Genomic DNA, 72089 nt, shown 5'->3' with positions numbered 1-72089 from the left:
CTGTATGCCTACCACATTAGATTGATGATGCATTTCACTAGGTTGAGAATGATGAATATCCCCTACTTCATATTCAGAAACATTGAAAAGAAGGCACTCATTGTAAAGAAGAAATCATACCCCTAGCAGCTAACCAGCATCTACCACTTCCCTGTGATTAAAATCATTGTTTTACATCAGTTGAACCTACTTAACATACCATGGGAGACCTTCATTTCTCATGAAATGTTCAAAAGCCCTCAAGTCTTTTCATCAGTTCCTCAAAAAGAAGGTGGACCTTCAGGACAGCAAAAGTTCCAAGAGACTAAAATTGTGGGAGTGCCAGTGTTTGTGACATATGAGAGGGGCACTAGGAAACTTTTTGCAGCTGCCAGGCAAGTATTTTCTCCACAAGGTGTGGAAGGGGTCTCGCCTTCATCTTCAGGCCATAGGAAAATTCTATCTCCACAAGGAGTGGAAGGGGCTTTGCCTTCTTCTTCAGCTAAACAGGTACAGGATGGGCAGCACAGCAAGGGCAAAGGTAAAGGCAAGAAAAAGATTCATGAGAAGGATCTTAGTGATGGGAAAGAGAGAGATTTTGACCTTGTTGATCATGAGGAGACACAAGGAGTTGATGTCATTGACTTGGATGCTCAAAATCCAAGGACTGTCAAAGACATGATCATTAAGGAACAAGAGGCTGAGATACGAGACTTGTCAGTCAATTTAGAGAGGGCTAAATGGGTCATCAATTATCTAGAGCAAGAAAAACAAACAATTGACCGACAAGCAAGTCCTCATGGAGTTGCAAATGATCAAGGAGAACCGGAAAAAGGAAAAGAAGGCAAAGGTCAAGATGACCTCCATTGAGCAAGAGATTGAGAATGACCGGGAAACTTGTCTTGAAAGGGTCAACATACACCTTGAAAAGCTGCTTGAGAAGTCCAATAGAGACAAGAATATGCTTCGTCACATGGCCTACCACTACATGACCCGTAACAAAATATGTAACATAAGGATGAGGAAGCTTAAGGCTAAGCTGAGGAAGGCCTTAAGGAGCAAAAAGGAGCATGACAAGCTAAAAATCTTGGTTGAGGCCTCACTAGCCCATCAAAGCAATTAATGAGAGTGCCTTGTCCCAAATCTGGGCAAGTTTTGGTGAGTTTTTGTCATTTTGAAGTTTTGAAATTTTCCAACACAGAAAATTGCATTAGGTGCACGCTTTTCACTGGAGGACTTTTTGAAGAAATGGCTTGTATATTTGGATTCATCATGATGAGAGCATCAAACCCAGAAAATATCAGCAATTTTCGAGCAAAACTTGGTCACCAAAAAGTCAAAAAACCATCAAAAAATGACCTCTTTGCCTCTTTTTGGACACACAAAAGTAGCCTTGGGAGATTTCACTTTCGAGGGGGTAAATAACCTCCAAATGAAAAAATTAAAGATGTTCCAGAAATTAGATAGGGATACCTTTCCAATGAGCTATCTTGGGCTCAATTTCGATAAGGGGAAGACCTGCAAAATCATCTGTGAAGTTGCACTACGCACCTAGCCAGTGGCGCTACGCATAGAGCCAGTTTGCTCAAAAATCCAAATTTCACCTAATTTTTCTATAAGTTGACTTTTTCTCTCATCTTGGATGAATTTATGATTTTAAATGATGCTATGCTATGTAAATGTAAATGTAAAATGACCTTAGAGGGTAGATTCATCATTTTTAGGTGGTTTGGGGGTCAATGAATCTGTTTCCATGCTTATAGAGGCAAGTTGTTCCACTACCTATATTCTTGTTCTTAGTTGGGAAATGGTTGAAACTACCCCTCTTCTCACGGATTCGACCCCTAAAGGTCAGGATGAGTTGTTTGATTCCTATATTATGTATTTTCTTCCTCATTTGTAAAGGTTAGACTCCTTTGGATGCTCTGAGCTACATTGTACATATCTATAGCAGTTTGGCAAGGAAATAAACCAGGATTTGCAGCTATTTTTGTGGGATTCTTGTGGTAATGTGTTTTTTCATAGTTTCTCCTTCTGTCATTAGTTTTTCTCATGTGTTATGTGTGCCAAAATATAATTCATTCTTCTAAACTAAATGAAATCAAGATAGATAGTTAGAATACACTGGTGACGGTGCTCTGCCTTGGGAATACATTTAGTTTTTGATGTTTTCTACAGTTTGAAGAGGATACACGATCTCTGCATGCCCTCCTCAGCTCCTCATCAGTCTTAGACCTTCCATCTCACTCAATTACAAGTTCTTGAACACCTACCTACCTCGCCCCACAGAACACCCTACATTCCTGACTTGATTTCCCGGACCCAAAGCTGCCTGCTCCATCTGATCCAGCAACAAAGCCATCAAAATCAACCAAAAAACCCTAGAGCTAATGTACCTAGCCTAAAATTCATATTTGATTCAGTCATCTCAATTGATATTTACAAGGAGAGTGCCCTCTCCCAACCTAGTAGGGCTAGCTACCAGGTTAAGCTTGGTTTGTGGTTATCCTAGGATTGCCTCCCTTCAGCCTGAGGTCAATCTAGGCTCTAACAGATCCTCTAGCCATAGACACCCATCGTGCACCAAGCATAGTAGTTGCTTGATGACCAATATTGTAATGGGGGTGCGATTATAGTGTGGCACCCATAGTAGGTTGAGCAGACCTGCCTTGTCTACTCCCCTGAGCCACTTCCACAGTTCCAATGCAGTCATGCCGGTGGTTGTGTGAAGAACGTGGTGCATGAGTTGTTCTGTCGCCAAGTGCGGGAACTTTTCATGGTCATCTAAGTTCCAATCTTCCAGTTTCAACAGAGGAACCCACCCCAAGTGCACTCCTTCAAAGACAATTTTGTCTGGTAGCAGAGGTGTGTGTAAGGCGACCTTGCTTTTATCAATGTCCTTTGGCACCTTTGGTCTTGCCCTTGCGTGGAGGAATGTATTCGAGCAACTTAGTGATAGGGTTAGAACCCTCGAATTCAAATTCCTCCACTTCCACTCTCAAATCCTCATCATCCATCAGGAGGTCCTAGATCTCTTCCTCCTCCAACTCCAAGTTAATAGCTTTGCCCTTTTCCTGTGCGGTGGGCTTGTCCTTCTGTGGGTTTCTTCTAGTCGACGCGCACACCAGAATTGCAGCCTGCTTGCCCTTCTTATCCTTCTTACTCTCCTTGGTCGGGGTAGGCTTCAGTCTAGGCATCCGTGGTGACTTGGGGACTTCGGCTAGTACCTCGGCAACCTCTGGAGCAGCTCCCTCTACCTCCCTAACAACCTCCAGCATAGCCCACTTGGTTGTCACTACTTTGGTGTCCATAGCTTCGGATCCTGGGATAAAATCACGAATGAAATTGCGGTTGGACTCTGGAAACCAATCAAACACAGGGCAGTCAAGCAATTCTTTGAAGAATGCATGGGTCATGCATGTCTGAGAGCTCACCAACTCAATGTTCAAAATGCCAAGTGTTTTTCGTTCGGCCTCCACCTGTAATTTATAGGCCATTTTGAATTCAAATCCGACCATTCCCCCCACATTCGGTTCATTAATGCTGGATTGGTGGCAGATTTACAAGGATCTTACCCATAAATTTTGTCTTAAATGCCGGTTGTCACCTCCATTTGGTCACATTCTTATTGTCAAATCATGAATAGTGACTTTAATAGTCACTTTCCGGCTAACCTACGTGATTTCTCCCTGGGTAGCACAGCTCACTTCGTGCTGTCACAAACCCTGTGACATCTCCTCGTTCTGCAAAATCCTCCAATCGCATAGCTCCCCAACCCAGGAAGTGTATTTTATAGTCCCGCAGCTCCTTTCAGCTGCTTGGAGCGATAAGACTATGCTACCTTCATATAGTCACCCGGCTGGATCACCAGTGTATGGCTTCAATCGGCTGCCATTCACATTTCCTAGGAAGGGATCTTTGTTCAATTTAACCAATTGAACTGCTACACCATCGATAATCTCCTTAATGACATAGGGCCCTAGCTAGTGAATTTTGAATTTCCCTAGAGATTTATCAAACTTGTTATCATATAAAAAAACCAAATCATTTACCTTAAAGGTGCGCAGCTTAATGTGTCGATCATGCCATTCTTTTTCGCACTGCTTTTGGACCTGTTGGTGAAATCCAGCCATAAATATTTCTTCCTCAAGCTCAATAAGCTATGCAAGCCTCTCTTCCAGGGCTCTGTGATCCATCATACCCATGAGTTTTGCTATGCGCAAATTAGGCACAATGTATTCCATGGGCATCACTGCTTCAACACCATATACAAGCCTAAAGGGTGTCTGTCCAGTCAACTTTTTGCATGTCATCTGATAGGCCCATAGTACTACGGGTATGCGCAGGTCCCAATCACTTCATTGAGCGTTGCAAACCTTGGTCAGTGCATTCTCCAGTACCTTATTGAATGCTTCCACCGTCCCGTTAACCTATGGGTGATAAGGCATGCTTTTCTGGTGATACACCTGAAATTACTCTGTCAGCGTGCTAATCGTTTCATTCCGAAAGTGCGTACCACGATCACTCATCAAAATCTTTGGACACCCAAATCATGTCAATACATACTCAAAGAGAAACTTCACAACGGTCGCACTTGTGCAGTCCTTCACAGGTTGTGCATTCACCCATCGTGTCAAATACTCAGTCGCGGTGATAATTTATCGCACTCCCATCTTCTTCCCTTAAGGCTGAATGGGTCCCACAAAATCTATGGCTCATTTCACGAAAGGTTATAACGTCATCTGTGGGTTCAGAGGTAGGGCCTGCCAGTCCTTTGACACACATCACATGCCTTGCAGTAAACTTTTGAATCTTTATGGAGGGTTGGCCACCACAACCCTGCGCATAGAATCTTCTGCGCGGTCGCTCTTCCTGCTTAATGGCCTCCCGCGGTGCCCCCATGAGCATATGCAAGGATACTTCTCCTTTCAAACTCTGGTACATAACGTCGTAATACTTCATCAAACCCCATTTTGTACAGATGTCCGGAAATGACAGAAAAGTATGCCACGTGTACCACTAACTCCTTTTTCTGTTGGACGGTGTAGCCTTCCGGGACGGTTCCTATTGTTAGGAAGTGTATAATGTCTTCAAAGTGACCATCCACGATGTGCACTGCAAATAGTTGTACGTCAAGCAATCCCTCCTCCAAATTAGTGGGCTCTTCCCCCATTTTGATGCGCGACAGATGGTTTGGCCCTGCGTTCAGTCATCCAAACTTCACAATAACTTCAAAATCATACTCCTGGAACAATAAAAACCACCTACAGATTATCCCCCCCCCCCCAACACAGGCTTATTGACCAGGTATTTCAACGCAGAATGATCTATATACATCTTCAAATGTCCACCCAGCAAATAGTGTCTAAAATTATGGAGCGTGTATACCATGGCTAATCCTTCGCGCTCAGTGGTGGAATAGTTCTTCTTAGCCTTGGATAACCTCCTGCTTGTGAACGCTATAGGATGGTCCAACTCTCCTCTGCCAACCTATGTCAGTATTGCTCCCAGTGCTATACATGATGTGTCTACATGTACATGAGACTTCTTCTTCCAATCTGGGAAGACTAAAATCGACGCAGTGACCATTTTTCCTTTCAATACATCCAAGCTTTTCTCATAATCCTCATTCCAACAGAACGTGACATCCTTTTTCAGCAACTTCTCCATAGGCGCGGTGATCTGGGCATAGCCCTTGATAAACTTCCTATAGTACCCAGTATGTCCCAAGGTTGCATGTAGCTGTTTCACACTCCTCGATGCCTCCAATTTAAGTATCACTACAATCTTCACGAGATCTACCATCAGTCCCTGTCTACAAACCACATGACCCAACAGAGTCCCAAAAGGAACACAAAATAGACATTTCTTCATATTAAGCGTAATCTAGTACCTTCGACAAGTATCTAGCATTAAGTGCAAGCTTGCCACATGGTGTTTCACCACACCAAACACAGTCCAGTCATCAAAGTACACCTCCAGAAACTTATGAATGAAGTCTTTGAATGTAGCAATGACTACACGTGAGAAAATCACAGGCGCATTCTTTAATCCGAAAGGCATTATAGTGTATTGAAAACATCCCCATTCAGTCGCAAAGGTCTTCTTGCTTCTATCTGTAGGCACGATTTTGATTTGATGGTACCCAGAAAACCCATCAGTGAATGGAGTCAAAAAAGGATCATGCACGCAAGCATCATTCAACTTCCTAAGATCTACGCATATCCTTATTTCATCCTTTTGCTTCTTTTCCTGTACCACCATTGGGCTTACCCAATCAGATTCTTCTACGGGCTCAATGATGCCTGCCGTGAGCATCTCATCCAACTCTAAGCGGACCTTCTCCTTATACTTCGGATTGAGACGGTAAGGTCTTTGCTTAACCGGCTTCACATCAGGTTTTAATGTGATCTTCATAACGCCCAGGTCTCCTATTATCCCCTTTAACTCCGTAAACTTGGTAGGGAACAAATCTTGGTATTTGCAAAGAAACTCAATGACCTTATCTACCATCACGTCATCCCAGTAATCTCCAATCTTCGCGAATTTGGGCTTCGCCTCCGTACTAATATTTTCCTGTTTCGTTTTTAGTGGTGTGGTTATATCGGGATTCTTGATCTGTGGTCCCTCGACCTCACGGTGACCCTCTGTTTCCGAGATATTAATCTTTCATGGGTCCTCATCTTCTTCTTCAGCAGTTATGTTATAGCATTCCAATGCATGGCTTAGCTGAGTGGTCCAATCGGGTTGAACCAGATCCAAAGGATCCTGCAGTATCCTAAATATTGTTGCATTAACTTCTTGTAGCGCTTCGTCAATACAGTCAAACCCATCTTTGAAGATGAATGTCATTATGAACCCTTCACGCAGAATATCCCATTCGCATGTGCCATGGCAGAGCTCTGTCTCCAAGTACCAGTTCATTAGGATGACATCCAAGGTGTGACAGAACAAGTGCACCCATTCAGGTTGGGGCTTCGCTCCGTAAGCCTTAGCCCATTTGGTCAAGTGTGCGCGTGAATCATCCTTCCTATCATACTTGTCTGTCATTCGTACCTTCGACTTCCCAAAGCATGTTCTCATCATCCTCCTACACTCGCGCCAATCATCAAAACTACCCTTGTGCATACCCCACCATCTCGCGGGCGTAGCACGCAGTGCCCAGTCCAAAGCCTGGAAGCGCTGCTTCTCTAGTACTTCCCTCTCAAATGCATCCAAAAACACATCCACATCATTCAAGCCATCATAAGTGGGTAGATTTCTTACCTCTGACGACACACAGTGCAGCGACCGGGTCATCATGTTACAGCTCAGCATGGTTACTTCATGTAGTCGATTCTACCAGCGCTCTAATTCTTCGTTCGAGTCTGAGTTGCAGGAACTCTTGCGATCCCATGTAATTCATCCATCCACTGTCAGATTCACCCAATCTTGGTCTCACGTTGTTATCTTATATATGTAGTCCAAATCGTCATCGCTTTCGTAATCGCAGACTGGTTTAGTATAGCGCGATCCTTCAGCGGGATCTAGGGGTACTATTACGCAAAGCGATTTCTTTTCGAATATCATCTTTCACTTCTTTAGGTTGATTACCATGTTCATGTCAGTAGCCCAATTAATGCCAAGGAGTGCAGAGTAAGGGTTGTTGTCATCCACAATTTCTATTACTTCAAAATTAGTGAATGCGCTTGCGCCTTCATTATCTATAGTTACTCCTTGCAGCCATCCCATGGGGATGATCTTCTACTAATTTTCCATCCTTAACTAAATCAGAGACCACTGCAGTGCGGGTCTCCCCATCCTCTCCCAAGTCTGCTTCGGAAAAACGTTTGTGTCTCAGCCTAGGTCCAGAATAACCTGATCCATTTCATATTCTCCTATATGCGCGGTCAGTCTCATCTCACGTCCTATCCTTGCTTTATGCTTACCAATATTCCATACCACGTGTGGTTCACCCGAAGTGTTTACCGCACATCTATTTATAAGTTCTTGTAACCCGTTTACATCATTGCTATCGTGCAGCAGCTTCATTCAGGTCTCTAGAAAGGTTGTAAGCATAGAAGGGTCCATTTCCTTAATAGGCTTATCCCAGCTCCTTGAGGTAGAGGCCTTAGCAAAGCTCTTTTTTTCTTCCATGAACGTTTTGCGTCCATGCTCCAAATCAAATTCATCCTCCTTTTCCGGAGCTTTGCGAACCCATGCACTGTCTTCAAGTTTTTTCCCCTTATCGTCGCCCATTGCAATTCCACTTCGAAGCACTATATTCACATTCAGATCCTCTTCGCGAGGCTCAGCCCTCATCATCTACAGGTTCTGAGTCGGCTATGGTGGTAGCACCCCTTTGTCGCATATCCTCACTATCGGTGTAGGACAGTCCTCCATCAAATGATCAAACTGAGTACAATATTTGCACGACGAACGCATTGGGTTAGTGCATTCATGGGCATAGTGTCCTGGTCCTCCACAATTGTAACAAATCAGTTGTCCCCGACCTCTGCCAGGTCCTCCTCCACCTTGGCCTCATCCTCGCCCATGAAAGCATGTTCGTGCCATCCCAGCACTCTAGTCAGGCAGTTGCATTTTTTCCTAAACTCTATAGGCGGGTGTTCTGTCCATCAAAAAATTCATAACTTCGGAAGTTGCGCTCATCATGCCCTAACGACCTGCAGAAGTTTCAGAATATTTGTTGCGGTGTTTGTACAAACTTTTGCAACAAATGACAGTTTCAGTCTTATGTTTCCCTGCTACCTGACATATAATGCACCACAATGCAGGCCCCGTGCTTGGTCCTGCTTGGGCCTTTGGCCTCAAAGGGATCAGTCCTCCTCCTACAATATAGTTCGCCAAGAACGAACAGTGGTCTTTGTCATGCCCCTGACCTTTAGATTTCAGGCACCATATCTCTTCGCGCGCCTCCAGTTGAATTGTTCTGTCTTGCTTCAAAATTTTCATTTCGAGGCAAAGATTTTGCAACTACGCATGGATCTGCTGAAGCCCCGGATTTGGATCTTGCATTAGTGTTTCATGCAATCTTATGGAAATCTCCAAGGCCTCTACCTGAGTCGTAATCTTCTGTTGTGACAGTGCAACCCTTAGGTGAGGCAAGAGCGAAGCCACAAACCACTCGCGATGTTATCCATCTGTTAAGTTCATATTAGCTTCACGGATTTTACACTTCAATCTTTGATCCAATTCCCAAGGTTTCTCACCTGGTTTTATCGATATTTCCATGAACCCCACAATCGACTGCACCTCGGATTTAGGCCTACTGAACTATTTATTCAGTGGAGTCTGGATCTTTGCCAACCCAGCGTTTGGGTTATCATTAGAGTACTTGATGTACCAAGTCAGTGCACAATCCTGTAAAGAACTAACCAGCATTGCCTTCTTCATGTGATCATCTGTGATGCCCTGAGCTTCCCATACAGCTTTTACGACAAACCAGAACTGGTCCGGGTCCTCATTTCCCAAGCCCTTAAACAAAGGTAGCTTCACTGAATTCACCATGTTGAACTGGGGTGGAGGTGGTGATGGTGTGGGCGAAGTCGCAGGGGGTGATGATGGTGAAGGTGTAGGTGGTGTGGGTGGAGGTAGTAGTCGTGGGAACCCTCGTTTTATCAACTGAACTACACTTCATGGAGAAGCCAGCGCTACTCCCTCTTCGTCACTCAAAGGAGGTGAAATAAATGGGCTATATTCGGGACCCTTTCTTTCTTTTTTTCTGTAAGTCTTTCCACTTCGTGTAACTCCGAACATCAAGGTAGTTGCATAACCCTTTTTTCGCACAATAACATCTTAATCCAAGTATTTAAATACTTCAAGTACTTACCTTGCAGACCTTTGAAAAAACGTCACTCCGCCTCACTGTAACTGACTGAGGTATCAACCACGAATTCTGTCACAGACCCTCTTATGATACAATCAAGCCAATGATCGACAGCGTGGGCAATCTTATCCTCAGAAGCTTCCAGTTTCTGTACTAACTCTGGGGTCCAGACAATAGGACCGTCAAGCCTCCACATTCCTTGGTTATCTGCTAGCTTCGTGATCCACTCGTATAACTCAAGTGGAAAGGAACATAAAAATATTTCATGGATTTCTGTATACAGGTACCTGTCCAACCACTGTTCCTTTGTTAGACATGGATTTTTGTTCTCCTGCACCGCAAATTCATGGATCTTCCTATCCAACCAGTCTTCGACCTCTTTCTTAGTTGGATTCCAATGATACGAAATCACACATCTCTTATGCAGATTCTAGTCCCTGGCAACGGAACCATTTGTTGGCTTTGTGGGGCCTGACACAGGTTCAACGTTAGTTAGCGAGACAAATCCCTACACTACTAGCCCTTTCGACATCAGACTGCGGAGCGCAGACCGAAGTCTCAGTCGAAGCAGTATGGGGGAATGTTGGAACCAAGTTTTCGCACCCTGAGATGGTCGTGATGTCGGTTTATTCCTTATGTCCCTACTTTCACGTAGGTCGCTAGGCCTTAGGGCTCTATCAGTCTGCCCCTTATTCCACCCTTTAGTACCTCCACGAAGGTGTACGATTGACCTTCACGTAGCCTTAACCCATGGTCCAGGTACTTTCGCGTAGCTATGACAATGTATTGTATAGGTTCCCAAGTTATCTCAAGTGTTTTACTTATCTTTCTAATCAATCACAGTTAGCATCGCGTAAACCAATATCCTTACTTGCATTCAGTTAACCAATACAATCACATATATTCGCGCATCAATTAAACATTGTAAATCAAACCCAAAATACAATATAATCAGATGCATTAACAGGAACTAAATACACAGTAATTGTAGAATACTTCTCTTTATTGATATCTTTCATTTTAATAAAGACTCTATCTGCCCTGCGCACATAGCTGTAAGGGTCCGCGCACTCAGCAGCGAACTTCCACCCTAGGCCTCTACGCACTCAGCTGCAAAGCCTCTACCTATGCTAAGACCCGAAACACTTAGACTTCTCTACCAAAAGTCCAATGCTTAACACTTTTCTACTTAACTCCCTAGAGCTTACTTACTTAGCTCCTTTTTATACAATCCCATGGTCTGCGGACCATGGGTGGATCTTTACAGTCAACTTGACGCTTTACAAAATAATGGCAGACAACCCTTTATGACTCTTGACACCTTCGCGCTCCGCGACCACAAAATGTGGAGACTTTACAACTTTATTACAAAATTGTCCCAAAACATGGTCTTTTAGCCCCAAAACTATCCTTGGGGGAACCCGTTCCCAACAAAAGGCATGAGGCATTTATTGGAAATTTATTTTTGAAAAGAATAGAAATTAGGAGAAAAGGAAGATGAAAGTTCATTGGTTGCATGTGAGGAGTAAAATGAAGGAAAATAATGGAAAATGAAGAAAATAGAGGCCTCAATGATAAAAAGGCTTTTCAGGATCATTTCATAACTTTTCTTAGTTCAATCTTTGGCACTTTCATTCTATTATTTCTCTCTCATACTCTTGGACACTTTGAGTTTTCTTAGATCACTTTTGGAGCATTTTGGCATACTTTGGATTTGGAGAAAGAAGGCAAAGGAAAAGCCGGAAAGCGCAGGAGGATAGTGGGATTAGCAACTACAGTGGGTTTTATTTGTATGTATTGATTTGCATGTATGATTTCCTTGCTAGTTCTGGCATGCATGGTATATGCATGTGGTTATTTGGTTATGATTTGTCATTGGCATGGAGGATTGTCTAGTGATAGTGGTTTTTCCTAGCCTTGTCATTTCCTGGATAGTCATGGTGTTATGGGTTCTAACCTTTTGTTTTCTAGTTGGTGCTCATGTTCCTTATGGTTGTGAGTTTAGTTATTAGTTCTTGGAGCCTTCATTGGACAAATGCTCTAGAAGCCCTGTAACATCTTGGTTTGAGTTACTAGTCCTGGAAGCCTTGGTTGGACAAATTATTTGGAGCTTGGTGGCAGTTGTGGGTTGAGTTACTAGTCCTGGAAGCCTTGGTTGGACAAATTATTTGGAGCTTGGTGGCAGTTGTGGGTTGAGTTACTAGTCCTGAAAGATAAATTGGAGCAAACGCTCAAGATCCCTAGACAACTTGGATAGAGACTGATCTTGTGATGGTCAGTGATGTTCGGACGTGAGGTGGAATCACTGGTTGAGGGTTGAGGTGGTTTGGCCTCTAGAAGCCCTGGTTTGGTTTTCTTGGTTTATTCCATCAGATCCCACATTCATGCTTGGAATATGGTGCAGGGGTGACCTATATATTACATGTTCATGATCTGTTTGATGAAATTCTTGTTGTGGTTTGGATGAGTCAAGTCAAGTCCTTGTTCAAGTTTTGAATTAAAGGTATTGTCTTCTTGTTACTTATCATTTCTGAGAATGTCATCAAGTTTTGGGTAGAGGACTGAGTCCTAACCCTGAAAAAGTGGCTCATAATTCGGGGTCGCTAGCACAGAACTACCTGAAAAAGACTACAGTTGCATGGAGGCCTTGTTGTGGGAGCGACTAGAGGGTTACATTCACATGGAAGGCTTTCCATGGGAGTGACTGGGGGTCTAGTTTAGTTAAAATGCAAGTTAACTCTGGATTTTGGCACCTGGAGTGGTTGGTTAGCCCCTGGGGGTGTTGTAGCTCTTGAGGAAGGTCAGTTTGGTTTTGGTTTGTCGATTTCACTTCCTTAATTGTACTTGGGGAGTTGAATCATATCATAGTAACTCTTCATCACATATTTTCCCTGGTGGACTGGTTATCTTGGGTAAGTGTGGAAGGAGGGTGGTTACAAAAAAAATTCTTTTCACTGCCATTTTGAAAATCTACCCAAAAGAAAAATAATAATAATAATAATAAATAAATAAATAAAATAAAATATAAATAAATAAATAAATGTTGATGCAGCATCAACACTTTTCATTTTTTTGGTTGCTTTTTCATATTTTTGGGGGTTTTTTTGGCTAGAGTTCTTGTTTTGAGTTTACAGTTCCCCTTTGATAGTTTACTTTGTTATTACTAATCCTAATCTACAAGAGAATATCAAAACTAAGTGAAATCATACTTCCAATGGAGCCATTCCCTTAGTTTTATTTCTACACAAGTGAAAATATAAAAAATTAGCAACATAAATGAAATCACCACTAAATTATCAAAAGAAAATTTAGTTGTAATATGTACACTTACCTTTAATAATTTTAGGAAAAGAAATTTATGTACAGCAAACCTCTCTTGAAACGAATGCTCCATCCAAGTTTCAATTGGATCATAAAAGCTTGGATGAATCTTATTGAATGATTGAAGTGAATTTGTAAGAAGAGAGGATAACAGGGTAGACTCTAATGATGTGTCTTCAGGTATTGGAACCTGCATAAAATTTTTAGTATTATGCACATGAGGCAAACCATTAGAAATCTCTATTGAATTGAATTTTCCAAGCAATTTTCAAATGGATCTTGAAAATCAGAGTGGAAATTTAATGAATCTACCAGAAGATATTTTGTTAGTGTAAATGGCTGGTCACATTGTATTGATGCACTCACAAGTGTTGATTCATGTGAAAAATGAATTCTAGAAGAAAGAGTAAGTTGATAAGTCATGAACATCAAATGGAATTGAAAGATTAAAATCTTGATGGTCATGATTAAAACTTTGAAATTCATCACATTCTTCATGTAATGGACTTTGCAAGTGTTTAATGCTTGATTGTTCAATATGCCAGCATATGATATCCAAAAATCAAAAAATAAAAGAAGAAAACAGATCTGAAAGTGACCAAAATAAAAGAAACAAAAACAATAAAATTACATCATTATTTACAATAATGTTACAGTTAGTGTTACAAAATAATTAGGACTTATTTGAAATCATTTCCTTCCCACAAGTATTGGCTGAAGTCATATAATCAAGATCAGTGCAAGATTCTACTTGTGGAAATGGTGGATGCTCAAGATCAGGATCAAAAATGGAAATTTGATGCATATTAGAATCATAAATAGGAATGGAAAAGTCATCATGATTAGATGAGGTTTCAAAATGAAACCTTTTAATAGAAATCTTAGTAAAAGGTGAGTCTTCATTTTGAAGCATACAAGAAATATCAAGAATGTGAGGAATTGATAATGACTGAAATGACTCATTGTCCTCGAATTCTAAATAATCATCAAAAATGACTTGAAAATTTTCATGAGCATTCCCTTCCTTTCCATAAGATGTATCAGAATAAGAAAAATGATTGAATAATTTTTCAGCCCTCAAGCAAGAATTGTCATTAAATGACTTTATCATAATCAAAACTAATCGATAATTCATTATTTATAATAGCTCCTCGATTTTCAAGATTATCAATTATGTAAAGAGGAATTGTTGGATTATTAACAAATGAATTACAATTAGAAAAAATATTAGGATAAAGAGAAGAGTGTTTTTTGGAAGAAATGAACCTGAAAAATTCTTGACTTAGAGGAGGTTGCTCACTTTTCATATTGCAAATTTTAGATTCTTCATTATCTATCTAGCTGACCACACTTTTTTGAAGATTGATATTTTTCTACGCAAATCTTTGTGACTAATCACAAATTTTAGCATGAGATTGACTACAGAAAGTTCGTTATTAGAATTTTCAATTTGTAAGTTTTCTTAATGATTTGTTTGCTACAAATTATTTGCTAAACTTGTTGCTTGTTGATTTCAAATTTATTAGCAGTTGATTCTTCAAGTTTGCTAATTGATTATTAGATTCTTCCAAGCTTTGTGATTATAGACTAGTAACATGATAGAAATCATCACGGTCTTCAACACCCTGTTTGAAGGATTCTTTAGAATCATCTTCAACATTGTAGGTAGTATTCACAAGTTGTAGGAATTTATTATATATAGCTAATGCAATTTCATCATGATTGGCATGTACACCTTCAGTAAGTGAATCTTCAGTCATGTTAATAGAAACAGAAGGTGGTGCATCAAAGCTTGAAATTGTTTCATTATGTGGATTTGCAACATTGCAAGGAAGAGAAACTAAATTTATAAACCATCCTATTAACTGAAACTCATGAGGTAAATATTCATATTTAAATCGAAAATAAATTGATTTAAATCTAATAAGAAAATCATCCAAAGAATCACCTTCAAATCTGGAAAAGTGCTTTAGGTTGATCATAAACCTTTTCATAATTGTAGTCTTGAAAATTGTGAAGGAATTCTTTTTTTAATTTGTCTCAAATTTGTATGCAGGCAAATGGAAATGATCTACATTGGTCTTTAGCTAAGCCTGTCAAAGTGAGAGTAAACATCATGCACAACATACCTTCAATATCATAATTATTGCAATTTAAAATAAATTGAACAATATTATCACAAGAAAAAAACATTTTTCTTACCTTTAAACTTCGTTTTTGACAAAATAATTACTACTTTAATTGGAGTAGTGGCAGGTGGGAGTCCAGTGAAGAAACTCCAAATAGGTAATTTAGAAGGAGCCATTGTAAAAAGATAAAAATAAAAAATAAAAACACAAACTTTAAAAAGACAACTTAATGTTGGACCTCCTTCTAGCGCCAAAAATGTTGATGGCTAAAAATGCCATTATCAACTTTTAGGGAGACCACCCGGTCAAAGCCCCAAACTAAGCTCTTATCTATTTGATTTAATGGTTCTGACTAGTTCTATTGGGTCTAGTTACCCCTTCTCCCTTCCTATTGACTTGTGATTTATCTAACTTCTTATCAACAAAAAGACAGATATTAGATATACCTTCTGCCAGAGCTCTTGCAAAAAAATAATGCTTAAGCTAAATTGAGGGCTCAGTCAAGCCACACCTAAGGTTGCTTCTATATAAGGAGACTTCTAAAAATGTTTTTTAACTGAAAATGCAAATTATTCTAAAATTCAATAATCAAAAGAAATCGAATTTAACCTATCTCGATTAAGACAAGATATAAATTTCGCCCAGATCAAGAGAAAAGCGATTAAACGAATGGGCATTTAACATGTGTTGTATGATCAATATCAAGCTACTGAAATTTTTCTAACAACTGATATTTTAAATGCCATGCATGTTCTATTTTAGAGATTTAAAACATTGAATGATTAGTCATTAAAATGTAGAAATAATTCTTACAATTCATTGACAATTAAATCAAATTAATATGGAAAATTTATGAGTAAATAGTTACTCAGAAATTTGATTAAGCACAAGAGGAAATCTGAAATAAATAACAGATCTCTAAAAACATTAATCAAATAGTTGATCTAGAATAAAATCATTTTCATATCAAACAAAAGTAAAAATTATGAAACAAATATGTCGTTGAAAAAATAAAATTTGCATTTACAAATAAAAGTATTTAAGCAAAAAATAATAAAACCTTATTTCATTTACTCTATTTTACAAATAGATTTCCAATAGTCCTTTCAACGTCATGAGCTCTGTCACTGAAGAAAAGAGTTATAATAGTGCAAGCTTTGCCTTAAATACAAAGACTGAGTTTTGAAAATAAAACTCTCAAAAAATTCATATCTTAATTTTCCTCTTCACCTAGAGCAAGAATTTTCCTTATAAAAGTGCAAAAAAACTTCGAATTTGCAAACAAGATGAACCCTTTCCTCATTCTCAAAACAACAATTTATAATTTACAAAAATTATGCCAAAAATGGAGAGTTGTTGCAAACATTTTTTATCCATCAAATTTAGAGCTGAAAATCTTCTTTTTCTCCTTTGCTGGGGAAAACTCATTGATTTCAGATCTCTTTGAGTCATCTCTCCAACAAATTCCCTACCAAAAACAAATAAGAAACCAATTAAAATTGCACAACAAAATTGAAGTACAAATTGAGAAAACTAATTAAATAAACAAGATAAAACCAAATGTGAGCTTCTCAATGATCACTGTAAGGATTTCTTTAGCCCAAAAAGGCAGTCTTCGAATGAATTTGCAACAACAAAAGTTTTATCCAATCAAATTCCAAAAACAAAGCTCATGAAATGAATTTTTGTTACAAATTTGTAGCTTCCACTTTTGTTAATTTTTACGCATAATTAATGTTTAGATTTGCTTAAGTTAATTCCTGTAGATTGTTCTCCATGATTTTAACTTTCCAACAATCTATCCTAGGCTTCATTTGGCTAAGTAGAACTCCAGAAAGTACTTTCCAAAGATTGAATTCCAAAAAATTAAGTTTGCTGGAAAAATCATTTTTGGGCAATTTATTACTAAAGTTCAATTTTATATTAACCTTTATTAATTTTAATAATTTAATAAAAGGAAAAGAACTATAAAATAAGATTTAATAAGGTTTTAAATTTCCAAAATATTTATATAACTCAAAATTAAAGTAAATTAAATTTATTAAATAAAACATTAAAAGGATTTTTTAAAACCAACTTGAGTTTTTTATGGGAGATTTTTATTTTATTTTTAAAAGTTTTTATGGGAGATTTTTATAACAGGTTTTGGACTTGGGTAGGACTTGTGAGGCCCACTTGGGTCCTCCTTCCCAATGTCATTTAAACTATCATTTGCACCATATTTTGCAAAGGAAACGTCATAAGGCATAAATTGAAGAAAATCTGCGACATGGGAATGGGAAAATATAAATAAGATGCTGAGATGTAGGAGAAATGAAATTCTAAAGCTGTATAAACTAAAATTGACTTAGGGTGCCTAAGACTTCCTTTAATCCATTTGATAGAAGCTTCATTTGTGCTTCTGCAAATCACCTAAATTTAATCACTGACTCAATGCTTATTAATTTTCCCTAAAAAGTCTTTGGAACCTAAACAAAGTAATACATGTGATTTTGAAATTTGTACAATTGGCAAAGAAAATTGGCCAATTGGACTTCCTACTTCTATTAATTTTTTCAGCTAGAATACATGCCTGATAATCCACACTTTGCACTTAACGATTAATGGCTCACATGATTAATGGTACCATGTACTATGAATCTAATATTTTTATGCACTTACAATTAAGGGAACAAACAAGATCCAAAGAATGTATACCACAGGGACCAATAAATAGTCTATTTGATAATCCTTGTTAGGCTCAACAAAAACAACATTATTGCTCCTTAAATCCTTCACAGTCAATACAAATGTTGTACAACACAAGGTTCATGCGGTTGTCAATCAAGCAATAGTTCTGATCGAGAATGCCAGATCTCCTTGCTAAAGCACAAAGATTGTCTCGAACAAGAGCATTAGATCTTTCCTGAGATTTATGTTGAGCAGACTCTGCTTCATCAACACCAGGTTGATGGCCTTCTCGGAGCTTACGACAATAAATGAGACAGAGATCATAACAACAATTTGGGTAGCTTCTATGGTAATCAACAATAGATGTTGTACAGTTGTTACTGCAAAACTTAGCAAACATGTTGGATTAATATGTTAGATAACCAACATAATTCAGGTTCTTTGAAGAAGTTCTTATTAAACAAAATATAAATTCACATCATGATCAAAATAGGTGCATATTATGTAAGTATGATGTAGTTTTGTAGAACAAATCTTCCACAGTAGCCTCAAGAAAGGATGCAGATTGGTGCTAGACTATTTGTATTGGATAAAATTAAATTGTGCATGCAGAATTCACTCATTTCAAGGGATAGTTGAAAGCGTAGACATTGCCAATTCACAAAATCTGACTCAGATTTGTAAGTTCAAATCTTTGTAGTTGTTTGCAACAACTCTCCGGACTTACCCTCAGAATTATGCCAAGACTTTAACCTTAAAAATGTGCCAAGCATTCTCACAAATCTACCTTCCAAATGTCCTTAAGAGGATTCAAAATAAACCCATCGTTTGTGCCCTAGTGGGTGTTTGGTTAGGACATCATTGTTCAGCCTTAAATTCTTTTATTAGCTTCAGGAATTAGGCTCCAAATGCTTGCTTCATCCAACTACCTTATCTTGATCGAATGGCTGAACACTCTGCAATCGTCTAACGTATAATCCAACCACATAGATGGATGACAGGTGGCCTAGAGGGAAGTTTTTCTAAGCTCCTGCATGTGATTGTTGCTCTCTCTAAAGAATGAAGCAAACCCACAACAGTTTTGAGAACTTCCCTCTGCACTTTCTGGGCATAACAGTGCATAATTTGCTCATCCCTCCCACATTTTTTCTTGGGGGATATGGAGTTGTAGCCAAGCATGGGCAAGGCAGACTTGCCTTTCTCACCCAAGAAGAAAGCTCCCATTCTATTTAAGAAATTTTATTGCTAGGCTTATGGAACAAATGTTGAAGCCACTTCAAATACCAAACAAAGCTAATTTCTTCTTATTCCTCTCCAAAGTTACCGATTGTAGATAATTTCAAATTAAAACCACCAATTTTAGAGAACCTCCATATGATTATATAGCGATGTCACCTAATTAAAATCAACCAACACTTACCAAGGTATTATTTTGTATTTTTTACATGGTCACTGAGCTTGAAAGCATTGTAATATTTCCCATAATTACCACTACTCTCCATCTCTTTACATCGAGACAAACTTTTATGTTGTCCTGTTAGAAAATGGATTTAGCTTTGTGAAACCTCCAAGATGCAGAAACCCAAGGCCACAAAGATTGGCTATGCCTAGTGAAACCTCCAAGATGCAGAAACTCAAGGCCACAAAGATTAGCTATAACTGGATGGAAGCATATACTGATCAATTTTGGTGGAAGTGAAATTGAAAAACAAAATGGTGTGGGTTGATGTTGAATTCATATGGATGGCATATTTTGAGAATATTTTGTAATCTAATGGTATAGAAATACGTCAAACAATTGACCCTTCTCCTCACCATCAGATTTTGGAATATTTTCTAAATTTGCAATCAACAAAAAGATATTTGTGAGTTGAGATTGTGTAGAAAGTTAATGAAATCTTTCAATTTTTAAAATGGCCTTTTCTCCTGGGATTAATGATGAAAAGATCGATTATAAAATATTTTAAAATATGATGGATATGAGAGAAGTCTATTTAGATTATTTCCCTCAAAGTTTTAAAATATTTTGAAATCTACAATAAACATAAAAATGGACAAATAAAACTTCGCCATATACATATGAATTTACCATTGACATACAAATGAATTTACAATTAACATAAAAATGACCCGATGAGATTCTTTGCAAGCTAATTGAGATTCTTTTGCAATCCCTTCGATTAAACTGTCATCGATGAATGATTTCCCCTCTCTGTAATGTAGATTGCCATGTCCCGATGGCAGAGTCTTAAGTCCATTAAGCACACCTTGACTCTGAAAAATGAATGATCCATTAAAGCATTTCTTCCATGACCTCTGGTGCATCTTGAAGCAATGGATATCTCATGCAATGCCAACAAGACAATCTCCACCACATTACAAAATGCCGACAAGTCACTTTGAAAGCAATGAAAAATTTCCTCAAATTTGACTTCCATTCTCTGATTTGTCTACAGAGTCTGGGCTTGCAGAGAGATGGTTACTCGAAGGTTGTGGCCTTTGGGAGCGATCGATCAAGTGTCTCATGCAACAAACAATTGTTCACTTCCTGCTAATTATTTTGGAACAATCTATTGGTAAAAACCAACAATAAATCCTTCACAAGATTTAACTGAAGGACATCCCTACTTTTGGTGTTGGTTTTACCTGCACTTCTGATCAGTAGATCCATTGCTTGCAAGGCCAAGGTAGCATGTAGATCAGACTGCAAAAGAACACAGTATGGATGTAAAATACAGAGAAGCACAAGCAGCCCATAATCAAAGAGACCGTAGTAGGACTTGTGATGATGCAGTTTTCCTCGAAAATAAATAAGAGAAACATATATCGAATACTTAGTTTCAAACATAGAAAATAACCCACAATTAGATGGAGTTAGGCATTAGTTTTAACCTAGTAGTTCATTGGACTCTGTTAGGCTTCACATTTTTGGGTGGTCCTATGAAACAAGAACAAAAGCATTGATTTAAACAAACCAAAACTTACCCTAAAAGTAGTGAGTCCTATTGTTTAGATTGTTATTTTTTTCTTTATTTTTTATCATCCCCCACTGGAATAAGGGCATTGGAAAGGTTGGTCAATGGACTGTTGCAATTTATTCATGTGCATGACAATAGATTCCACATAATACATAAAATCCAATTCACATATTGCTTCTCACATCCTCCAATGATTTTCTACGATATTGACTTTGACTTTTCATGTGTTCCTACTCGGTTTGAGATATTCTGTGTACAGTTCTCTTGGCCCCTTCTCTCCTTTACCAATTATATTTAAGAACCTATGCTCCCTTGTAGAAGATACCCATCTAATTCTCACAGATTTTGAGAGAGGAGTTAGCCACTGGAGTTTGTTTTTTGCTTTACAGTTAGGATGGTGTTGCAATGGAGTAGGATTATTGGTGCCTTTGGTGTCATTCTGCTCCTTTCTTTTCATGTACAGGTAATCCAATCTCTAAACTTCAGTAGCCTCTTTTTCTTTTTTCATTTTCTGGTTTCCGATCTGCAGAACTGGAGTTTCATGATGAGTTGATCTGAGTATTTGTTTTTGGTGAAATTGGTCAGCAAGGCGAAGGAAGCCAAGAGCACATTGTGTTGATTTATGGACTTGGGCATGGAGCATGGTGTTGGTATAAAATTATTACTCTACTTAAGCAGAAGGGGCACAAATTAACTTCTTTGGATCTCACCTCCAATGGGATAAACAGGGAAGCCCCTACAAATGAAATCAATTCAATTACACACTATGTAAATCCACTGCTAGATTATATCAGCAACCTCGGGAATGATGAGAAGGTAAATGGATTCTTCACCAGATCAGAACTGAAATTCAAGTAGCATTTTTGTTCTCTCGTTACATTGAGGTGTTACTGGATTGGAATAAGCGACCCTTCAAGGTCAGGCTTGGGGATGACATGGGCTAAAAGGGTTTATACTTACCGCTTAGAAGACTAATTCTTGTAGAAGATATGTATCTAATTCTCACAGATTTTGAGAGAGGAGTTAGCCACTGGAGTTTGTTTTCTGCTTTATAGTTAGGATGGTGTTGCAATGGAGTAGGATTGTTGGTGCCTTTGGTGTCATTCTTCTCCTTGCTTTTCATGTACAGGAAATACAATCTCTAAACTTCAGCAGCCTCTTTTTTTTTCATTTTCTAGTTTCCGATCTATAGAACTAGAGTTCTATAATAAGCTGATATGAGTATTTGTTTTTGGTGAAATTGGTTAGCAAGGTGAAGGAATCCAAGAGCACATTGTGTTGATTTATGGACTTGGGCATGGAGCATGGTGTTGGTATAAAATTATTACTCTGCTTAAGCAGAAGGGGCACAAAGTGACTGCTTTGGATCTCACCTCCAATGGGATAAACAAGGCAGCCCCTACAAATGAAATCAATTCAATTACACACTATGCAAAGCCACTGCTAGATTATATCAGCAACCTCGGGAATGATGAGAAGGTAAATGGATTCTCTGGAACTTAACAATAATTGGTAGGATCGAGAACAATAATTGTATAACTACTAGATCAAAGATGATGACAGATGACATGACTAAGGATGTCCCATGCAAGTTATGAATGTTACATGTTTTCAGGATGCTTCTCATTATTATTCTTAATGAGCCTTTATATAAAAGTTATGGCCTTCTCAGAGATGGAAAAGATCAGGGATTAGCCATGGGTAGAATTTGGGAACATTCTCAAATCTGGCGGATATGGGTGAGGCTAAACAAGTAACTTCACTCCTATCTATCAAATTTTCAAATATTCTTGAAATTCCCAATTAAATTAAGTTCAGCTCCAACATAAATCCCCTTTTATTGTTAAATTCCTATGTTATATTGTGGAGGTCTAGGTTTCACCAGATCATAACTGAAATTCAAGTAGCATTTCTGTTCTCTCGTTACACTGAGGTGTTACTGGATTGGAATAAGCAACCCTTCAAGGTCAGGCCTAGGGATTGACATGGGCTAAAAGGGTTTATACTTACCACTTAGAAGACTTGGGATAGATGACCTTAGATAAGACCTTTTAGACCTGGTTCATGAGATTGTAAGAATAGTTGAAACCTTCTGTTATACATTAATTAACTTTTGGAGAGCACTGAGCTTCATCATGCTCTCATTCTTGATTTTCTTATGACCTTTGAAGGGCATTGACTTCTTTGCATAAAATGTATGGCAGGTGACTCTTGTAGGTCACAGCTTGGGTGGATGCCCATTGTCTTATGTGATGGAGATGTATCCAACCAAGATCTCCAAGGCAATTTTTGTGTCTGCATTTACTCCTTGCAACAATCAGAGCTTCCTTAGCTCTGCTAACCCAAAGGTGTGTTGCCGATTTTCTTTCTTTTCAACCTGCCACTTTATTACCAAAAGATTCGAGTAGGGTTGTGTGCTTTTTGAAGATGTGTATATTGTCGAGCAATGCAAACCTTGGGAACTTGAGTTAAAATATAGAAAAGGATACATGTCTTTATTGTGAAGCCGAACCAGAGTTGTAACATGGAAAAATTCTATTCGCAAGAAAAGTTTATGATTCATTCTTTATTTTCTTAAAAATTGAATTGAATTGAATGGGGCCATACCTTTATTTCTAAATGTTGTGTTCCTGTCCATGTCCACAAATGATTAATACCTAAGTTTTGTCCAATTTATTAAACATCCTGCCATCCTCCCCTTTTGATTTTCTAGTTGAGCGATAAGATTAAATATTAAATAATTTTTGGGGCTAGATATGCCCAAGGATTAATGACTAAAATATAAAATAAGATCCTACTACAAAACGTGTTAAACTATTTCTACACATACCAATTAAATCACATCTACGAGGACTCACCGAATATTATACCTGTAGACTCGAGGAAGAGATGGAAAATTGGGGTTGAACCCTGCGCCTGAAAGAAGAATTCATTGATAACAAAAAAAATAAAAATAAATAAAAATTTGGGTCATAATAACTCAACCCTTAACTCAGAAGAACATGTTTCACTTTGTGGGTCACTCTGATTAACTCCGGAGAAGTAATCGGCGCGCCTACAATGGGACTAGGAGCCTTCTGTTATGACGAATAAACGATGCTCCTTCAAAAGAATTACAACAAAATAAAAAAACAAAAAAATTACAAAGATTATATACCTTCACCAGAGGAAAAGATTGAAAGTTGTATAGAGGGGTTTATCGGATTCCTACAATTCCACCCTTAGCCTCATCTCATTTGTGCTTCATTTCTTTATTTCTGGAATTCCTCATTCGTGCTTCATTTCTTTTTGGAATTTATAAAAATTTTCTATTTGATACCAATGGCTACTTCTAAGCTTGTCTTAGTGTTGGGCATTCGCATTTTTTCCATCTTCCTCCTATCTCCTCTAACAACCATAGAAGCGGCGATGGGGACAACGGCGGTAATCTTAGTGTTGGGCATTTGCATTTTTTCGTCTTCCTCCTATCTCCTCTAACAACCATAGAAGCGGCGATGGGGGAAACGGTGGTGCCATCACTCGGTAAAATATAACAAATCCAATTTGAAACAAAAATATAAAAACAAAATCCGAACAAATTCCAGTTACACAATAAAAATAAAAAGTAATATAATAGTTTGTTACTAATCCGTGAAATTGTCTGATGTGGGTGTGTTTTTAGGGCTTAGCAAGGGTCACAATGAGAGCGTTGTTGGTGTTGCGCTGGTGTTGCACTAGACCGTGCTGAGAGGCTACCGTGCTGCGGATGGTGTATCAAGGGAGTTACCTGTCTGCAAGCTGACTATCACCATGAGGACGGTTTGGTTAATGAACAAGAGCTACCACCCGAAGAGGCAATACATTCAGACCCTACACAGAGGATAGTTGCAGAGCCCTCCTGGTAAGGATAAGAGTGCAAATGGAGGTCGCACAGAATGGGAGAGACAGATGGTTACCCTCTCTGCTTTTTCAATTTTCAAAAAGTAATGAAAGCAAGCAAGAGCCACTCTCTGCCATCATTGATTTGTGCTTAAGGGAGGAAGGGAGTTATACAGTTTTTGACGTAATTGTTAGGGTCGTATGTATACAGTGTCCCACCATTTTGTCTCAACTAGTAAGTAACTATTAAGTATTAATATGACGGTGTACAAAACTTCAATCGTCTAACATTTGATAGGAGGGTACAAATCAGTAGACGGTGGTAGTTGGGGCAATTGATTTCAAAGGGGAATGCCTTACAGTGTAATAAATTAAACAAAACAAGGCCCTCCCCTATGGATTACGTCTTATGCCTCGAGGTTAGTCAGCGTGGAGTGGAACAAGCTCAGGTGAACCAAAAAAATATGAATTACAATTTCTTTCGAGCTCCGGGCTTTTAAATATACATATTTTTTATTTTTTATTTTTATATATTTTGGTTATTGTATAATAAATACAATATTTATAATGTAGTTATTATTATATGGTTTATTTATTATATAGTTAATGTATATACATAAGCTCTTGAATTTACAATTTCTTTTGAAATCTGGGATTTTAAATGTACATATTTTTTATTTTTTATTTTTATATATTTTGGTTATTGTATAATAAAACAATATTTATAATGTAGGTATTATTATATGGTTTGTTTATTATATAGTTAATGTATAAACTTAAGCTCTTGAATTTGGTGGTTTTGTAGGTTAGTTAAAATGAAAATTAAATCATTCATAATTTACGAAATAATTAAATAATTTATCATTAATTTAATTAATATAAACTAATTGAATAATAATATTTACATTTAAGCAAAGATTTTCCGGAAAAATAACATTTAACTTAGGGTCGACGCGTTTCGAACCCCTAATGAGGTTCATCATCACGACAAAGTTGGAGAGCAAGATCAACAATTTAATATTTATAGTAGAGATGCAATGGTAAAATTATAATAGTCACTAAGATAAATATTAAAAAATTCAAATGGAACGTTAAAAGATTCTAAAAAATAATTAAAATAAACAATTTAATAATCTATTAATTGAATTATTTTCAATCTATTTATCAAATTATTTTTATTTTTTTAATATTTATTACTAATATTAACTAACTAACTATATCAAACCATAAAAACAAAAATACTCAATCCTAATACTTATACATACTAATTCAAAACAATAATCAGTATTGAATTAATATTAATTCATAACAATATTAAAAATTAAATAATATTTGTTTATTAATATCTGTCCATCTTAACAATAATACCTATTTAGTTATAACAAATTAAAATAAAAATAAAATATTAAATAAAAAATAATAGTAATAATAATAATGACAATAAAAATTAGAAATTAAATGAAATTAAAAAATAAAATTAAAATTAAAAAATATAAAATTAAAATCAATACACATAAAAATTGGAGAAAAATGGAAAAATAGAACCTAGAAAAACAAAACCAGGACAAGGGAAGGACACGAAGGAGGGGGAAAACAAAAGGGCTTAGGACTAAAGGGAAGGGACCCACGAATTGTTGATATTCCATCCATCGTCCCTATTAAGAGTATTAAATCTCTTCTCAATTTTGATGGCTTCCCTTAATTTACGGTGATGGAAATGATCAACTTTAGCAAGGACCTTGGAATCCTCTAAACAAATGTGTTGTTTTATCATTTTAGCATGTTCCGCTAGAGCAGAAGAGTCAGTCCTGCGGTGTCTAAGGTTAGTTGCAAGCTCTTGAATCCTATGATATATGGAACGACCAGCCTCTCCAGTGTAAGGGGTTCCACGAGAACATGGAATCAAATAAACACCCTTCATGTTTATAGGATCCACGGGATCTTTGGCGGATCTTAAAGAGCCACGAATGGTTTTTAAGGGCCTAAACATGGAATCAACCTCGTGCCTCTTAAGAATTCGAGCAATCTTGTCTGTATTCTCTTGCATAAAGGGAAGTTGGACACTAGAGGCCACTTTAACCAACTCTTTCTTAGTCCTAGGACCTCATTTAACCTTTAGAAAAGCTTTGATACCTTGAAACCTATTATAACCATTCATATTAAAAGAACTAAGGAGATGGGTTTTCTCCTCCATAAGATGGTCTTCATCAGAAACCCCTAAAGCCCGAGGTTCTAATGTGTTGAGAACACCTAATTTTTGAGTTGGATAGAGATGGGATTTTTCATGTAAGTATTGTTAAGTGTGGTTTTTCTTACGAAATACCTAGTGAGAGAAACAACCATCATCTTTTTTTGAGATAATCACATCAAGGAAGGGTAAGCTTTTGTTAACCTCAAATTCCATGGTAAATTTGATGGACTGGACTGATTGTTGAGATGTTGAAAAAACAAATCCAATTTCTTCCGACCATGGGGCCATGAGATTAAAGTATCATCAAAAAACCTTTTACATACTTTCATATTAAATTAACCAAAATTTAAAGATTTAGATTCAAAATCCTCCATGAATAGGTTCGCAACAATGGGAGAGGGGAGAACCCATCGCTACCCCGCAAGTTTGTTCATAGAATTCACCTTCAAAGCTAAAAAAGGTTGAGGTAAGGCAAATATCCACAAGCTTGGTTGTATCAGGGTCAGTTATGTGATTAATTACTTCTACAGCATCATTAATAGGTATGTTGTTATAAAGAGAAACAATATCAATATTAACCATAATATCACCAGGCTCAAATTTAACTTCTTTTAACTCACTCATGAAAGAGAAATAATTGTTAACAAAATAACCCGACTTACCAACCAAAGGCTTAGTTTCTGGGATAAATGTTTGGTAAGGAGTAACGTAGGCCCACCTATGGTATTGACAATGGGTCTAAGGAGGGCTCATTCCTTGGAAATCTTAGGAAGCCCGTAGATTTTAGGAGTGAGAGGGTTACTTTCTATAAGCTTGTGGCTTATGGAGCTCATGGATTTATTAGATTTGATAGCCAAGGCAATAGCTTTTAAAACTTTCTTAAGGGGTTTCTTATCGAGCTTTCTATAGCTCCCACTATTTCACAAGTGATCCAACATTTTTCTTCGGTAATCCTCTATATCTAAAATCACCACTGCCCCTCCTTTATCAGATTTAAGGATCACAACATCGGGGTTACTATTCAAATATTTAAGGCCTTTGAATTCTGACTTACTAATATTTCTCTTAGGAGGCTTATCTTTCCTAAGAATAACAGAGAAATCCTGCCTAATGACATCCTTAATGTGATCAGGAAACTCCTTGATGTCGTATCCAATGTCGCATATGATCTCTTCAACAGGGATATTTCTTGGAGCAAGAGAAAAAAATAACCCTTTCTCAAGAAGACGATAGATCGACAGACCAAAAGAGAATTTAGAGAGATTAATTGCCCTTTTATTAAAAAGGGGGATAAAGAATTATTATTATGATTATGATTATTATTGTTTTTGTTGATATCCAAATTAATATAGATATTTTTGTTATTATAATTATTAGCATTTTTTAAGTTAAAATCTTCATTGTTGTTAGAACTATTAGGATTAATGCATTTACAATTATTAAATTTGATATTGTCGTAACATTTATTGCAATCAACATTATCAGGGTTAATAATATTATTACCATTATTAATTCCACAATATATATTATTATTATAAATGTCATTTATTCCAATCAAATTAAATTTATTAGTCAGAGGGAAAGCACATAGAGGAGAACGGACCACTTCAAACCTAGAAGACGGAACCAAGGGAATCATGAGAAGCATAGGTTAACAAAGGTTGTCTCTTTACTTTAGAAAGGGGACAATCAGAATGCACAGAGGATGAAGGATACGCCCAAGAGGAATAAGGGATAAATAGGATGATGTTGATTGGTTCAGAGGAAGCGGATTTGAAGAAAGACTTGCCAACAGAGGGGAGAGGAAGAACGAGATTAGCCAGGGAAGGAAGAATGCTAGAAGATGAGGAGGACAACACCAAGGAGTCTAGAGACGACATAGAAATGATAGCAATGGTTAATTTTATCAGCGTTAAAGTCCACTTTCAAATAAATCACGGGGTCGAAATTCTTGGAACTTACGCTGGAAGACTAAGCAGGAGAGACCGCTAGTGAATAACAATTACTAACACCGACCAATTTGCTTCTTAACCAAGAATTGAGAGCTGATAATTAATCTTCGTTGATCCTACTTCTGGAAATTTGATCTTGGGAGTAAGACTCATTGGAAGATGACCAACCCTTCTCACAAACCTTTTTAAATTTATTAGACTACTTTAATTTGGCTGCATACGACTTTTAGAGTGGAACACGCATCCGCCTTAGACCAAAGAGTAGGGGAGACAGAATTGGATAGATTTAGATGTAGAGCAAGTAATTCAATGGACAACCGATCCAAATCCTTTCTCATCCAACAAATCTCAGAGCAAACAAGGGAAACACTAGCTTTCAAAAAAATATGATAATTATTAAATCTATTAATCTTGTGATTTATCGTGGAGAAAACAAGGATTATCGAAGCATCTCTACAGTGTTTAAGAAACATTAGATCTGCATCTTCTTCTCAACCTTTAACGCGTTCATTCAAAACACGAACTTTGTTTACAACATCCCTTCCCTATAGGGATAAAATCTCAGATTGTAGAATCTCAGATTGTAGAATCTCAGATTGTAGGCTTCCTGTCATTCATGATTCAAGCAAATTTCTTCTAGAAAAATCACATTGAGAACTTAGGATCGAGGCATTTGGAACCCCTACTAAGGTTTATCATCAGGAAAAAGTTGGAGAGCAATATCAACAAATCTAATATTTATAGTAGAAATGCAATGATAAAATTATAACAGTTACTAAGATAAATATTATAAAATTAAAATGGAATGTTAAAAAATTTGACAAATAATTAAAATAAACAATTTATTAAATTATTTTCAATCTATCTATTAAATTTTTATTTTTCTAATATTTATCACTAATATTAACTAACTATATCAAACCATAAAAACACAATTACTTAATCCTAATACTTATACATACTAATTCAAAACAACAATCATTATTAAATTAATATTAATTCATAACAATATTAATACATAAATAATATTTATTCATCTTAACAATAATACCTATTCAATTATTAAAAAATAATAATAATAATAATGACAATAAAAATTAGAAATTAAATGAAATTAAAATTAAAATCAATACACATAAAAAATTGGAGAAACACAGAAAAATAGAACCTAGAAAAACAAAACTAGAACAAGGAAAGGACACGAAGGAGGGGAGAAAACAAAAGGGCTTAGGAATAAAGGGAAGGGACCCACGAATTGTTGATCTTCCATACATTTTCCCTATTAAGAGTATTAAATCTCTTCTCAATTTCGATGGCTTCCCTTAATTTATGGTGATGGAAATGATCAACCTTAGCAAGGACCTTGGAATCCTCTAAACAAATGTGTTGTTCTATCTTTTCAACATGTTTCGCTAGAGTAGAGGAACGAGTCTTGCGGTGTTTAAGGTCAATTCCATGCTCTTGAATCCTCTAATATATGGAATGACCAATCTCTCTAATGTAGTGGTTCCACAGGAACATGGAATCAAATAAACAACCTTCATGTTTTTAGGATCCACAAGGTCTTTGGCGGATCTTAAAGAGCCACGAATGGTTTTTAAGGGTCTAAAGGTGGAAACAACCTTGTGCCTCCTAATAATCCAAGCAATATTATCTATGGTCCCTTGCATAAAGGGAAGTTGGACACTAGAGGCCACTTTAATCAACTCTTTCTTAGTCCTAAGACCTTGGCTAGCATTTAAAAAAACTTTGATACCTTGGAACCTATTATAACCATTCATCTTAAAAGCACTAAGGAGATGGGTTTTCTCATCCATAAGATACTCTTCATCGAAAGCCCTTAAAGCCCAAGTTTCTAATGTGTTGAGAACACTTAGCTTTTGGGTTGGATAGAGATGGGATTTTTGCATGTAAGTATTGTTCAGTGTGGTTTTTCTTACGAAAGACCTGGTGAAAGAAACAACCATCATCTTTTTTCAAGATAAGCACATCAAGGAAGGGTAAGATTTTGTTCACCTCAGATTCCATGGTAAATTTGATGGAACTGAACTGATTGTTGAGATGTTGAAAAAACAAATCCAGTTTCTCCCGACCATGGGGCCATAAGATGAAAGTATCATCAACAAACATTTTCCATATTTTCGGATTAAATTGAGCAGAAATTAAAGCTTTAGATTCAAAATCCTCCATGAACAGGTTCGCAACAACAAGAGAAAGGGGAGAAACCATCACTACCCCACAAGTTTGTTCATAGAATTCACCTTCAAAGCTAAAGAAGGTCGAGGTAAGGCAAATATCCACAAGCTTAGTTGTATCAGGGTCAGTTATGTGATTGATTACTTCAACAGCCTCATTAATAGGGATGTTGGTGTAAAGAGAAACAATATCAAAACTAACCATAATATCACCAGGCTCAAATTTAACCTCTTTTAACTCACTCACGAAAGAGAAAGAATCCTTAACAAAAGAACTAGACTTACCAACCAAAGGCTTAAGTTTCTGAGCTAAATATTTAGCAAGGAGATACGTAGGCCCACTTATGGTATTGACAATGGGTGTAAGAGGGGATCCTTCCTTGTGAATCTTAGGAATCCCATAGATTCTAGGAGTGATAGGGTTGCTTTTGATAAGCTTGTGACTTATGGAGCTCATGGATTTATTAGATTTGATAGCCAAGGAAATAGCTTTTCAAATTTTCTTAAGGGGGTTCTTATCGAGCTTTCTATAGCTCCCACTATTGCACAAGTGATCCAACGTTTTTCTCCGGTAATCATCTCTATCTAAAATCACCACCGCCCCTCATTTATCAGCTTTAAGGACCATAATGTGGGGGTTCCTTTTCAAAATTTACGTGCTTTGAATTCTGACTTGCTAATATTTCCCTTATGGGGCTTATCTTTCCTAAGAATAACGAAGCAATCCTACATAATGACCTCCTTAATGTGATTAGGCATGTCATTGATGTCATATTCAATGTTGCAGATGATATCTTCAACCGAGATCTTTCTTGGAGCAAGAGAAAAAATTAACCCTTTCTCAAGAATACCATATGGATCTTAAAAACATGAAGGGTATTTATTTGATTCCATGTTCTTATGGAACCCCCTACATTGGAGAGACTGGTTGTTCCATATATCATAGGATTCAAGAGCACGCAACTGACCTTAGACACTGTAGGACTCGTTCTTCTACTCTAGTAGAACGTGCTTAAAACACAAAACACCACATTTGTTTAGAGGAATCCAAGTTCCTTGCTAAGGTTGATCATTTCCATCACTGTAAATTAAGGGAATCCATCAAAATTGAGAAGAGATTTAATACTCTTAATAGGGATGATGGGTGGAAGATCAGCAATTCGTGGGTCCCTTCCCTTTATTCCTAAGCCCTTTTGTTTTCTCCCCTGCTTCATGTCCTTCCCTCGTCTTGGTTTTGTTTTTCTAGGTTCTATTTTTCTGTGTTTATCCAATTTTTTATATGTGTTTTGATTTTAATTTTATATTTTCTCATTTTATTTTTTTTATTTTTTTCATTTTATTTGTAATTTTTATTGCCTTATTATTATTATTATTGTTATTACTATTGAATAGGTATTATTGTTAAGATGGATAAATATTAATAAATAAATATTATTTATTTATTAATATTTTTATGAATTAAAATGTATAAGTATTAGGATTGAGTATTTTTGTTTTTATGGTTTGATATAGTTAGTTAATATTAGTGATAATATTATAAAACTAAAAATAATTTAATAAATAATTATTAAATTATTATTTTAATTATTTGTTAGAATCCTTTAAGGTTCCATTTGAATTTTATAATATTTATCTTAGTGACTGTTATAATTTTACCGTTGCATCTCTGCTATAAATATTAGGTCCATTGATCTTTCTCTCCAACTTCGTCCTGATGATGAACCTCAGTAGCGGTTCGAAACGCGTTGACCTCAAGTTCTCAATGGGATTTTTTCGGAAGATATTTGCTTAAATCATGACTCACAGAAGTCTCCAATCTGAAATATTTACATTTTTTAAATTAATTAAATTTACAAATAAAAGTAAAATACATTTTTTACATGTTTAAGCCTAAGCAGTGAAAATCAATCAAACTTTGAACAAGCGCCATTTTCAAACCGTAAATCCAAACTTGGCAAAATTTGAGTCGTTGAGAAGCTAGGGAGAAATCACATGTAATGAAATAATCAAAGGGTAAAATCGATAAAATTAAAAATATCACAAAATTAACAAAATCAAAGCATGAAATGACTGATATGACCAAAATTTACATAAAGGGTCCTCATATCTTTTGTAAAAAAATTATTTGGGTGGGGTTGTGGCCACAACATAATCAAATACATAGTTATCCATAAGTTATAACCTATCCTATAACCAACGACTCTATGAACTTGTTGTAGTCGTTACAACAACACCCAAAATTTTGGGCATATTCAAAATTTTGGGTCCCCCTCCACCCACCTCGGGAAATTAGGGTTACGATCGGGCTTTGATTGGTCAATATTCCCATTACTCATTTCTATTGAACCCTACTAATCTATATACTCATGTAATGCATATTGCATTTATTCACCATGTTTTGTCTCAAATTCCAACCTAATTACTGCATTAGGGTTTTAAGGGTGTTTGTTGTTTCAGTGATGCACCAAGAGTCTCACGTGACTTCAAGTTTATCCCTCTACAATTCGCGGTGTGATAAATGGAGGTATCATGCATTAATGGATAGGACTCCACTTCGAATTTCATTTTGACTACGTTAGGTTTTGTAAGGAGGTTGTTGTCATAATGTACTATTAGGCATTACCACCAACATGCATTTGCAAGGGACGGGCATATGTTTCTATCATTGATCATACTACGCATGTGTCCTTATACCTTCAAGTGCCTTAGGGATTGGAAATACTATTGTCCTGTTCATATATATCAACACCTTAGATTCCCATAGCTAACAATGAAGAGTTTTGATCTTCACTTTCGGTCCATATATCTAGCACGCACCTCATCATCTTTTAATGATATTCTTAAGTGTGGGCATTCAATTTCCAAAGGGGAGTTTAGGAGTCATCAAGTTAATCACCCTCAATATCATGATAATATTGTTGAATGGATTGAAGGATCTTATGCGGAAAATTCCTCTGCAATGAGGCGACATCTTGCCTCACTTGCATTGAATTTATGGCTAAGCATGAATGAATGTGTCTCATGGTTGGATGATCATGGTTTTCAAATTTGTAATTTTGTTTACCAGGATAGGATTGTAGCTTGCCTTGAACAGTCTTTTCTGGAACTTTTTCCTGAAGGTAGACATGACCTTCTTGTTGTTATGAAGGTTCCACAAGTAAGCATTGTTGTTTTTGCAGGTTGGGAACTATTGTGGTGGCTACATTGGAAGTTTGATTTCACATGACCTAATTTCCTCTCTAGTTATATTAAGGTTTCAGGTTTAGGCTAGTTAGGGTTTGTTAACTAAGGTTTACTTGTCTGAGTTTTCTAATTAGGGTTTTCTTCTTAATTTTTGCTTTTATAGCTAAGGTTTAGATATTCTTTGTCATGCTTTTGTTATCGTAGGAAGTTATTTTGCTACATGATATTATGCATTTAGCTTGCATTTATGTTCTTGCATCACTTTCACAAACTCTCTGCATATGCATTACATAACTCTTTTATTGCAATCTATTGATTTATCTCATCTCTCTATCATTGCACTGCATTGTAGCTTTGCATGTTGCATTACATTATACATTCATCTTCTTGCATAGCATACACTCATTATTGACCTAGCTTTACATTTTCTCTTTATTACATGCCACCACATGACCTTTCAAAAACTTGAAGACCTTCGAACCTTTGATGATGTGATAATATTTATTATGCTTGTTTCCACATGCTCAAAACCTAAGGGAAGATTACTTTGGAATCTTCGTGCATGATGAAACCCTAGAACAAGCTACCCTGGTCACCTTGTGCTAATGTTGAAGCCCTAACCTTAATGATTTCATGTTATTCTAATGGTTTCTCTGAGAGGTAGCCTCTCATAGAACCAATAATCAAAATTGTGTCCCAAACATGTCTCATATCAGTTTATCACTTTAGTAGGGAAAATATGAGCAAGTACTCATGGGGAGCCCTAATCAGTTTGAATGGCCTATATCTATAACGTAAACTCTATTTTTGGCTTGGTTCCAAATATTTCCTAATATGTGTTCATTGTTCACCTGTCAATTGGAGGTATGATGTAGAAGCAGGGCATGAGATCAAACCTAAATCATAATATCTTTCATTTTCTTTCAAACAAGAAATAACCTCTCTTCCCATAAAATAAGTCAGGATCCCTCATCTGCCCTGGAACAATAAATGCCCAATAAATAATTCCAATGTGCATATGGAAGAAAATAAAATTAAATAAATAATAAATTATTGAGAAAGGCTTCCTACGTAAAGAGTTGATGCAACGACTCCGCCAAGATGCTTTCCAGGTCTGCTAGCAGTAGAGCAACGTTTGTTATTTCTTGAAGTGACTCTGTCAGGGTACTGTCCAGGCATTTTGGAAGTGGATCAACACCAGAAACCTATTTTAAAGTACTAAATACAATAAGCCCTCTACCTTGTTCGTTGCATCATCATCAAGTACTGGCATGTGTGAACTTCTGATATGGTGTTTAATGACTAACAGGACCTAGCTGAGGCAGAGGGGAAGGAAATATATGTAAAAGGTCAACCAACCCTAGCAGTACCCATAGTATATGTTCAATGCTTCCTTTCACCATTCACAAGACTCGATTTATTGTAAGGATGTAACCAAAGATGTTGGATTCTACCAAGTGGTTCACTAATTGTTGTAGCCGCTACAATAGCACACAAAATTTTTGGCATATTCAAAATCTCAAGTCCCCCTCCACTCACCTCAGGCCATTAGGGTTATGATAGGGCTTTGATTGGTAAATCTTCCCATGATTCATTTCTATCAAACCCTACCAATCCACATACTCACACAATGCATATTACATTCATTCACCATATTTTGTCTCGAATTCTGACCTAATGATTGCATCAGGGTTTTGAGGGTGTTTATTGTTTCAGTGATGCACCAAGAGTCTCACGTGACTTCAAGTTTATTCCACTACAATTCACGGTGTGATCAATGGAGGTATCACGCATTAATGGACAAGACTCCACTTCGAATTTAATTTTGACTACGCTAGGGTTTGTATGGTGGTTGTTGTCATAATGTACTATCAGGCATTATATTGCCACCAACATGCATATGCAAGGTATAGGCATATTTTTGTTCCATTGATCATACTACGCATTTATCCTTATACCTTCAAGTTCCTTAGGGCTTGGAAAGACTATTGTCCTATTTATATATCTCAAAATCCTAGATTCCCATAGTTAACAATGAAGAGTTTTGATCTTCACTTTTGGTCCATATATCTAGCATGCTCCTCATCATCTCTTAGTGATTTCCTTAAGCGTGGGAATTCAATTTCCAAAGGGAAGTTTAGGTTGTCAAAGTTTTGCATTATGATTCACATGTCAGTCTTTCAAAACAACATTTGAACATTCGAGGTAGTTTCCTTCATGAAGTCATCTGAGTACCTATTTTGCAATCATTGTGAGTTCTACTTGTGTTGAGGCAAATCAAATTGTGTTTTTCAGGTCTCTTATCTTGTATGTCTTAGGCCTACTATTTATATTTATTGGGGTTCTTTTGTGTTAAAATAAAATAAAAGGGGTCTCTTACTTTCTTACATGTGGCATCGCAGGTCTCTTATCCAACCAGCGAAAGTTGAGCCTTCAGAAGCTAAACACCAAGTACCCTAGCGTACTATAGACAGGCTATATCGAGACAAATAAAGATGTGTTAGGAATGCAACCAACATTAACGTTAAATAAAAACTTTCTTTTAATTTATATGCAACTAGGTGCTAAGGGAGAATGTTTTATAAAGCCCAATTTACAAGGCTTTCCCATACATTAACACTGCTTCAAAAAGGAAATTTATATGACATTTATATGTAAATGGGAGCCCTTGACATGCACTTTGACAAGGGGCATTTGGTAAGCGATGGTGGGATGGAGGCCATGGAATTTATGCTAAAGGTTTGTTGAGATACCAATATATGTTAAAATTTTCTAATTCAATGACAACTTCATGTTCTCATCTTGGGGCTAGGGTCAGAATTCAGAAGCTTTTTGGAATAGAGTCAATCTATAGTCTTTGGGTTGTATGAAGTTTTCCATCCAATTAAGAAGGCCAAAATTTACCCATCTACTCTCCGGTCAAATGTTACCGGCCCTATTTTAAATCAAAACCAGATGAGATTTTGTCTTGCATCGACTGCACCTTTTAGGCACAAACATTCACACGAAAAAATCAAATGGTAACACCAATGCTACCTTTGGTCAATTTTCTAGATGTACTCTAGAGGCACAAGAAATTGTTGAAGCTGGAAATTTAGCAGAAAATTTATGTTCAAGTTCAACCGCAGGAAAATTTGTTCCTTTGAATTGCAGTGATGGGATTGAGAAAGAAACTGTGAAATCCTTCGAAAGCATACAGGATGTTTTAAAGGTATCAACAAGAGAAGGGTTTAGAGATGAAAAAAAAGACCAAGTAGGATGGATTATGGATCTTCGATTGATCTAGACAAAAATGGCATGGAGTGGTAGATTAGCATGAAATAATACTTTTCTAGATATACAAACAATCTGCAACCAATGGAGTCTCAATATGAAGAAGATTTTCCGCCAGCTATAATGCAAGTCCAAAATTCATCCACCCTAAGGTCGCCATTCTTTCCAAGGCACATAATCATAGTTTAGGCTCCAGCAAACCATCCAAAAAGTGAGACCACCCCTGTGTTGCACCTATGCGACTTCCGATAAGTTACATTTCCACCCAGGTCATAGGATCGCGCTTCAAAGCCTCAAGAAAGCATCTAGGAAGTGTGATCTGGACTATAGTGTGATTGTGCGACCTCCATGAGTCACACTGGCTTACGACCTCCTCAACTATGTGACCATACATCTACAGCTCACTTCAAATCATAGAATCGCATTTAAGAACCTAGAGGTATGGTTTGAAGATGTGATTTGTCTATGTTATGACTCTGTGGCCCTTCTCCAAGTCATTAGGTCGCAGGTTCGTGCTTGAAAAGGGCCAGTGACCTATGTGAATCTCTCTCTCTCTCTCTCTCTGATGTTGCCTACAACCTCTACTCATATGATGTATTGACCCATCATCAAGTAGAACTGTCAACCTATTTTATCCAAATTACTTAGTTGGGAAGCATGGGAAAATTCAAGAATTACATAGTTAGCAAGGACCGCCAACCACATTTCGTTCATTTGAATATGTAAATCTCTTCCTCTTCGAATCATATGTAACAATAAATTATATGAAGATCATAGGATATGTGCATCATGCCAAGCAACAGATAAATCACATGATGTTGTGTTGTTGGCATGAGCAGAATCAACAAAACTTCCTAAGTATGCTTATCGGTTGCTACTACATGAACCCGATGCTATGATGAGAAAATGTGATACATTTATGTCTAGAATCATTGCACAAATTCCAGATTCCTATTTTAAGAAAGGTTATGAGAAAGTCCCAGCAAGAGCCACAAGAAAATCCATCAAAGAGGCCTGATGGAAACTATAAAAAGGACAAACACTTTACTGCTTCTAACAGTGTACATGGGATTCACTAGTTACAAATCATCTCTTGGATAGCATTACTGATGGAAAAGGGAGATATTCTCAATGTCTGAATGACAAGGAAGTTAGAAAAGGGTCGTGCAACAATAAAACAAAGCAAGGAAGATTAGTCTTCTTAATGGAGTTGTCTTTTATTTGAAATAGTGGAAGTTACATTGTCAGATTTTCTTATGAGATGCCATTTCGTTTGACTACTGTAATGTTTGGATTATGGATGAACATATGTGGAATTGAGAATAAACCTTCATAGTTGTCCAAAATCATATTCAATGAAGTGGTACATGTGCATTAGAGTGTTAGATACCAAATCCCAGGAAGTTATATGCCTCTTGGCATTTCATTTCCTCCATAGAAGATAGCAAAGCTCTGGATCCTTCACCCTAAACACCACTTGATGATTGATTAAAGAAAAGAGAGATATGGACAGTTCTTTCAAGAATTTTTTTAAACATTTTGGAGCCTAGGGACACCCATATAGATTGCATTCATTGACATAAATGTGGCACAAAAAGGGACTATACATGGGTCAAAATTGATGTTTCACTCTCATACAATTGTTTAATCTTTCTGATATTATTCTTTGACAACCAATATGTATATGGATAATGTAATTTGTTTTCTTGCAGATAATAAGAGAAAGAAAGAAGGTTGACCTAGATGAAGGAAGTTAGTATTTTTCATAGATGTTACACAACTAAGGTTTCAACCAGATCAAAACTAGATCCACTCAGGCTCCTAAAACATGTTGGCAATATTAAGAACACAACAACAAAGGATGATTGGATGCAAGCAAGGCACAATAGAAGGAAGTTCAACATTTCATGCAAGTCTCTGTGGTTTCACAGTAGTATTGGCAAAATAACCCTAGGGTTTCTCAAAACTTATTTATTCTCCTCACATTTTCTCTTCTATCAATATGTAAATGTTCTCATCATGGTGTCAGCATTTATGTTGAGATCAATTGAGCATGTAATAGGAAGTAGGCATGAGATAGTAGTGCGGAAGCTCAAGAGTTATGAGGGTAGGTCAAAGGTCACGGTAAGTGAACAGCCACCTCACTTCTATAAGTATACCCTCTTGCCTCATCTATGAGGGGATTTTATCACTTGATTTGTGGCTAGGATTAGATAGTAGATGTGTGCTTGAGAGCTAGAGGCACTCTGCTCTTGGAAGCTAATAGGGTGAGCTATAGTGAGGATAGGCTTTTGCATTGGATAATGGCATGAGTAGCCCATGTTCCACTATTAGGCTTTGATGAATTGCAGTTTATGTACTTGTATTTGCAGCAGCAATAATAAGAATTTATTTTGTTTTGGCTCTGATTCCCATGCTTACTCATAGTGGTTGTACCGGTTGTCTGGAGTTTTTCATTGTATTTGTATTTGTGCTTTCATACTGGCAATATATTATGGAATAGTTTGTAATTGTTGCATGTATGTTTGCTTTTGAATTAGTGCTTACTTACTCCATGCCATGTTAGTGACCTATTGTGAAATAATTTGCAATTAACCTCTGGTATGTTCTTGTTCATGTATGTTTGAGTCAGTTTTGGCTCATTGATCCCTCTCATGGCATACTTCTTCTCATTGTTGTTGTAACTTACTTCTACCTCTTTCTATAGTTTGTCAATCTTGGGTTGACCTTGTTTCATTGTTTAGGAATTTCATTCTTGCCCTCACTCTGACACCTTTTCATTTGGAAGCCAAGAGTAAAAACATTCATGGTGGTAGCAGGGCCCACATACCAAATGGGGCTCCTATCCCAAACGGTGTGAGGTCTATTTGAGACTTCACACCAAGGACACCCCCTAGTTGTTGGTGGCATCCAACACCGTCAACGAAACCCAAGTTTACATCAATCATCCAAAACAAAAAGACTATATAAATGATATGCACGCCTTTGACATCCAATACCCCATACATGGAAAAAATTGACAATTTTACAACATTGGTCTCTTCCTAACCATTGCACCAAAAGATGAGACAATGAGGATACATGGTGATAAGATATGGAAAATACATGGAATCCATGAATATTGATATGTAGCAATGACAATACATGATATATGATAGCACATGTATATTCTCAACATCTCATCCATAAACAATGATCTCATCAACAGTATATGTATATCTCTCATATAGATGTAATCAAACTGAAGATCTTTTGGAGCATCTGAAGTTCTCACAACCATGTAGTATAGCATCAACATATCACATACCAACCAACAACAATAAAGAACACTCCATAGTAGCAATCCAAATAGCATGGCATATTAACAACAACATATATATATCCTTCTTATCAAGGAAGATGTCAATCAAGAGTAACAAGTGCATGAACACTGATCAGCAACAATAATATGAACCCATCATAGATCAACACATTTTCATGCAATTCCAAACACCATATAGGAATTATCTATAGAAATTTTGAATAATATAACACTTATTCATATAGATTATCCTGATTATACACTGTTTGCGGAATGCATGCATAATACATAACCTCCTCTACTATTGATCATCAATTTAGCAGCATTAAAATCAATGAAACATCAATCGCATGCACACATTAACACAGTATGTAACCCGGGGAAAGCATACAGCTGAAAACCCCACACTATCTGTATATTATAATGATTGATAACATGTAACAATACATAGTACAATACTCCTCACAGGTACTCAACACTATCTCCACCTGTTACACACAAACTAGCTCAGATCTGAATCAATCACAGGTTCAAATCTCCTCCGCTGCTTTGCCTGCCTCCACTGCACAATCCCAAGTGAAAATCACGTGAGCACAGGCTACAATTACCTTGGTATTGGCCCACACTACACAGTCCTCATTGGCATAACTCAATCCCATTGATTGTGCAAGATCTCATGCACAACTATAGTCACAACTGATAGCAATCTCAACCTCTAACACTTGTCTCCACTAAATTGTTCATGCACTGAGTTAACTGATGTATTCTTTAGTTGCATTATGAGTTAATAATTAGTGAATTAATTAATAATTTAATTCACACAACTCATCACTAGAGTATTCTTTAGTTAGACTAAAATACAACTAGTTTAACCAAGTCAAATTGAACACAACTCCATCAACTCCACAATCAACTCCACCAAACTCAACCACATGAGTTCTAACTGAAGTCCTGCATGCAATAGCTCAACTGACCCACAAAGAAAGCGTATTTCCTTCTGATAGTTGCATGTGCCACATCTGTAGCTCAAACTGAAGTGCTCCAAGAGGATAAGATAATGTTTATAGTCTAAATATTATTATGAGATAATAATATTTGACTTTTCTATTTTTAGCATGGCAGTCTAAAAATATAATCCTGCCCATATGTCTAAAAATAGAATTCCATCTATTTTTACCAACATGACCAATCATCCACAAATAACATACTGCAACTCATAGACCATGATCCATATGTCTAAAAATAGACTTTGAGCCAAAAATAGCCTGCGGGCCCACTTAGTGAAGGCGACTCCTTTCCACTAAGCTCCATCATCTTGTTGCATTTTCAACACTCCCTCTCAACAAGATATGGATTATCGGCAACCCCTATCCTGCAACTCTGGAATGTTCTGTATGCAACACATTTGCCCGGTCCACTTGCTCCAACAACACTTGGAACAAAAACACTCCCAACTGACCACTCTGTTGGGCTAGAAACATACTCTGATGCTGAAGCTCTACCTGCTGCTGACAAGTGCTCCCTCTCCGACATCTGCGCTACTGCAACATCTCCATGCATCTCGCACCATTGCACACTTCTCTGTGCCACCTAGCACTGTGCAAAACACTTGTGACTCTCGCATTGCTGCAGCCTGCTGGCTATGCGCTGTCCTGGGATTCCCTAGACTGTCACTCCCTCTGCTGCTCCATCCGCATCTGTCTCTACCCAATCTGTGAGTTCCTACTACTCCACATCGGGGCTCCCGTAGCAAGGTCTCATCCAAGAGGTTGGGTACCTCAAGGATCCTGCCCCTCCTCCTTGGGGCAATCAATCCACACCACCCCACCTCCTACCTGGAGGTATGGCTGCATGCGATCCCTCAGCCCACCTGGCTCAAAGTTTCCCCCTACTGGAGATCTATGCATGAGTAGATAGCTCTACTCGATCTCCTCTCAGCTTCCCTTGTTGTGGCTACTCCACAACCTCTTGAAGCTGTTGCACCAATCGTGGCTCCTCTACAATCGTCTGAGACTTCTTCTGGCTCTGCATGTTGAGAGGTAATATACGCTCCCTCTCAACCACCAAGTCTCCATTAGTTACCTCGCTGCTCAAGGCTTTTCATGCATCTTGAACCTCAAGAGCATACAGGTTCTTGACCCGTGAACCAATCTGCTTCACCTGTCTAGTGATGATGTGTCTAAGGAAAACCTTTCCCTTACTGAAGACTACATCATAGCCTCTGTCTTCCAGCATCACGATCGACACCAAGTTTCTCTCCAGTCCTGGTACATACTTGACATCGTTCAAGGTAAGGCGAGCTCCATGCTCACTCTGAAAAATAACTGTGCCTACACCTGAGACACTATACTTCTCATCATCACCCATCGCTATGAGTATCTGGAGATCTTTCTCCTCCAAAGTACTGAACAAACTCTTGTCACTGGTCATGTGGAAAGAAGCTCCACTGTCAAGAAACCAACCACTTCCCACCATGGATGAAACCATGCATGCGAAGAGTGTGAAATCTAACTCAAACTATGAAGCAAGTGCCTCACCTTCAGATCCCTCCCCGGATCCCATCTTGGATTTCTTCTTTGGGCAATTAGTAGCATAATGGCCCAACTCATGACAACGAAAGCATCTCACCTTCGACTTGTCAACCTTCTTCCCATTATTGGAAGAACTGGATTCGGAAAGAGAACCCTTCTCCTTCCCCTTCTTCACCTTACTCGCTAAGGCACAATTCTCCTCATCATGCATGGATGAAGAATTATCTCTGGTGCTCCATCTGATCTCCTCTTGCACAAGATCCGACCAAAGTCTCTCCCATCTTGGCAATTTCTCCCGACCATTGACAGAGTCCTGATAGGAATGCCAACTCTTCAGAAGACCAAGGAGAGCCAAGCTCACCAAGTCCTCATCATCAACAGTCACCCCCACACTTCCCAGCTCATCCCGGCACTGGGTGAACTTCGTGAGATAGGCATATTGTCTCCATTCTCACACTTAATGTTTCTGAGTTTATCCTTGAGCGCCAACTTCCTCTGGTCTCTCTTACTTTGGAATAGATCTGTCAACGCTTTCCATGTCAAGTATGGAGAAGCCTTTCCATGCAGGCTGGATATAATGTGATCCTTCACGCCCTCCAACAGAATCCTTCGACACTTTGTTGTCTTCTTTTGCCAAGCCACAGCTTCAGCAGCATCAGTAGGTTTTGGGACTTCAGCATCTATGAAATCCTTCAACCCATTGTCATCTAACACCGCCTCCATCCTGTCTTTCCATGCAATATAATTTGAGCTGCCTTCAAGAGCATACTCTAATCGCAATCCGTTGAAAGACATTTCAACTATGACACCAAGAAAACACTGCTGCAAATTCGAATTCCACCAGCTCAAAACTCAACCGCCTCTGATCTAAAATTCGTGAGAACAAAGTATTTCTCGTACAGAGATTGACTGTATGGGCTTTTACCGGATATCTCACCTTCCAAAAGAAAGATGAATCCAAAGGCTACCTGGCCCGATTACAAACTCTGCCTGAAGAAATAAAATGTAATCACTTTCTGAATAATAGATCTGATGATCAACTCTGCTCTGATACCATATAGAAATTTTGAATAATATAACACTTATTCACAGATATTATCCTAATTATACACTATTTTCAGAATGCATGCATAATACATAACCTCCTCTACTATTGATCATCAATTTAGCAGCATTAAAATCAATGAAACATCAATCGCATGCACACATTAAAACAGTATGTAACCCGGGGAAAGCATACAGCTGAAAACCCCACACTATATGTATATTATAATGATTGAGAACATGTAACAATACATAGTACAATACTCCTCACAATTACTCAACACTATCTCCACCTGTTACACACAAACTAGCTCAAATCTGAATCAATCACAGGTTCAAATCTCCTCCATTGCTTTGCCTACCTCCACTGCACAATCCCAAGTGAAAATCACGTGAGCACAGGCTACAATTACCTTGGTATTAGCCCACACTACGCATTCCTCATTGGCATAACTCAATCCCATTGATTGTGCAAGATCTCATGCACAACTATAGTCACAACTGATAGTAATCTCAACCTCTAACACCTGTCTCCACTGAACTGTCCATGCACTGAGTTAACTGATGTATTCTTCAGTTGCATTATGAGTTAATAATTAGTGAATTAATTAATAATTTAATTCACACAACTCATCACTAGAGTATTCTTTAGTTAGACTAAAATACAACCAGTTTAACCAAGTCAAACTAAACACAACTCCATCAACTCCACAATCAACTCCACCAAACTCAACCACATGAGTTCTAACTAAAGTCCTGCATGCAATAGCTCAATTGACCCACAAAGAAAGTGTATTTCCTTCTGATAGTTGCATGTGCCACATCTGTAGCTCAAACTAAAGTGCTCCAAGAGGATAAGATAATGTTTATAGTCTAAATATTATTATGAGCTAATAATATTTGACTTTTCTATTTTTAGCCTGGCAGTCTAAAAATAGAATCCTGCCCATATGTCTAAAAATAGAAGTCCATCTATTTTTACCAACATGACCAATCATCCACAAATAACATACTGCAACTCATAGACCATGATCCATATGTCTAAAAATAGACTTTGCGCCAAAAAGAGCCTGCGGGCCCACTTAGTGAAGGCAACTCCTTTCCACTAAGCTCCATCATCTTGTTGAATTTTCAACATTATCAACAGTATGCAATAAACCAATGTTAGATAAGTAATTCCCATGATTCATTTCTACCAATAAAAAACCATAATTCCAACAATGAACCATTAAAAGCATAGGTGATTCTCCCTCTCAACCTCTGTCGACTCTTCATCACCAATCCCGATCACATTAGCTTTTCCAAATGACACATTAGTAGCATGAAGATACAAAACAAATAAATAGTAGTAAAAATATAATATTTTGCAATGAGGTATCAACAATAGCTCATAAACTCATCATGAATCATAAGCAGCATATAAGCATCCTCAACAGATTGAAGAATTAATGTAACACACCAATGTCAGAACCATAATGCCAACAATGAACTATTGGAAGCATATGAGAACCTCCACCTAATCCTATGCCAATTCTTCATCACAAGAAGATAATACGTGATTGTCCAAGTTAAGAATTGTGTACATACATAATTGTCATTCATAAGAAGCATGTATACAATATAAGACACTAACTTTTGCTTAGAAGCAAATATCCAGAGCTCCCCCTAAACACGTCATATCTTTTCCTGAACACAAAAAATTTAACAGATGCAGCATTAGTAGCATAAATCATCACCAAAATAACATATGAAATCATCATGGTTGAACTAATGAAATAGCACACATGCAGAGGCCCCCCTGAAATCATGCACCACTGGTCTTGTGGACCTAGTTGTCATCAAGTTATCATCTACTCCACATGCGCTTTTGCAGAACTTTTGGAAATATGCATTAGGTACAATAGACTGTAGTGAGAATTATCTTCCCTTGTTCTGAATCTGAAAAGGAGGAACTTGACTTCTTATTTCTACTTGGATTTTTCTTTGGAACCTCTAATTTGTCTGCATTTATGAATCCTTTTGCTATAACTTTTCTAGTGTCTTCTTCTATAATTTTGCATCCAGTTGATGTAAATACAATTACATGCCCTTTATCAACTATTTGGCCTACACTTAGAATGTTTTGTTTTAGCCCTTCAACCAACAATACATTACTTGCTTCATTATTCTTAACATCAAGAACAACACTACCTTTTCCCAGTATCTTTGCCAGTGCACTGTTTCCATGAGTACCTTTACCACTCTCTTTTTTTTCTTGAGAGAGATAAATTTTCTCTTATTTCTATACATGTGGTGAGATCATCCACGATCTATGTACCATTGATATTCTTCTTCAAATGCGCACAAATCAAAGCCACACTTCACTTGCTCCTCTTCCTTCAGCTTAATATGAGGAGTGTTAGTGGATCCATCTTTTTCAGGTCTTTTAATGATAGTATTCTTCTCTGGTTGCTTATTTTGGATGGAATATACTTGTTTTTTGTATGAATTCATTGACTTGGTCATGCATTCTTTTGTTACATGTCCAAACTTATTAAATGGATAACACCTTACATGACTAGAGAAGGGGTAAAGAGAATCATAGTATTTCTGCTTCATATTTCTCTTATTGCAATCAATAGCTTCGTGACCAAATACATTGCATGTAAATAAACGCCCCTTAAAGAAACTTGAACACCTGGTAACTAATGGTATTCCTATGGAGATACTATTTTCTTGAGGTATGAACAATTTGCTTCTGCAATTGGTTGCAATGTGTCTAGAGTTATGATAGATAAAACATTCAATATCATTAATCAATGGACATCATGGATTGTATTTCTATTTTTGTCATATTCATTGGGGGCAAATGATTTCCTTTGAAAATTTACTTTTCTTGGTTTCTGGTTTGGTTGACTTCTTACTTCTTTACCAGGATTTTCAAGGTTTGCTTTGTTAACCTCAAAATTTCTTTGTGAGCTAGATTCTCCCTTAATAGTTTCGTAAAATCCAAGGCTTGATTTGATGGAGGGGGATCTTTGATTGTTAAGAATATTGTCCAATATCTTGGTACTATCATGAAATTTCAAATGTTTTTCCTTTTCTACTAATTTACCTTTTAGAATGCTTACCTCAACCTCCAGTCTTTAAAACTTATCTTCCCTATACTTGTACTTCTTCCTCATTCCTTCTTCAATTTTTCTTCCTTCTTCCAGTTGTGTTCTTAAATCGATAATTCCTTATTTAATCCCATTCTCTTCTTCTTCAAATACTTGAAGTAGCTCCTCCTTTCATTTGTTTGACTTTTCCAAATCCGATATTAGAGAGATGATCTTAGCTTCAAGTCCTTCACAATATTGTTTCATTTCACTAAGTTATTATGTTACTACATTATTTACTGATTTATCATGGTCCCTATTTTCATATTTCAGCAACTTATTCTCAATAACGTTAATCCTTTTCAAATCATAAACAAGTTTTATTCAAAGTTTAAATACTTCCTCTAACCTTTCTTCTTCTAAATCAGTAACTCCATCTGATATAATAAAGGTTGTTTCATGGTCACTCTCATCTTCTGATAGACTACAATTTCCTTCAAATTCATTTAATGTTTCAGAAATAATATTACCTGTTGGTTTACCTAATGAACAAATGTCCTTTGTTACTAGTTTTCCTTCTCCTTCATGGATAGCCGGAAGATTATCCCATACCTCCTTTGTGGTTTCATAGTGCATAATTTTCTTAAATACTGAATTAGGTACGTTACAAAAGATTTCATGTAATGCTTGACTATTCTTCTCGATTTCTTGTCTTGATGGTGGAGTTTTAGTATAACCATTATAGACTAAATTCCAAATAGCGTATCTAAGGGATTTTATCCTAGAATTCATCTTTCTTTCCAATCTCGATAATTAGCATCATTAAGTACGAGCATACCTTTATTATCCATACTTTCTAACTTGGTTTGTTCCACTACTAATTGTCCTTGACCTATGATTATTGATATTTCCATGGCATCAGATACATCATTGTAACAAATTTCATGACTTGACGTCTTTCTTTATGTTGCCTTTTTCTTTTGCTTCCTTCCCGTGATCCTCGATCTACTCTCAAGCGGTTAAGATTTATTGGAGGGACCTGCTCTGATACCAATTGCTAGAAATACGTAAGGGGGGGTGAATCAGTATTTCATACCCAATCAAATTTTACTTAGAGTGTACATTTCATTCTCAAATTCATCTTATTCATTATTTCATTACTTGCATAATGTGTTATAGATCTTAGAATATTTAGTACATTATGAGCAGCATTAAACATAAGAACATGTAAACCATAGAATGAAACACATCATCAATGCATAGAGACACAATATTTTTAGGTGGAAACCCAATTTGGGAGAAAACCACCTTTGTTGTCGTCTCTATCTTCTTTCTTATTATGAAGAAAATATTTTACATCTTGTTGTTGGTGGAATCATATGTACTCTAATTCCAACATTTAATTATCAAATCCAGGATCATAAGACTTAGAGATGAAAGCATAGGAAATGTCGGATTAGAACCTAAGTTAATCTAGTTCAGAATACAAAACAAACTTTAAAAGCTTGAAATGAAATTTTATTCTAAGTCTATTAAATAATAAATTAACCAAGTACTAGTCACATTCTTAGATCTAAAATATAATGTAAAACAAGTTCAAAGGTAAATGTTTCAATCACAGTAGAAACTGAAATATCCCTATTATATTCTTCACACGCCCTTCAAAGCTAAATAACACTACTCAAGGAAAGAAATCCAATGAATAACATGCAATCTAGAAACTACTATGTTTATGTGAATTAACTAAATAATGTCAAGGCTTTCCATTTACTAGCTCATGAAGTACGAAAGATGGAACCTTGAATTGTTCTTGTGGCAACACACTTGAAACATAAATCTCAAAGAAATTCTACAAGGAATTAGAAAGGAAACAAATCCAGAAATTCAATAAAAAAATATCAGTAAATCTATAAAACTACCTTAGAGCAGGCAGCTTGTAATGGCCTAAGAAACTTGGTGCACCACACACCTACTAAATTTACCCAAGATCAATCATATAAGGCAATCACTTCATCATATATACAAATCTAATTAACCATACATATTCCACACTATGTTTTCACTATATGAGCTTAATTGTAACATAGGTACTAAATCAGAAAACTATATTAGCATACATAATAAAACAAGAAATCTAAACTAATCATGTACAATAGTTTACCAAGCTGGATTAGTGGGCCCTTTCTGACACCAATAAGGTAGCTAAAAAATCACAAGCTTAAATTCTTCAGAAACCTAATGAATCATCGACTATAACTTTTATTAATCTTCAACAAAAATACAATTTACAAAGAATTCCAAATAATGATTTCTCTCCCTCACAAAAATTCAATTACAAACTCATGATCCAATTTTTCAGTCCTATGAGACTCTATTTATACATAAAAACTAGTGAGTAAGGATAAGATCCAATCCCATAAACTTAGAAAATGAATTTACAACTTTAGAGGAAAATCTCATAATTCTAGATTTTTTGTAATTTTATACAAATTAGCGTTAAAGGACTAGCCATATCTCCTTGACCATGATGTATTTTTGATATTTGTTTATATGAAGTCTAATTTTCCATATTATCAACAAAATCCTGTCTTGGAATTTCCTGATTCAATTCCATGGCCTCAGAGATCGTGCTTGAAGTTGACTGTTTAGATACTTTTGCCAATCTGGGTTTTTCAAAAAAAAATGTACAAATATGCTTTGAATAACCAGCTATAAATTTGAAACCCTATTGAATATTTGGAAATGATTTGAGAAACAAATAAATTTCTATGCTTTATAAAAGCCCATTTTCTGGATTTTTTCGAGATTTGCCACCATTTGCACAGAAATAAAGGCAAAACATGGCAATTTCAAAATTGTTACCTATTTTTGGCTCTAGCTTAACTCATGTGTGAGGATCCCACACGTGTGAGATGTGTATATTCCAAGGAATTTACCAGAATATTAGGCCCATTTGGCATCTAAGTTTTCATTCTTTGAGAAAGAAAAACATATTTTATGATTTTGACTTTTTTCTCCATTCATGTAAGTGCAGAAACTAGTACTAAATTTCCAGATTGTTACTGAGTTGGTACATAAGAAAAATATTCATACCCAAACATGATTATTTTCCACATAATCACATTAATAAAGCTTCATTGGTAAAATCATGTTAAAAACACATTTAACCATTAAAAAGGATAAGAAATCCATCATAATTAACCACAAGGTAAAAGAAGTATATTTAGTGAAAGTTGGTGGTATAATTGCTATAAAAGGTGTCATAAATCTAGGAATATGGCCTATGAATGGAAAATCTATATAATGGATAGTATTACATATTTAGAGCCCAACATTCCCCCATGCCTAAGACTTTGCATGCCCTCATGCAAACAAAATTCTCGCCTATGACATTGTTTCTTGGGGTAGGTGATTAAAGGTGAATTGTCATACCATCAAAACTTTATATGTTTCTCAACAAGGTAGCACAAATTTAGGACAAACAAAATATGGAATAGGAAGTGATGGTGGATGATATAGGGTAATTCTAAGGATAAGGACTGGAAACTTTGTAAGACCATTATTCACTTTGTGGTTCTTTTCTCAGATAAGAAACAATGACTTCATCCTCTTATTGAGAACATTTAGATGATGATTTTTTGAACGTTTTTTGATGTACAAGGAGAATACACTATATATGTATCTTTTTATTCATGTACCACAATGCTTTTCTTTTCATTCTTATGGTTTTACTAGAATATGCATTGATGGATTTAGAAATGGGGGATTTAATGGTGGCTTAAGAAAGGTAAAGATTTATGGAATAGGAAGTGGTTAATCACCAAGCTTCCTTAAATTATAATGAGTTAAAAATTATTTAAACATGTTTTACCTCAAGGATACCTTTTGAATTTTGATGTGTACTGCAGGTTGAGGATGAGGCAAAGTAAGGCTAAAGGTCTAGAACGATCTGAAAGAGACAGAGTTAATGAGTGATAATTTGATCTACTGAAGGAAGTTGAACAGAACGAACTGAACATGTTTAAAAGGTACCAACAACCACTTTTCCCCCATGTATGAAGTTTTGCATGTCCTCATGCGAAAAAGGTGAGATAATGAAGAAGTGAGGAGGTTTGTTGAGATGAATCTAATACAAAGGAACCTAACAAAAAACAATGGAACAAATGAGATGAATACTAAACAAATATAAAACATCTCAGATTTATTAAATGATGCTAAACTAACACTAAGCATAAAATAAATTCCAAATCACTCATTACTAATGATTTCATCAATCCTTAATAGTTTTATGCTCAAGAAAAAAGAAACCTTTTTATAAATTTAAAGGGTTCTCCAGCTTTGTAGACAGAAAAGTAGGAGGCTTATTATGATGACAACAAATGATGAACCAATGAAAATTAGTTATTACTAACCAAATCCAAAAGTCTTATAGTCATCCAAGTATTACGGATAATCTTTGTAGTTGAGCTCTATTAATTCACTCTGATCATAGGTCCCACTTCTAAGATAATTAAATCTTAGGTATAGTATGAAAAACCAATGACAGAGGACTCAAGATTACCTTAAGGCCATTATTTAGAAGAAATTTTAAGGAGTTCATTTTTCTCTTGACTCCATCCACATATGCTTCCTTTTGATAGTAAAACTATAGATTAACCATCATACAAGTATACAAAAGCTCTAGTTTGGTTGGCACTTCTTTAGGGAGAATGCCCCATTTCCTGCAAGCGTTCATAGCCCTAACGGGTTTTCCTAGTGGTATCACAGGTCAGTACCTATTGCCAACAAGCATCCATAGCCTTGACGGGTTAACCTTTTAAACCTATTATACACTGAAGACTCTAGTCCCATGTTTCCTACTATTTTAGGTTTATATTATAGATATTGTTTTTGCAATTTGTAGATGGGAGAGCAGCTTCAGAAATCCCCTTAAAGGCATAGGATGATAACTTTCAGAGTGACTTAGATTACCTACAAAATTTATTCAACACATAAGTTACTTATAGGTACTCAAAGGACATAGCATGAAGGAGCCATTTTTAATGTGAGATGGATGAGGTTGCCAAGGAATAACCAAAAGACACCTAAAATCCTACTAATCATAGTTTCTGTGTATGCTTTATGTTATATACCTAGGGGGGATAATATGGGGTACAAAGGGAGGTACCCAAGGTAATAATGTAATAATGGGATGGGCCATAGTAATAAATAAGGTGGTTAACCCATATCATGTAAGGGGCCACAAGTAGTTAGTAATAATGTAATGGGCCTATGGTATTAGTTCGATGGTATGAGGGAACCATGGTAATGACCCATGGTATTGTATGTATGAGGCCTATATAGAGGCTAGAGACTCCACATGGAGAGATGTCAATGAATGGTGTCAAGGAATATTGTATGAATAGGCATATGGCTTGTGGAGTGTTCTCCTTCCTTAAGGAGTGAATGTATGGTGTTGCCATACCTTAAGGGTTTTGATCAACAAAGAAGCATTTCTATATATTTCTATCTTGTTATTCTTGGGTATGTTTATATTTTTGGATTAGATATATAACAAGTGGTATCAGAGCTACTGATACCACTTGTTATAGCTCCAATACCACTTTGTTATAGATCTAACCCAAAAATATATGATAATATAAATAAACCCAGAAATGATATGAAATGATTCTTTATTGATATCAAACCCTTAAGGTAGGGCAACACCATACATTCACTCCTTAAGGAAAGAGAACACTCCACAAGCCATATGCCTGTTCATACAATATTCCTTGACATCTCTCCATGTGGAGTCTCTAGCCTCTATATAGGCCTCATACATACAATACCATGGGTCATTACCATGGTTCCCTCATACCATCGAACTAATACCACAGGCCCATTACATTATTACTAACTACTTGTGGTCCCTTACATGATATGGGTTAACCACCTTATTTATTACTATGGCCCATCCCATTATTACATTATTACCTTGGGTACCTCCCTTTGTACCCCATATTATCCCCCCTAGGTATATAACACTTTCGCTTTTAAAGTAGTATTCCACCATGAGTAGAGACTTCAATAACTCTTTTGCAAGTCTTAATAAAGATGCTAGGATATCATGCTTTGGTGTTATGGTTATAGTATTCAAGTTATTTTTCATTGATACCATTGTATGGACCTTTTAATTTTGTTGTAATCCCCTTAATATGTTTTGGTAACTATATTTTGAGCAACTATTTTGTATTGATAATTAGAAATCTATATGAATAAGAAAAATGGAATTCCATAACAAAAAAGGTATATTAGCTATGAATGGTTTGGAATTATCATTCAATTCAACTTTTATGAAAAGGATTGTTTATTTAATTATATTTGTGAAATAGAAGTCTTAAAACAGATAAGTAATGATAAAGCATGAATGCATCATTTTTAACAACTTAAGGTAAAAGGAAATATGTCATCAAATACTCCCCTAAGTGTTACATTCTATTGACAAAGATGTATTTTCCACTTTTGAGTTCCAGTATTCTTCCCTTATTTAAGCATCCCAAATGACAAGATTCTTGAATCCGACTTTGTCTTGTAAAATAGCTTCAGTCATGAAGACAAAAAATGTCTGAATCTAGTGAACAAAGCGTACGTTGAATGGGTGCAACTAACATCCTGAATATTTGGTATTATTCATGACAAATCAAAAATTCTGGAAATTGAAATTCTGGATATTGGTACCGAACTAAGTACCAAAATTCTGGAAATTGAAATTTTGGGTACTTGTACCGAACTGAGTACTGAAATTTTGAAAAATGAAATTATGGGTACTAGTTTCCTTAAATACGGTACCCAATAGTTGGTATGTAGTACCGGATGATGTTGTAATGCAATCATTTCCAACTTCACATAGGATTCCAAACATAATGGTCATATCTTACTTTATTGAAAAGAAAAACTAGAAACAAATCGAACTATTATAAAGAAATAATAAGTGAGAAAGAAAAGTAATAGTCAAACCATGCTACTATGGAAATCTTCATTATAAAAAATATGCAGCTAAAAGAAACCTCAACAGAAATTTTCTATAGGAAGATAGATCTCCTGTTTTCAACTAGTTTATTTTTAGTTGTTAACATCCCCACTTATGCAAAGCAAATGAGAAAGATGTTCCACTATATTTTAAACTAAACTAATTACTATATGTAGAATTTATTTATTTATTTATTATCCTACTCTACTTGAGAAAACAAATTCCTCTCCTCAAGTATAGGAATATTTCCAATGTAACCATGTGCGTAACAAGTATAAAAATGCATTCATACTCAAGTTTAGAATATAGTTTTCAATTACCTGAGTATGAAGAACCAGTTGTTTTGATGATGATGTCAAGAAGTAATGAGGAATGAAGGAGCAGTATGGTCTTATATTTTCTTGAAACCATCTTTCAATAAAATAAAAATGCTCTTTTTTTACCTCTTTATTTGGATCATTTGGGATATCCTCCTTTACCATGTCATGCATATCTTCTAGCATTATATGATTATCCTCTTGTGTGCTCAGAGGATCCGTAGATAGGCATGTCAAAAATTCTTCAATCTCGGGTTCTATTGGTTTCTCTCCATTGGATACACTCCATGATTCTTTAATTTCCTCAACAAGTTTGCAAGGGTGAAGATCTTCATGTGGATGTGATCCACGGAGTTGTTGTTATTCTATCACTTAGGGGAAGGCAGATAATTTATTGTTTGCTATCAAGATTTGTTCTTCCTGAGATGTAGAGATCCCAACTACTACTAGGATTTGAGAGACTTCTTCCAAACTCTTTATCATCCTTGAATGTTGTTTTGATGGTTGTTAACCCTTGTCTTGCACATGGATTAGTGTATGGAGTTCTTAAAAATCCTAAATAAATAGAAAAGAAACACACTTAAAACAAATGCAAGCAAACCAATCATGTACTTGAAGTGCCACCATGCTACTAAGACTCTATTGTCACCAATTTATTTGTTCACACAAGTTAGGATTCTCTTATTTTCATGAATCGGTCTAAAAGAAAACACACTTGCAAAGAAAAAGAAGCAAACGACAAGGCTTTAGAGAAACCCCACCAAAGTGTATGTGCAAGTTCTTACCTCTCATATTACCATTTTATCTTCATCCCAAGTTGTCCCTGTAACTAAAATCATGCAAAAAACTTGTGAAATAAACTATGCTCTAATCCCTTTAGCACCTCCCCGGCAATGGCACCAAAAATGTTGGTGGAATCATATGTACTTTAATTCTAACATTTAATTATCAAATCCAAGATCATAAGACTTAAAGATGCAAACACAAGAAATGAAGGATTAAATCCTAAGTTAATCTAGTTGAGAATACAAAACAAACTTTAAAAGCTTGCAAGAAAATTTTATTATAAGTCTATTAAATAATAAATTAACCAATCACTAGTCACATTCTTATATCTAAAATATAATGTAAAATAGGTTCAAAGGTAATCTCAAAGTAATTCTGCAAGGAATTGGAAAGGAAACAATTCTAGAAATTTAATAAACAAATATCAGTAAATCTATAAAACTACCCTAGAGCAGGTTGCTTGTAATGACCTAAGAAACCTGGTGCACCACACACCTATTAAATACACACAATATCAATCAGATAACACAACCACTTCATTTCATATATAAAAATATAATTAAAAACACATTCCACACTTTGCTTTCACTATATAAGCTTGATTGTAACATAGGTGCTAAATCATAAAATTATATTAGCATACATAATAGAACAAGTACAAAAACAAGAAATTTAAACTAATCATGTACAATAGTTTACCAAGTTGGATCGATGGGCCCTTTCTAACACCAACAAGGTAGCTAAAAATTCACAAGCTTAAATGCTTCAGAAACTCAATGAATCATCAACTGTGACTTTTATTAACCTTCAACAAAAATACAGTTTACAAAGAATTCTAAATGATGATTTCTCTCCCTCACAAAAATTAGATTACAAACTCATGATCCCCTTTCTTAGTCCTATGAGGCTCTATTTAAACATAAAAACTAGTGAGTAAGGATAAGGTCCAATCCCCTGAACTCAGAAAATGAATTTCAACTTTAGAGAAAAATCTCATAATTCTGGTTTTTTTGTAATTTTATACAAATAACTGTTAAAGAACTAGCCATATCTTCTCAACCATGATGTATTTTGGAGAGTTGTTTCTATGAAGCCTAATTTTCCATATTATCAACAAAATCCTATCTTGGAATTTCCTTATCCAATTCCATGGCCTCTAAAATCGTGCTTGAAGTTAATTGTTTACATACTTTTGCCAATCTGGGTTTTTCAGAAATTTTGTACAAACCTACTTTGGATAATCAGCTATAACTTCGAAACCATATTGAATTTTTGGAAATGGTTTGAGATACAAATAATTTTTTTTGTTTTGCAAAAACCCATTTTCTGGATTCTTGGTATTCGCCACCATTTGCACAGAAATTGAGGCAAAACATGGTAGTTTCAAAATTGTTAGCTATTTTTTGCTCTAGCTTAAATCATGTGCTAGGATCCCACATGTAAGCTGGGTATATTCCAAGGAATTTACCAAAATATTAGGCCCATTTGGCATCTAAGTTTTCATTCTTTGAGAAAGAAAAACATATTTTATGATTTTAACTTTTTTTCTCCATTTGTGTAAGTGTCGAAACTAGTACCGAATTGCCAGATTGTTACTAAGTTGGCACATAAGAAAAATCTTCATACCAAAACATGATTCTTGTCCACATAATCACATTAATAAAGCTTCATTGATAAAATCATGTTAAAAACACATTTAACCATTAAAAACGATAAGGAATCCATCATAATTAACCACAAGGTAAAAGAAGTATATTTAGCGGAAGTTGGTGGTATAGTTTCTATAAAAGGTGTCATAAATTTGGGAATATGGACTCTGAATGGAAAATTTATATAATGGATAGTATGACATATTTAGATCGCAACACTTGTACTAGTGCATATTGTTACCAGCGCATAGGCTCCTACCACCTCCTCTTTTCTCCAGCGCCTTTTGGAAGGAAGCTACCACTCCCTTATCAAGTTTACCAGCTCCTAACATAAGGAAGCTACCACTCCCTCATTGAAGGCTCCTACCCTCACTACCTTTGTGGACCACGTTTCAAAATATTTCACACTAGACCCACTTGACTCAAACACACATCGAAACATGTAGGCCACTTTTTATCCAATTTTCAAACTGAAGCCGCACCCAACAATATGCTTATTCTATATAACTGAAAACCATGATACCAAATATTCTCTCTGAGACCAAACATTTATCAACCAAATAAACATTGTTACTAAATACCTAGATACCATTCAACCCTCTACAACCTGATCATTGATGTACCAAGCCAAATCTCACCAATAATAATCAAGTCAAACTCTTTGTTCATCAACCAAGCCAAATTCTTTATTCATCAAATTCCAAACCAAACACCATCATACAAAGCCAAAACTTTTCTACACAACCAGACATCCTTGAAAATCAGCAACAAATAATATGTTATCCATGATAAACGCTAGAATTAATTTTTAGTTTGATTAGTCATCTTAGATAAGGTTTTTATGTTTAGGTTCATGCGAAACTTATCATAGGGTACATTTAGTGTTTGATAGGGTCATCATAAAAAGAAAAGGTCATAATTCCATTGATTTGAGGTTATTATTTCATTATAGACTTGTCTCATAGTTTTAAAAACTTTCGCAACAACTCAAATTTAGCAAACCTAGAATTCGCTACAAAATTCCCTGATAGTTCTGTAGCAAAATGGTCCATCTTGACACTTGTCTCACTACGAAAGTTTGTTGCTGTGTAACTATTTTATTTTAAATGATTGTTAGTGATGTTAGAGTTATACTGAGTGATTATACATCTTTATTCTCGTGTCCACCACGCCTTTTCATTCACCCTTAACTCTCCTTTTCCCCTTTATACCATCTGTTGCTATCAAAAAGTTTACAAGTGTTGCCGTTGAATAGGGTTTCGCTATCAGAACAAGTTTAATCATGGTCTAAGTGAGGTCTAGGTTTTCACAAATTGGTTTGCAGGTGAAGAGGAAGCAACTCACAAGCAGTACCTCTATTTTTCATCATGGTCTTATCAAATTACTAGTGGTTGAAGAGTTAAATAGATTGAACAGAGATTGGCTTACCTTTTTGTTCTTAAGTGGGTATGAATTAGATGTTTCTACCCCCTCTAGGAGAACTCATAAATCTAAATCCACAACCCCTAGAAAAGAGCAGGAATCAGTAAAAGAGCATAAATCAGTAGTAGAGCAGCAACCAGTGGCAGAGAAACCTGTAATTGAATATTCCACAAGTACTAACAGGAGGATGACCAGAAGATAGAGTAGAGAATAGAGTAAAAAGAAGGGCAAACTAATTGACATTATAGAATTTATAGACATTGAAGAAAGTCTAGTTGAATAGCCTGTAGAAGTGACCCAAATTGAAACCAAGAAGAAAAGAAAGAGAGCTAAGAAATTAGACTTTACTCAAGAAGAACATGGTTTCATTTTTAGGCCAAGGAAACATGTCACAAGATCAATGCAGCAAGTTGAAGAGATACCTGAAGCACCATTAGACAAAACAGAACCATCAAAGAAAAAGAAAGGCAATGAGGTTGTTCATGAAAAAAGTGAAATAGAGGTCCTACAAGAACAGTTAAGGGAGGCCAGAAAAGAAGTTATCAAGACCAAGCTTGAGTTTGATGAATACCAAAATGAAGTGTTAAGACAGATAGATTTTTATGATGAAATTGCAGACAAATCAAAAAAGATGATAAGGAGGACTTTTCCTTTACATAGAATGTTTGAGCATATGTATAAAAGGACTAGTTCGTTACATGCAGATATAAAAGGCTTACAGGGACAAGTCATAGCACTGGAAACTCAAATTGAAATGATTCAGGTTGAACTCAAAAAGAGAAAACTCAAGATCGTTGCTGAAGTAAGTGCTACTCCATGATATGGTAAAGTTTTAAATTTTGTCTTCATTATACCTAAATAAGTCAACTCATCCATATATATAGTCAACATGGTATTAGGAGTCATAAGGAGGCATTAAGAATCATGAAAACTAGAAAAACTCAGAATTTTGGAACTTTCGTAGCAACTCCCCATAATGAATATGAGAATTTGCTACGAAATTGTTGTAGCTTTCCATGGAGGTTAAGGCTAGTCTAAAGCTCAGCAAAGATAGTTCTAAAGGCCTATATTTAGCTTATAAACTACAAAGAAGACCTTAGAACTAGCAGAGAGAGAAAAGATGTAGCATAAGGATGTTTTTTGAAGTTTCTACCAAAGTTTTCTACGAAACTGCTGAAAACTCTGTTTTTTGCTACGAAATCATAAAAACTCTATTTTTTCTACCTTTTTGAAGATTTTGAATATCAAACATCCAATCTTCAGATGGATTACAAATCATAAAGGGTGTCCACTTCATCATGTTAAACTCTTATTTTTCAGCGTGTCAAGTTAGCACATAGCCACATCATCATAATAGCCAGCTCATTAAGACAGTCAGCACAAAAGAAATTTAATTGATATCTATCAACAGGTCGAAGGTGCAATGACATTCCAGCAAATCTAGCATGCAATTGGGCTCACTATCTTCATCAACAGAAAGTGGTTATAGTTTTAAAGCTAGTAGAGTCCTAGTTGAATTCCAACTATGTAAAAACAGAAAATCCCTATGAGGACTTTGTTAGTTAGAAGAAAAATAGGAATAGGTATCTTAAATAGTGGATCAAATTTGGCCTAGGTAGCAAGTTAATGTAAAGAGATCTTTTCTCTATAAATAAGTAGCTTTTCAACTTTGAGAAGGGTTGATGGATAATGTGAAGAACTAACCTTATGTAATCTTTTGATCCTTTTAATAGAAAATTTGCAGCAACTCTATTTTTGTGCCTAAGATTCATGTCATGCCTTTCATGTGTTCTTACCATGTTGTTTTTTGTTTTACATAATATCTTGATTACTTGGAAATCTTGTCAAATTGTTCCAATTTCCTTCATTTACTATGTATAATTGTGGATGTTAATTTGATATCAGTTTTAAAGCTATAGATGCCTCAGCTTCCATTAAACATTATTTTGTCCATAATTTGTTTTAATTTGAATCCATGCCCAATGGTGGCAGTCATCACATTTTTCTTCACCTGCAAAACCACACAAAAATAAAAATCCAGAGTTATCCATCTAAACTTTGAGCTTTATATAGTCAATTTCATAAATATTTTGAGAGAGCCCTCTCAGATTGGAAGGGCTAACTTCCATTCAAAAGTTGGTTTGAAATAGTTACACTTGGTTGGAGGTTGACACAGCCCAACCTGTTCTAGCCTAGTGATAACATTTTGGTGTGTCTTATGAGAGCCGAAAAGCTCTGTTTCTTGGATTTTATTTGAGTCTCTTCATTCTGATTCCTAAGGGTAATAGGAAATCAGAGTTTTTTGAAGGTTGTGATATTACCCTGGAAGCTCCAATCTTAAAAGATACATAAGATCAAAGCTTCATGGTGACTCCACTGATTGAAGATTAGTAGCTTGAAGAAGTTCCGAGATGAGTTCTACTACAAGAAGAAATGTCAGGTATGCTCCTATGGATCAGTCTCACATCTATGGTTTTCCAAATCCTATGCCTTGTGTTGATTGGTCAACTCATATTCCCATTTTCAAGGATGATAAGAAAGATGATGTTAGTCTACATTTGGTTAAATTCCATTTACATGTATGTAGACTGAGGGTTGAGTTTCCTGAGGATTGTCTCATGAAGATGTTTATGGCTACCCTAGAAGACAAAGCTAGAGTATGGTATGAAGGGTTTCCATCAAGAAGCTTGTGTTCTCTTAAATATTTCCATAGAATATTTTTTTGACAATATGGGAAGTATCATCCTTCATCACCATTGTTACAATATTGTTGTAATTTTTGGAAAGGTTTCATTCAATATCTTGAAAGTATTGATGATGCTGTAGAATGTATGGATGATGAGGAGATGTTAGAGGAACTTTATGAATTTTCTTCTCAAGCTATTTATCATGATGATCAAGAATTTTTCCAACAATCAGATGTCTCTTCTTTAGTTGAAGATGAAATGGATCAACAATTTGACAATCAAGTCATAATACATGAAATCCATGAGGATTTGCAGCCTTGTCAATCTATATTCAGTCAAAGGTATGAGCCAAATCATTCAAATTATTTTTCAGCCCATTGCTTTTTTGAGAATTTATGTCAAGAAGAAACTCCTCAAGATCAGGTTGTTGAAAATACAAGCATGAAAATGTTGAACAGTGAGGTAACATGTGATGAAATTTGTCTACCTAGACAAGAACTTTTTTCCGTTGAAAATCATAATGATGTCGTCCTAGTTAAAGTGCATGAAAGATCACTTTTAGGTAAACTTGAGTTACATGAAGAGCTGAATATACAGGTTTTACCTATTCTATTTAAGGATCATCAAGATGACATGGATGATATGCATAAAGTTGTTTGTATAGGAGTTTTTAGTGTTAAGAATCAAGATGACAGTCCTCAAGAAAAACTTACAAAGGTTATATCTGATCTGTTTGATAAGCAAAAGATTAGTTTTGATACACACAATATGGATGTCATGTTTCAATATTTTCAAGGATGCATGGATGGTTTTGTTGATTTAAATGAAAAGGAAGAAAAATATATTGTTGTCTTGTTATTTGATTATGTTCTTGGAATTGAAGACATAGGACAAAAGAAGCTATAAGTTATGAATAAATTTAGCTCTCATGGTTTTACATATCAAGAAGAGGTGATTTTTCATGATTATCAATATCCTTTGGTAAATCTTTTCGAGTCATCAGTGAAGGTTGAATTTCTCTCATTTATAATCTCAGGTGATGGATTTAGTTTTTATTCTGATTTTCCAATAGATGGTCCACTTAAATACAGTCAAGAAGCCCAGGCATTGAATCAACTCTTTGACTGGTTATACTGGAGGTTTCATATTGTTTGAATTAAGCAGGTGGACTTTCATATGTTAGAGTAGGGTTATTAGTACATAAATAAGCTTGTTGGGCAAGTATTTCCTTAAGTTTTAGACTACATTTTGTAGTTGTCAGTTTCAGTTTGTACAGCAGTTTGATATCACATTATAGCAGAGGTAATTGGTTTTCAATTGGTTTGTAGTTTGCTTTTCAGTTTGGTGAAGTGGGTTCGAATGTAGTCTTCAAATTGGGATCAACCCAATGGTAGGCACTGGAACTACTTGCTCTTTGCTGCACCACAGGGGCGCAGCATCCCCATTGGATCCATTGTTATCCATGATAACCCCTAGAATTAATTTTTAGTTTGATTAGTCATCTTAGATAGGGTTTTTATGTTTAAGATCATGTGAAACCTGTCATAGGGTACATTTAGTTTTTGATAGGGTCATCATAAAAAGAAAAGGTCATAATTCCATTAATTTGAGGTTATCGTGTCATAATAGACTTGTTTGATAGTTTTATAAACTTTCGCAGCAACTCCAATTCAACAAACCCAGAATTCACTACGAATGTCCCTAACAATTCTGTAGAAAAACGGTCCATCCTGACACTTATCTCGCTATGAAATTTTGTTGTTGTGTAACAGTTTTATTTTAAATGATTGGTAGTAATGTGAGAGTTGTATTGAGTCATTATACACCTTTATTCTTGTGTCCTCCACTCCTTTTCATTCACCCTTACCTCTAATTTTCCCCTTTATACCATTTGTTGCTATAAAAAAGTTCACAAGTGTTGTCGTTGAATAGGGTTTGCGCTCTCAAAACAAGTTTAACCGTGGTCTAAGTGAGGTCTAGGTGTTCACAAATTGGTTTGTTGGTGAAGAGGAAGTAGTTCACAAGCAGCTCCCGATGTGTTGATAAGAATGGTAACCAGAAAACAATACAAAGGAGGCGTTGTAGTGCATTGTGAACCACAGATATGAAACTGCTTGAAGAAGGCCTGACTTTTGTAAAGTCATTTGCGAACGTGGGATGTTTACGATTTTGCCAAAAATTGCAGGGTTTTCATGTGAAAATCACTAAAGACTTTGCAATCAATTTCATAGGGATTGGCATGAAGGTTGGTATATTAAATTTGAATGTCTCTCCAGACACTATTGATTATGCTATTGAAATCCCAAGTTCAAGGGAAAAATGGTTTAAAGTCCATAAGTTCCAGATACATAATTGTGATGAATTCTTGAAGGAAGAACATCGAGGGATTGATATGACAGCAGGCATCTCCAAAAAATCCCTTAAGGAGCATTATTCCAAGTTGCTTATGGTTATTCAAAAGTATTTTACATGTGAAGGAAGGTTCCATATGGTCTACTAGTACCACTTCAGGTTGTTGCTCCACTTCATAGGTAAACAACCCTTAGATATCCCTTTCTATCTCTTCAGAAGTCTAGGAAAAATGGCTGACAAGGTTCAAGCTAAACCAGATACAAGTAGTACCTATGTTTTTCATCATGGTCTTATAAAATTACTAGTGGTTATACAGTTAAATAGATTGAATAGATATTGGCTTATCTTTTTTTTCTTAAGTGGGTATGAATTATATGTTGCTACCCCCCTAGGAGAACTCCTAAATTGAAATCCAAAACCCCGAGAAAAGAGAAACAATCATTAAAAGAGCAGAAATCAGTAGCGGAGAACCTACCAGTGGCATAGAAACTTGTAATTGAAGCTTTCACGAGTACTAAATGGAGGATGACTAGAAGACAGAGTAGAGAACAAAGTACAAATAAGGGCAAACTGATTAACATTCTAGAAGCTATAGACATTGAAGAAAGTCTAGTTGAACAGCCTGTAGAAGTGACCCAACTTGAAACCAAGAAGAAAAGAAATATAGCTAAGAAAATAGAAATTACTCAGGAAGAACATGGTTTCATTTTTAGGCCAAGGAAACATGTGACAAGATCAATGCAGCAAGTTGAAGAGATACCTGAAGCACCATTGGACAAAATAGAACCATCAAAGAAACCATTAAAGAAAAAGAAAGACAAGGAGGTTGTTCAGGAAAAAAGTGAAATAGAGGTCCTACAAAAACAGTTAAGGGAGGCCATACAAGAAGTTATCAAGACCAATCTTGAGTTTTATGAATACCAAAATGAGGTGTCAAGACAAATAGATTTTTCTAATGAAATTGCAAACAAATCAAAAAAAAATGATAAGGTGGACTCTGCCTTTGCACAGAATATTGGAGCATATGTATAAAAGGAATAGTTGGTTACATGAAGATAGAAAAAGATTACAGGGACAAGTCACAGCACTAGAAACTCAAATTGAAATGATTCAGGCTGAACTCAAAAAGAGAAACCTCAAGATCGTTGTTGGAGTAAGTGTTGCTCCATGATATGGTAAAGTTTTCAATTTTGTCTTCACTATACCTAAATCAGTCAACTCAGCCATATATATAGTCAACATGATATTAGGAGTCATAAGGAGGCATTAAGAATCATGAAAACTAGAAAAACTCAGAATTTTGGAACTTTCGTAGCAACTCCCCATAATGAAGCTGAGAATTTGCTACGAAATTGTTGTAGCTTTCCATGGAGGTTAAGGTTGGTCTAAAGCTCAGCAAAGATAGTTCTAAAGGCCTATGTTTAGCTTATAAACATCAAAGAAGACCTCAGAACTAGAAGAGAGAGAAAAGAGGTAGCATAAGGGTGTTTTTTGAAGTTTCTACCAAAGTTTGCTACGAAACTGTTGAAAACTCTGTTTTTGGTACGAAATCATAAAATCTTTTTTTTTCTACCTTTTTTAAGATTTTGAATATCAAACATCCAAGCTCCAGATTGATTACAGATCATAAAGGGTGTCCACTTCATCATGTTAAACTCCTATTTTTCAGCATGCTAAGTGAGCACATAGCCACATCAGCATAATAGCCAGCTCATTAAGACAGTCAGCACAAAAGAAATTTAATTGATATCTATCAACAGGTCAAAGGTGTAATGGCACTCCAGCAAATCCAGCACGCAGTTGGGCTCAGTTATCTTCATCAACAAAAAGTGGTTATAGTTTTAAAGCTAGTAGAGTCCTAGTTGAATTCCAACTATGTAAAAACAGAAAAACCCTATGAGGACTCTATTAGTTAGAAGAAAAATAGGAATAGGTCTCTTAAATGGTGGATCAAAGTTGGCCTAGGTGGCAAGTTAATGTAAAGAGATATTTTCTCTATAAATAAGTAGCTTTTCGACTTTGAGAAGGGTTGATGAATAATGTGAATAATTGACCTTATGTAATCTTTTGATCATTTTAATAGAAAATTTGCAGCAACTCTGTTTTTGTACCTGAGATTCATGTCATGGCTTTCATGTGTTCTTACCATGTTGTTTTTTGTTTTACATAGTATCTTGATTACTTGGAAATCTTGTCAAATTGTTCCAATTTCCTTCATTTACTATGTATAATTGTGGATATTAATTTGATATCAATTTTAAAGCTATAGATGCCTCAATTTCCAATAAACATTGTTTTGGCCATAATTTGTTTTAATTTGACTCCATGCCCAATGATGGCAGTCATAACATTTTTCTCCACCTACAAAACCACAAAAAAAAATCCAGAGTTAGCCATCTGAACTTTGAGTTTTATACATTCAATTTCATAAATATTTTAAGAGAGCCCTCTCAGATTGGAAGGGATAGCTTCCAATCAAAAGTTGGTTTGAAATAGTTACACTTGGTTGGAGGTTGACACAGCCCAACATATTCTAGCCTAGTGATAATAGAATACATAACTCTTTCAATGCTAATTAATTGTCATAGCCAAAATAGCACTACAATCCCTGATCAAGTCAAGTCGTATATGTTATTTCATTAAAGAAACCCACTTACATACGTGCTTTTTATGCATAAGAATCATGTACAGATCTTCAATCATTTTGTTCATCAAACACTGGAAGTGAATGATACATCACAGTGATCTCATCAATCAAATTAACTGATTATTTAGCAACAACTATCACATTACAATGATCATAAATTTCTACAATATCATGCTCATGAACCTTAAGCCACAAGGAGCTCAATCAATGCCAAAACACTCTTTGCAAATCATATCTTTCCAGATCATATCTATGAATAGCAGCAAATGTAACATTAGCAACCAAACAAGTCTCTACCAACATAAGGATTTTTCTTACATCAGATAGGTGATTATTTTGAAGAAGACCAATGTATGTAGGCATTATTCAAGAATACAAGTAGCATACAAATATCAAAATTCAGTGACTAAACCCTCTCTGCAAATGCAATCTTTGTTCTAGTTAAACAACCATTTCAATCACAACATTCTGCATATTATTCTATTTCACAAGTATCTACATACATTTTTGAATAAATACACTAATTTTTGGAGCAAAAACATCAATGACCACATTACAGAAGAAACGAATCAACCAAATGTTGGTCTCTACAACGACTCCTCGATCTGCAACACTTAATCAACTCTTTAATTCTTTTGTTCTCACAATAACAATGTAAACTTTGAAACAGGAACTATAAACTCAAAATGGGAACTCTAGCCAAAAAACCCTGAAAAAACATCAAAAACAGTGCTAAAAATGAAAAGTGTGTATACTGGAATGATGATTTTATTTTTTAGTGGTCAATTTTGAGCATGTTTTAAAAATGGTAGTGACTACGAAATTTACTACGAAATTTTTGTGCAAAATATAGCTTCAAAATGAAAAATTGATGATACTGGAACGATGATTTTTTTTAGGGTCAATTTTCAAACTTTTTAAAAAATGCTACTAAAACCAAATTTTTATGTGCCAAACAAAGTTGTTTATGAGAAAAAAACACATTAATGTTTTTGGTAGAATATCATTTTTCTTTCCTAAGTATAAATTCAACATGTTTTCAACCATAACATGCTAGATACAAAAGAAATTGAAATTTTTTCAACTATAAAATTAAAAAACCATGACATGATGATCTGGAATGAACTTCAAAAATTGCAAACCTGATGACAATGCCCATTCTGCAGTAGTTGAATACTTCTTGCCCCATATTAGTGTTTTCCCATCAATTTTTTTGATACGAAATTGATGTTGGAAGCTAATGTCATTAAGTTGTTCAATGCATTTCCCCTCACCATATGATCCCAGAATAAACCTTCGCATGTCAACAGTTTCTTCCAACACATCAAAAGTAGGCTCTAGCATGTATGATTTCTTAATACATTCAATTAGTGATGGCAAGCTCCCAACTTCCTTCCTCCTCAATGTGATTGAAAAACGACTGAATATCTGATATATGGTCATGAGTGTGCCCAAAAAGGAAACCAACCTTTACCTTTTGAAAAATTCTCAATTCAACAAGCATGTTTATATATCCAAAAACAACCTGATTTTTGTTTTCACGGCAAGTGTTGTGACCCAATTGTAGATACAAAACTTCAGGAAGATTACCAAACCAATGAGAAATCACATCATGAATTATGGTTATGGTCAGATTTGCATCATTTTGAATATTTGGAGCTGTGAAGTACACCCTTGGCAACATTTTCCCATTGAAGACCATACAATAGACCAAGTGAAACTGAATAAAATTTTCCTCCTGTAAATTTTTGGGTGTGCGAACAAAATGCGGTAAAAGTGTTTTCTTCTAGTCCATACCATCAATTATCAAACCCACACCCGCCATACCATGGTAAAGGTGGCAACACTGAACTTGAGATGCCTCTTCCTCCAATTTAAAATCGAATTTGCCTTGCAATTAGATTCTGCCCACAATTAGAGCGTTTACCTCACGATTAGATTCATGCATTGCTGCAAATTTTCATCGAACAGGACAATTTGGTGGCTCCATATTGTTTGATGAGCTAACGCTGACATAAATATGTCTGGAGGTAGCCACATGGCTCAGCTGCCCTGAAAATGAGCGAGAAGGAAGGTCAGCTTATTGTGGGCTCTGGCAGCCCACTTATGGATATAGATTTTGATCTACCAACCAGTAAAAACACTCTCAGCGACAAATAGCTATTAATTACCAGTTCGCTTATGAATATAGATTTTTATCTATATGCACAGTTCGATATACAGGTATTAGTCTCTGTGGAGGAAGAGGAACTCCTGTTCTGGGATTTCTCCGCTTAATATCATATTGGATGCCCAATAAGCATTGTTTGGGGTGATTCATAGCAGATGGGGCGATTCTGAGAATCGCCGGGTGGCGGGGCGATTCTGAGGTGCACATGATGTAGCAGCTTTTGCTCTGAAAGGGAACTCTGTTATTCTCAGAATTCCCCATTCTGTATTAAATGTACATACAATTTCTTTCAGCAATTGTTGGATTATGATGAGACAAACACAAATATTTTAATTCAGGCAAAATGATTCAAAATTTGAACATTTCAATCCGGAAATTTCATGTTTAATGACTCGTTATTAGCACAATTACTTCACTCCAAAAGATCTCACTGTCTCTACAAACATTTCACTGTGATTTATGTGTGCAGAAGTAGCTTTAGGCTGTAGGCGGAGCTTAAAAATCTAGAAAATTGCCAACATTTTGAAAACTAATTGGGGGTTTTTGAATGTGTAACAGGCGGTGCAACATCCATGGACGATTTCCTCGAGAAGTTTTTTCCACATGTTTACCGACGAAAGCAGCAACACCTGCGTGAAACAGACTACTGCAAATCATAGTTACTAAGTTCGAATTCGAATTCGGATTCGAATTCGATTCGATATGATAAAAATTCGAATGAAAATTTTCTAATTCGGAAAAAATTCTATAGTATACATCATAAAAATTTGAATATATATACTTTATTTTTTGTAATAATAAGATATTTCCACTATTTTTTTCTAATTCATCTTAGATTTTAAATAATTTTGAATAATTCTAGATTATCTAACCACTTTTAAGATACAATTAAAAATAAAATACCCATACTTCCTCTTCCCAATAAGAACTTAAATCCAAAAAGTCTAATAGATAAATACATATTTAGAAAATCACTATTCTAAACTTATTTATTTAAAATCTTTCAAAATATAAATATATTTAGACAATATATAGTAACCAGGTTCAAGTTTTTTTTTCTTATTTTTCTAACACTACAAAACAGATTGAAATTGAAAAGTAAAACTTTTCCAATTTACACATTTTTTTTCCATTTCCTTTTTTTTAAATAAACACAGTTATGTATTCAAACTTTAGACCTTAACATTATATGTATATGTCCAAGAATCTTGAGCAAAGCCATCCTAACGTCTAGAAACTAACACTAACTCCTGACTCCTTAAAAAGCACTAACGTTTCGGAAGCCAGTTCTCCTCACAATGAAGTATTGCTTTCTTTGAGAAGGCTCAAATGAATAAAACCGTAAACGAACCGACTCGAATTTCCTCGAATAATTCGCTCTCCGAATCGAATTGACGAATTTCTGAATTTTTTTCCCCAATTCAGACGTATTTGGTAACTATGCTATACATTATATATTCTCATATTTAGTGCAACTTCACGTTTTTGGAGTTGTTTTGTTGACATTATAACTTTGATATATATCGTACAGTGGTATATACATTACAATGCGTTGATAGGGTCGTCTGTGGAAACAACTTTCAAGAACGCTTTTGAATTTGTGCAAGAATCAAAACATACTATGGACAATACAATTATGGAAACAAAATTTATATTCATTCAACATATTAGCTTTATATAAAGTGGCAGTGATGATATATGGACGACATTGATATTATTTTATTGCTTACACTCTACTCATTTCTCTATTGTAACATTTCTAATACATTGCACCATTTTTCATTCATCGCATGAGGGTGTTGGCGCTCATTTCCACATTCGATTCCAACAACCAAACAGGAAACATAATCATTGACGTTGTTTATTCTCTTCGTGGATTTGGAGGCTTGAAGAAATAGGAAAAATGATGGTTAGTATCAATTGCACATGTCGTGATGCTAAGATTTCCAAAGACTACGGATATTTTTCTCAGACATCCTCAAACGAAGAATACAATTGTTATGTTAATTTTTGCCACGTCCTAGGAATTTCTTTCGCCTCGATTCAGTCCTAATTTCTATTCTACCAATAAACAAAGCCATATGAGCTCGTTCACCCATCTGATCCCTAGCATCATATTTAAATAATCTTTCAATTGTATCATGAGGTTGTGCTCTCGTAATCTCTTCAGATAAAATTCAAGGTGCAACTTGTTCCTGGTTGTGCAATGGATCGTTTGGGAAGAATTCCACCTGTGGCCCTGCTGCTGCTGCTCTGCATGGGGGATTCCCTGCAAACACCCATTAATGCCCAGGAACTTTCAGTTACCTCTGACTGGCTGGGTAGTGTTGCATCTCATGAGCAGCACGGGTTCGATTCCCTTACGGGCCAAATCTGCGATGGAACTCTGGGGCAGTGCAATGATGACGATGAGGAGTTTATGATGGCTACTAATGGCTTCCTTGTTTTTGTCCCTTTCCGTTATTGTCTATGGAAATAATCTTATTTGTGTGCCATGGCCCCAAATATTGGATGAATTTGTGCGTTTTAATGGCTAGCAGGAACTAATATTACCTGCACTATTAGATACTTGTTCCATAAGTTTAGGTTGGTGTGTTTTTATCAAGTTTGGTATGTGTTTATCAGCAAGATCCAGACAATTTTTGCAATCGCCTGAGGTTGATAGATGGTCTATGGGTAACTTTTGCAATAGCTTGAGGTTGATAGATGTCCATTGGTATAAATGATCATGTTTAGTGTGAAAAGCATGTTGCAATCTTTTTGTACCAATGTTGCAATATTTGGTATAAATGATCCAATGCAGTCTGAAAAGTATGATGAAATCTTTCTGTACCCACTGTATCATCTTAATTTTGTAAATTACAGTAGATGGTAAAAGAGATATTTGTTTTCAAAAAAATAAAAATAAAAATTGAAATCTTTCAATTGTATCAAAGTCTGCAAGGCATTTAGGTGGTACAATAGTAATGCATTTGAATATAACGCTAATAGTCTCATCGTTATATTGTTCGAAAGAATGACAATTTTCCTTTCGAATTATGGTCAGAAAAGCAGTGTTATATATCCGTTCGGTATGACATCTTTGTTGGCGCCTTTAACTTCTCCAGTTTTCTTTTACATTGTGAAGAAGAACACGTTTGGGGCGTCGTGGAGGCAACGGAACTCTTCAATCCTTTCGATACTTGTCATGTTTATATGTAGTGTTAGTGGTTGATAGTGCAAATACGACAACCAGCTGCTCACTCTGTTCACTTCGTCTCTTTATCTTGTTGGCCTGGTTGCCACATTCGGGGCCTCGCATGTAACGCGAAGCAAGGGGCGAAGAGTAAGCATAATCGTCGGAGCCCTCAGTTTCCTCCTAGGAGCGATCTTGAATGCTCGAGCTATGAACCTCGCCATGCTTATAGTCAGTTGCATTCTTCTCGACGTCAGCGTTGGATTCAGCAATCAGGTAAGTGATCTTGGATGCCCAATAAGCATTGTTTAGGGAGATTCATAGCAGATGGGGCGATTCTCATAATCACCCCATCTACTACGAATCG

The 72089-nt window shown here is 36.1% G+C and overlaps 1 protein-coding gene across 1 annotated transcript; it reads left to right on the top strand.

Annotated features, from left to right (window-relative positions):
• The first annotated feature begins 21297 nt into the window (after positions 1–21297).
• LOC149160279 (methylesterase 8-like) lies at positions 21298–71026 on the top strand. The gene is made up of 4 exons (XM_089434567.1): positions 21298–21366; positions 22152–22382; positions 23108–23251; positions 70718–71026. Exons 1-4 carry the CDS (start codon positions 21298–21300, stop codon positions 71024–71026), a joined length of 753 nt encoding a protein of 250 aa, XP_089290693.1.
• Positions 71027–72089: the final 1063 nt, after the last annotated feature.

This window comes from Pinus tabuliformis, chromosome 5_2 (assembly GCF_031772625.1).
Source record: "Pinus tabuliformis cultivar Carrire ecotype Pingquan chromosome 5_2, CPIR1, whole genome shotgun sequence".
Lineage (NCBI taxonomy): Eukaryota > Viridiplantae > Streptophyta > Pinopsida > Pinales > Pinaceae > Pinus > Pinus tabuliformis.
Note: the sequence above shows the minus strand (reverse complement) of the source record. Positions and strands in the feature narration are given on the sequence as shown.

Coding starts and splice junctions, on each gene's coding strand:
- LOC149160279 (XM_089434567.1), top strand. CDS start 21,298: ATGGTGTTGCAATGGAGTAGGATTATTGGTGCCTTTGGTGTCATTCTG. Junction 21,367..22,151: donor TCCTTTCTTTTCATGTACAG/GTAATCCAATCT, acceptor GAAATTGGTTAG/CAAGGTGAAGGAATCCAAGA. Junction 22,383..23,107: donor ACCTCGGGAATGATGAGAAG/GTAAATGGATTC, acceptor AATGTATGGCAG/GTGACTCTTGTAGGTCACAG.